Genomic DNA, 71,632 nt, shown 5'->3' on the forward strand with positions numbered 1-71,632 from the left:
ATCTCCTTCTTTCTTTTCACGCCCCTAGTGGGTTTTTCTTTCTGCTGTGGGGCCTTGTCGTGGCGGCCTCCTTTACCGCCACGGCCCTTCCTGCCAGCACCTTCTTGGCTTCTCTCCCTGTCACGCTTCTCGTATTCAGCCTTTTGCTTTTGAACAAGTTGCTCAACTTGATGACACTCTTGGAGATCATGGCCCTTGGTGCGGTGGATCTTGTAGTATGGCCCATCGAACTGTTGGGGATCGTTGCAGAAATTAAAAAAATTCTATGCATCACCAAGATCAATCTATGATGAGACTAGCAATGAGAGAGAGGGGAGTGCATCTTCATACCCTTGAAGATCGTGATGCGGAAGCGTTACAAGAACGCGGATGAAGGAGTCGTACTCGTAGCGATTCACATCGCGGTTGATTCCGATCTAAGCGCCGAACAACGGCGCCTCCGCGTTCAACACACGTACAACCCGGGGACGTCTCCTCCTTCTTGATCCAGCAAGGGGAGAGGAGAAGTTGAGGGAGAGCTCCGGCAGCACGACGGCGTGGTGGTGGAGCTTGCAGTTCTCCGGCAGGGCTTCACCAAGCACTACGGAGGAGGAGGAGGAGGAGGTGTTGGGGAGGGAGAGGGCTGCGCCAGGGGAAGGGGTGCGGCTCCCATGTTCCTCCCCACTATATATAGGGGTGAATGGGGCTGGTTTCTTGCCCTCCAAGTCCATTGGGGCGTTGGCAAAGGTGGGGGAAAGAAATCCCATCATTTCCCTTCCCCACCGATTGTTATCCCCCTTTTTTAGGGATCTTGATCTTATTCCTTCTAAGGGGGGATCTTGGTGCGCCTTGACCAGGGGTGTGGGGCCTTTCCCCCACTACCCACATTCATGTGGGTCCCCCCATGCAGGTGGGCCCCACTCCGGAACCTTCTAGAACCTTCCCGGTACAATACCGAAAAATCCCGAACATTTTCTGGTGGCCAAAATAGGACTTCCCATATATAAATCTTTACCTCCGGACCATTCCGGAACTCCTCATGACGTCCGGGATCTCATCCGGGACTACGAACAACATTCAGTAACTGCACACTAATTCCCATAACAACTCTAGCGCCACCGAACCTTAAGTGTGTAGACCCTACGGGTTCGGGAATCATGCAGACATGACCGAGACAGCTCTCTGGCCAATAACCAACAGCGTGATCTAGATACCCATGTTGGCTCCCACATGTTCCACGATGATCTCATCGGATAAACCACGATGTCGGGGATTCAATCAATCCTGTATACAATTCCCTTTGTCAATCGGTACGTTACTTGCCCGAGATTCGATCGTCGATATCCCAATACCTCGTTCAATGTCATTACCGGCAAGTCGCTTTTACTCGTTCCTTAACACATCATCCCGTGATCAACTCTTTGGTCACATTGAGCTCATTATGATGATGTCCTACCGAGTGGGCCCAGAGATACCTCTCCGTCACACGGAGTGACAAATCCCAGTCTCGATTTGTGCCAACCCAACAGACACTTTTGGAGATACCCGTAGTGTGCCTTTATAGCCACCCAGTTACGTTGTGACGTTTGGCACACCCAAAGCATTCCTACGGTATCTGGGAGTTGCACAATCTCATGGTCTAAGGAAATGATACTTGACATTAGAAAAGCTTTAGCAGACGAACTACACGATCTTGTGCTATGCTTAGGATTGGGTCTTGTCCATCACAGCATTCTCTTAATGACGTGATCCCGTTATCAATGACATCCAATGTCCATGGTCAGGAAACCGTAACCATCTATTGATCAACGAGCTAGTCAACTAGAGGCTTACTAGGGACATACTGTGGTCTATGTATTCACACATGTATTACGGTCTCCGGTTAATACAATTATAGCATGAACAATAGACAATTATCATGAACAAGGGAGTATAATAATAACCATTTTATTATTGCCTCTAGCGCATATTTCCAATACGAATTGTTCGGCTTTTTCTGCTGCTGCGGCCTCGGCAATCAGCGCATGCAGCAGCTCCCTTGTGGGGGGGCCTCAGTCTTGGTTTTCTTGCTAGTACCAGGATCACCAGAGCTCTCAATGGCCAATACTCCTTATCCTTGTGCTTCCTATTGAGCCTCCAATTCCTCCCCTTTGGGTTGGCAGCACCGTCATCGTCATCTGAGTCGACTTCGATGCCAGCCTCCTCTTCGGGGAGCCGCCTTCCTTCTTCAGCCCGAGCACACTTATCCGCCAAGGTGTATAACTCATTGACGATATTGGGCAACCGGACGTTCATCTTGGCCAGCATCCTTTTGTTGCGCACATTCGAGTGGAACACGACAATCATGGCTGCAGGATGTATCTTCGGGATGTTACGGTGTACTCGACTAAACCTCTGTATGTACTAACACAGATCCTCTCCTTCCTTCTGTGGAAGGACCTGCAGATCACTAGGCTGTCCAGGCTCTTGGTAGCTGCCTATGAAGGCGCCAACAAACTCATTGCACAAGTTTGCCCATGATTAAATGGAGTTTTCCGGCAGGTGCATCAGCCATGATCTCACATTTGGCTTAAGAGCCAAAGGGAAATAGTTGGCGAACACCTTCTCATCTCTGCCTTCAGCGGCTTGAACAACAATTGTATAAATGCTCAAAAACTCTACCGGGTTTAACTTTCCATCATATTTTTCTGGTAGTTCAGGCTTGAAAACGCGGGCAGATGGACAGCGGACCTGCCGCAGCTCACGAGTGAAGGCAGGGCACCCAACCTCGAAAGGTAGGTACCTGCCAGCACCGAGCGCGGGCTCGTCATCGTGTGGTCCATTGCGCCTGTCAGACTGACGGTGTGCCTCTCAATGTCGCTCTATGGTGACTCGTGCATCTTCCTTCCGCTGGTCTTCTAGAACCCGCCGCTGATCACGACGGGTTTGTGGGTCAGACGAAGCCATCAATGTCTCGTCGGGCTCATCGACTCATTGAGCTCGCCGAGGCTGCCACTGGGTCTGTTGTCGCGGAGGGGATTGCACCATTGGTGTAGCCTTCTCAAACGACCAACGTCACAGGTTGTCGTCGCCGTTCGCTGGCATTGTGATGGCTCTGCATGCTGTGATTTACCGGCTTCAAACAAAGCCAATCAAACTCTGGATGGTGGCCCTCCACTCATCCATCTTGTCAGCCGTTGGCGAAAAGTTCAACAAGAGTTGGGCTCGCGTCATTGCTTCTACGGCCATACTTGGCATGGCTAGTGAGGTAGACTGCGACGTCGCTCGACTTCTAAAAGAACCAGCAGGAGCATCGTCGCGTTCTTGCCATCGTGAACCAGGCGCCAAAGCAGTCCGGTGATGAGTGGGCCATGCTTGGGGGTCGGCGGCTCTATTTGGCGCTTCGCCCTGCCCGTCTTGTTCTGGGCAGGGTGCATGCCTAGTAGCCGCGCACGTGGTGGGCGGAACTAGAGGATCGCGGCTCGCACCGGAGCGGGCGTCGTTGTTGCGACTATGCCTGCTAGTACAACGGGGACAAGGAGACTGAAAGTTCCCTCCCCCTGCAGCTTCCGGATCCAGCCCGCCGGGGTGTTGCTGATGTCGCCCGCCCTCTGCGCTTCCTTCTCTAGCTTCTGCCGCGGGGGGCACAACGATGGCGCCGCCTGTGCCGGTCGTGTCGCATGCGGCACCTACCTCACCCAACACTGTTGTGATGCCTACAACATCCACAGCTGTGTGCGAGGGGGCCTTCAAAGCGGATGGTTGCGTGGTCGCGTCGGGTTTCTTCTTGGGCGCCATGGATGGAGAAGATGATGACGAAAAGGATGTTGATGAATATCGACGCGTTGTTCACAACTTCGGGTTCACGCAAGTGATGCCCCCCTACCTGGTGCGCCAAAGATGTCGTGGGAGAGCACGATCACCTATGGGGCCATGATCCCCTTTGTGGTTCAGCAAGGGTGAGGTTGATGTCGCTGAAACTATGTCGGTATTTCCTCAAAGAGGAAGGGATGATCCAGCACAGCTATGGTAGGTATTTCCCTCAGTTATAAAACCAAGGTATCAGTCTAGTAGGAGAACCAAGCAACACTATGTAAATGGTACCTTCACACAAAGAACAAATACTTGCAACCCAATGCATAAGAGGGGTTGTCAATCCCTCCACGACAAAAAGATAGATTAAAGAGATTGGATAAATAGATCTAGCAAGAACACAAAATAAAATAAGTAAATAAAAAGTGTAGCAAGGTATTTTTGGGGTTTTGGAAATATAGATCTGAAAACAATATGATAAAAGATAGACCCGAGGGCATAGATTTCACTAGTGGCTTCTCTCAAGAAAATAGCGTACGATGGGTAAACAAATTACTGTTGGGCAATTGATAGAAGATCAAATAATTATGACGATATCCAAGGCAATGATCATGTATATAAGCATCACATACAAGATTAGTAGACCAACTTCTACCCGCATCTACTACTATTACTCCACACATCAACCGCTATCCAGCATGTATCTAGTGTACTAAGTTCATGGAGAAACGGAGTAATGCAATAAGAACGATGACATGATGTAGACAAGATATATTCATGTAGGAATAGACCCCATCTTTTTATCCTTAATAGCAACGATACATACATGCATCGCTACCCCTTCTCTCATTGGGTAAGGACATCGCTAGATCGAACCCATCACAAAGCACCTCTTCCCATTGCAATAAAAATCGATCTAGTCAGCCTAACTAAACCAAAGATTCGGAGAAGAAATACGAGGCTATAAATAATCATGCATATAATCGATCAAAGAAAACTCAAATAGTATTCATGGATGTAGATCTGATCATAAACTCGAACTTCATCGGATCCCAACAAACACACCACAAAAATTCATTACATCAAATAGATCTCCAAGAACAACGAGGAGAACATTGTATTGAGAATCAAAAAGAGAGAAGAAGCCATCTAGCTACTGCCTATGGACCCGTAGGTCTATGGTGAACTACTCACGCATCATCAGAGGAACACCAATGAGGATGATGAACACCTCCATGATCGTGTTCCCCTCCGACAGAGTGCCGGAATAGGACTCTAGATTGGATCTCATGGTTCTGGAACTTGCGGCGGCTGGAATTGTGTTTTGTCGACTCCTCTAGGGTTTTTGAAATATTTGGGTATTTATAGAGCTGAGAGGCGGTGGAGGAGAAACCTGTGGGCCCCACAACCCATTAGGGCACGCCCTGGTGTCTTGTGGGCCCCACAGGCCTCCCTTCTAGTGCTTCCTTGGCTCCCAAGTTGTCTTTTGGTCCAAAAAAATCTACAAAAAGTTTCGCTGCATTTGGACTCCATTTGGTACTGATATTCTGCGAAGTAAAAACAAGCAAAAAACAGAAACTGGCACTAGGCACTATGTCAATAGGTTAGTCCCAAAAAATGATATAAAGTTGCTATAAAATGATTGTAAAACATCTAAGAATGATAATATAACAGCATGGAACAATAAAAAATTTATAGATGTGTTGGAGACGTATCAGCATCCCAAAGCTTAATTCATGCTCATCCTCGAGTAGGTAAATGATAAAAACAGAACTTTTGATGTGGAATGCTGCCTAACATGTTCATCACATATTCTTTTCTTTTGTATCATGGACATTTGGACTTTTAGATGGTTCAAAGCAATAGTCCATATTTGACACGAAGACTTCAATACTCAAGCATATCAACAAGCAACCATGTCTTTCAAAATATCAACACTAAAGGAAGTTATCGCTAGCCCATCATGCTCAATCATTGATCTATTCACGAAACACACTTGAACATTAGCTACATCCAATGCACAAGTGTGATCATAGTGCTCCCTAGTTGATGCTTTATAAGAGAAGATGGAGACTCAAATAAAAATAAAAATTACATAAAATAAATAGGTAGGCCCTTCGCAGACGGAAGTAGAGATTTGTAGGGGTGCCAGAGTTCAAAGCAAAAATTGAGAGATAAAATTTTTGAGAGGCATGCTTTTCCTGTCAACGAAAACGACCGAGTAGTTCCTAGTACTTTCCATGCTAGATACATCATAGGTGGTTCCCAAACAGAAAATAAAGTTTATTCCTTTTTCCACCATTCTTTCACAATCCATGGCTAGCCGTATCCACGGGTGCCTTCCATACAAACATTTTCCAAGTAATTTATTATTGAACAACATAAATATTTTTTTTGCATTTTGGGACTGGGCATCCCTATTTCCTTTGCCACACTCTCGCGCAATGACAATTGAATAAACACTCATCTTGAGAATAATGCATCTAGCATGAAAAATATTGGCCACCCCCCGTCGCTTCATGAGTGGTACGAGCACACAAAAAGGAAATTTGTTTTGAAAATTAGAGCTGGCACATACAAATTTACTTGGAACGGCACGGAAATACCGCATATAGGTAGGTATGGTGGACTCATATGGCAAAACTGGGTTTAAGGATTTTGGATTCACAAGTAGTATATGATCGGGTTGCATCTGGTATGATCAGGGTGCTTTATCTAAACTAGGCAGGATAACTTGGCTAACTTTCCTACTCTGATAGCATCTCTGAATGACAAGTACCCTCAACCGCTGTAACGAAGGAATGAATCTATTAAGAGGGAAAGAGCCCTCGTGGCAGCTATACCGCGAGGATTCCAAGTATTATAATTCATCTCGTTACAGACCCACATCAAACATGCAACTGCTTGTCGCATACTCCTGCTACTCCGACCTATGCTTCTAACATCGCATCCTTGGTCCTTAAACGACGGTATATTCTTTTTTCCAGGTTCTATGAGCGTAAATGGAGACACTTCCCCCTTCTTCGACATATGAATATGCCTAGCCTCGAAGATAATGACATCCTAAGTAAGGAGAGAGATTCTCCACATGAACGAATGACCCGTCAGGTTCGAAGTGACTTAGGTTGGACCAGGACCCACCTATCTCCACCAAGAAGGACTCGCTTTGGTTATGTAGTTCACTTGACGATAAAAGCCAACCTAATCTGTGGGCCGGTAGGCCAGCCAACTAACTCTTCAAATGAATAACTTATTTCCCCACACCTATCTCTATGAAACTTCCTTCATAGTTAGGAGAGGTTTTTTTAGCTTTTTGTCTCTTTTATCGCAGGAAGTTCCCCAAAAGTATGAAAGGTCGGAGGGCTTTGTACCAACCATTCTAGTGTGGCTGGATTCTGTTCAACAACCCAAGGATTTTCCGCACATTTTTGGTTCTTTCCACTACTTGAAGTGATTGTGACAACTACAAAGAAACGTGGAATCCCAACTACGAATATATAAGAATCGAAACTGCTCAGAGCATTTCATCAGGCATAAGCATCTGGATAATCTGGAATGCGACGTGGCATACCCGAAAGCCCTAAGAAATGCATGGGAAAGAAGGTCAGATTAACCCCAAAAAAAGTGATCCAAGAATGGATTTGGCCTAAAGTTTCAGTATATGTACGACCAAAGATTTTACCCACCCAATAGTAAAATCCAGCAAATAAAGCAAAAATGGCTCCCATATAAAGTACATAATGGAAATGTGCAACCACATAATAAATATCATGTAGAGCAATGTCTAGCCCAGAGTTCACTAGAACTATTCCAGTGAGCCCTCCTGTAAGGGCATATTTATCCCTACGGTGTTTTGGTGATTGATGACAATGCATTTGCGGACTAATCGGGTGCTTTGAGTTCTTTCAGATATTCATCTTTCGGCACGAAACGATTATTTCCCTTCGGCGCTCTACTCAAGACGGTGTAGCTTCTTTCGTGACTTTGTTGGTGGACTAAGTTTCGTAGTAGTCACCGTACTATCAAGAGGGGATCTGCTTCGGTATGGTTTGGGTGGAATCAACACGTACACGTTCTTCTCACACCCACCGTTTCTTTCCGTCTCTCTGGAGCTTCTCTTTTCTTTCCTTTTTGTGTCTTTTCCTGAACCCAGCGGTAGTACCGCGGGCCACAGCGGTAGTACCGCTGAGGCTCACTAAGCGGCAGTACCGCTCCTCGGACCGGTAGTACCGCTTTATGGCCTCAGCTGTAGTACCGCTGCGGCTTCGTGCTCCTACCGCCTCGACTCGAGTGCGCATTTTTCTCGTGTCGGGTTTTACGGCACTAGCTGCAGTATAGAGGTAGTACGGCTGAAGCTCAGTAAGCGGTAGTACCGCTCCTCGGAGCGGTAGTACCGCTGGTTGGCCTCAACCGCAGTACCGTTGTGGCTCCATGCTCCTACCGCCTCGACTCGAGTGCGCATTTTCTCGTGTCGGGTTTTACGGTACTAGTTGCGGTAGTAGTGGCGGTAGTGCTGCTTGTGAGCGGTAGTACCGCCCTGCCTCCGCGGTAGTACCGCTCTGGGTCTCAGCCCCAGCCCCTTCTCTTCCAGCGCGGCAGTACCGCTGAGGGCGTGCGGTAGTACCTCTTATGAGCGGTAGTACCGCCCTGCCCCCACGGTAGTACCGCTCTCTGCGGGGCTGAATGGGGGGTAACGGTTGGATTGTTCCCCCCCACTATAAAAGGGTGTCTTCTTCCCCCCTTTGACCTACCTCTTCCACCATTAAAGCTCCATTATTGCTCCAAGCTCCATTTTCGCCCGATCTCACTCCCTAGCCAACCAAACTTGTTGATTTGCTCGGGAGTGGTTGAGAAGGCCCCGATCTACACTTCCACTGAGAGATTTTTGATTCCCCCACTCATCCTTAGCGGATCTTGTTACTCTTGGGTGTTTGAGCACCCTAGACGGTTGAGGTCACCTCGGAGCCATATTCCATTGTGGTGAAGCTTCGTGGTCTTGTTGGGAGCCTCCGATTAAGTTGTGGAGTTTGCCCCAACCTTGTTTGTAAAGGTTCGGTCGCCGCCTTCAAGGGCACCAATAGTGGAATCACGGCATCTCGCATAGTGTGAGGGCGTGAGGAGAATACGGTGGCCCTAGTGGCTTCTTGGGGAGCATTGTGCCTCCACACCGCTCCAACGGAGACGTACTTCCCCTCAAAAGGAAGGAACTTCGGTAACACATCCTCGTCTTCACCGGATCCACTCTTGGTTATCTCTTACCTTTACTTGTGCAAGCTCTTTAGTGTTTGTTCCCTTACTTGCTTGTGTGCTTGTTGTTGTTGCATCATATAGGTTGTTCACCTAGTTGCACATCTAGACAACCTACTTTGATGCAAAGATTAATTTGGTAAAGAAAAGCTAAAAATTGGTAGTTGCCTATTCACCCCCCCCCCTCTAGTCAACCATATCGATCCTTTCAATTGGTATCAGAGCCTCGTCTCTTTATTAAGGACTTTACCGTCCAAAGAGTATGGTTGATACCGTAGACGGAGCGGAGGAACACTCCGGTGTGAATCCTATCTCGTCTACGGGCGATGGGGGAACTTCGGTCTCTCGTGAGGAGTTCAATGTAGCCTTGGAGACATTGAAAACCTCCATGACGACCGAAGTTGAAAACATGTTTACTAAATTTCTTGAGGGGCTTAAACTATCCACCGCACCGTTGAAAGTGGGGGATCCCACCAACAAGGTGTCGGATGCTATCCCCGACAAGGGGGAAGCTAGTAGTGAAAAGACTCCTTCTTCTAGTGGCAAGAATGGCACCGGCATCTTTGCCCATGTGGAACCACCACTTGTGTATGGTGGACCGGTTCCTTCTACTCATTTGAATCATGCCGGTCCTCCTCCTAAGATTGTGAAAAATGAGGATTTTGATTCTTGGGTTTACCGCTTTAAACGTCATTTAAATCATGTGAACACTAATCTTTAGAGAATCATTGAAGAAGGTTTCTACCCACATGATCCAAGCAACTTCACTCCTCGAGAAGCCGCGGACAATCAGTTCAATGAGAATGCTCTCTTCATCATTCAAGATGCAATTCCACCCGAAGACCTACCTCATCTTCGTCCCTACGCCTTGGCCAAAGATGCATGGCATTGTGTCGTGTCTCTCTACCGGGGAAGCGCAAGCATTCAATGCTCCAACTATGAAGTGGTACAAGATGAGGCCGATGAGTTTGCAATGAAGGAAGATGAAGAACCTCGTGAGCTTTATCGGAGAGTCACCAAACTCGCGGTCTCACTACGAGATCACGGGAGCAAGGACACGGATGACAATTGTATCAAGCGCAAATTTCTCAAGGCAATGATGCCCTATCACAAGGCCATGTCCTCCGTCATTCGCCAAAGACCGGACTTCCACACTTTGACCTCAAGCGAGGTGTTGGATGAGTTTGTGGCCATGAACATTTTGGACAAGACCGCCGACAATGCGGTGCTCTGTTCTCAACGGGGAAAGAAGCCCAACCTTGCTTTGAAGGCCAAGATCATCGTGGAAGAAGAAGAAGAGGAAGAGGAGGAGAGCAACCCCGAAGATACAAAGTATGCATATCATGAACACATGGCACTTGCTTCAAGGCAATTTTGGAGCAAGAAAAACTCGAGGAACAATTTTAGCAAAAACACCTCGAGTGGCACGAGGGGCAAGCAACGTGTAAGGACGTGCTACAATTGCGGCAACGTGAGTCATTTCGTTGCGGAATGCCCGTATGAGAAGAGGGAAGACAATGGTGGCAAACTCATCCGAAAGGACAAGGCCAAGTCGTTCCCCAACAAGAACAACTTCATCAAGAAGACTCCTCCCAAGGCCTTGGTTGTGCAAGAAGAGTACAATGAGGATGATGACGATGATGAAGATGATGAGTCGGTTGCCATGGCCTCCGTCGCCATTGCCACAACGTCACGGGTGTCTCTCTTCGACTCACCTAACGAGAGCATCAACGCCAAGTGCCTCATGGCGAAAGCCACCAACAAGGTAACCTCCAACATCAAAACTACCATCATTAATCATCCTTCCCCATCGGAGAGCATTAATGAAGTTGAGGGAGATAATGTGGAGGCTAACGAGTTTGAGGGCTTTATGGGCAAACTCAAGGGAAAATCCAAGAAGCACTTTGTTGCTCTCTTGGAACAACTTGGTGAGGCCAATGACATGATCGAGGCTCACGAAGACACCATCTCAAAGATGGAAGGGCATAGTCGTGACTATGCCGATGAGATTTCGGATCTTTCCAATGCTCTTGAGGAAGAGCGTGGTCTTCGTTTGGCTCTTGAGGAGTCATACAACGTTGATCATGCTAAGTTAGAGAAAGATTATGATCATGCCCTCGTTGTTTCTCGTGTGCTAAATTCCGAGAAGGCCAAACTCGGAGTTGATCTTGCTAGACTCAAAGAGGAGTTTGATATACTTGACAAGGCCCACAAGGCCTTGAAGGGTATTCACGCTAGTCTCAAGGAGTCTCATGATCAACTCCAAGTGAAGCTAACTAAGGAGAAATCAACTTTTCCTCATATGGTTTTAATTGATAATGCAAATGCTACTAACCCATGTTGTGAGCATATACATCTTGTTGAGGAAAATGCTAAGTTGAAGGAGCAACTGGAGAGAGGCCTTGCGACTTGCATACAAGGCAAGAAGAACCTCAATGATCTCTTGATCAATCAAAAGGGAGGTGCGGCGAAGGAAGGGGTTGGGTACGTCCCCGACTCCAAAAACAAGAAGAAGAATGACAAGACCAAACGTCCTCCTCCCCTCATGCAAACCTTTGTGAGGGCGGGAGAAAGTGTCCCCGAGGAGAAGAAGAAGAACAAAGTCAAGAAGGGCAATGTCACCTCACCCAACAAAGCCGGCGATTTTAATCCTTCTTATGTGTTGTGTCGTGCTAGTGATGGGCATGTTTATGCCAAATTTGTTGGTCCTCTTCATGAGCACATTGAATGGTCTATTTGGGTTCCTAAGACCCTTGTTACTAACATCAAAGGACCCATTACAAAATGGGTACCTAAAACCAAGCATTGATCTCTTGTAGGTGTTTGCTTCCAGTGGTGGATCATGGTTGCTCGATAGCGGAGCTACAAATCATATGACCGGAAGCAAGGACTTGGTGGTGGACGTGCACAAGGTTCCATTTATGCCCACCAATGTCGAGTGGGGTGACGCCTCATCTTCTAAGGTATTGGGACTTGGCAAGGTGGTCATCTCTCATGATCTCACGATCGAGAAGGTCATGCTTGTTGAGTCCCTTGCATACAATTTACTTTCCGTACGTCAACTTGCAATCATGGGCTTTGCCACTTTCTTTGATATCGATACCATGGCCCTCTTGTGGAGCAAGACTCTTAAAGTAGCCTTTGTTGGGCATGTCGAGAACGGTCTATATGTGATTAACTTTTCGGAGCGACCCACTAAGACCGCGACATGCCTAATGGCTAAAGTTGATGTGGGATGGCTTTGGCATCGCCGTTTAGCCCATGTCAATATGAGATCTTTGCAAAGTATCCTAAAGGGGGACCATGTCCGTGGACTAACGAATGTTAGTTTTGCTAAAGATCGTGCTTGCAGTGCCTGTATCGAAGGAAAGCTACATGAGAAGGCTCACCCTCCCACGACCATCATTTATTCAAAGAGGCCTTTGGAGCTCCTTCACATGGATCTCTTTGGCCTCCATCCTTCGATAGTCTTGGAGGTAGAAAGTATTGCTTGGTGATTGTGGATGACTACTCAAGGTACACGTGGGTGTATTTCTTCAAGAGGAAGAGCGAGACCCAACAAACCTTCATTGACTTTGCCAATGAAGCACAACGTCAACACAATGCAAAGATCTTGACAATAAGAAGTGACAACGGCACCTAGTTCAAGAACTACACCTTGGATGAATTTCTTAGTGATGAGGGAATCAAGCATCAATATTCCGCACCATACACCCCTCAACAAAACGGTGTTGCGGAGAGGAAGAACCGGACGTTGATGGATGCGGCAAGGACCATGATGGCGGAGTTCAAGTCTCCCTACAACTTTTGGGCCGAAGCCATCAACACCGCGTGTCATGCATCAAATTGGCTCTACCTCCGCAAGGGTTTGAACAAGACCCCTTATGAGATACTCACCGGTAACAAGCCCAACCTCAAGTACTTCCGGGTATTCGGGTGTAAGTGTTTCATTCTCAAGAAAGGTGTTCGGTTGTCTAAATTTGAGGCTAGAGCTTATGAGGGCATATTTGTTGGTTATGCTACAAATTCTCATGCTTACCGTGTCCTCAATAAATCCACGGGACTTATTGAGGAGACGTGTAACGTGGAGTTTGATGAGAATAACGGCTCCCAAGTGGAGCAAAGTGGCACTTGTGATGTAGGTGATGAAATTCCTCCTCAAGCCATAAGAAGAATGGGTGTTGGTTTCATCCTACCCATTGAGTAACCTCTTGTGGCCGAAGGAGAAGGACAATGCTCCACTCAAGTGGAGCCATCACCAACCCAAGGCCCACACGCTTCCGAAGAACAAAGTGAAGGCCCTCAACCTCATGAACAAGACCTAGGGCAAGATCATACTCAAGACGGTGTTGACACACCAAGTGATGCTCAAGGTCAAGTTCTCTCCCCCGAGCAAGTTCAAGACCAAGAACAAGTTCATGACGACGCTCAAGATGATCAAGTAACCGCTCCTCAACTCACCACCGAGGAGGAATTAGAGCGTTGTGCCACCAAAGTTGCTTCCAAGCTCTCCACCAAGGATCACCTCATGACGAACGTGCTTGGAAGCTTAAGAAAGGGGGTAAGCACTCGTAGACAATTAGCAAATTATTGTGACCATCACGCGTTTGTCTCTTGTGTGGAACCTCACAAGGTCTATGAGGCGCTCGAAGATCCGGATTGGCTCAATGCCATGCATGAAGAACTCAACAACTTCGAGCGCAACAAAGTGTGGAGATTGGTGCCAAGGCCAACGGGGAACCACAATGTCATTGGAACCAAGTGGATATTCAAGAACAAGCAAGATTCCCATGGGATTATCATTCGCAACAAGGCTCGTTTGGTAGCACAAGGCTACTCCCAAGTCGAGGGTATCGACTACGGTGAAACCTTTGCTCCCGTTGCTCGTCTTGAATCCATTCGCATGTTGATTGCATATGCTTCTCATCATAACTTTAAGTTACATCAAATGGATGTGAAGAGTGCTTTTCTTAATGGTCCCATTAATGAATTGGTGTACGTCAAGCAACCCCCCGGGTTCGAGGATCCCTACTTTCCCGATCATGTGTATCAACTCGATAAGGCACTCTATGGCCTTAAACAAGCCCCACGTGCGTGGTATGACCACCTTACCGAGTTGTTACAAGACCGTGGGTTTGAAGTTGGGATAATCGACCCCACTCTTTTTACTAAGAAGGTCAAAGGGGAGTTGTTTGTGTGCCAATTATATGTTGATGATATTATCTTTGGTTCTCCTAACAAAGCTTTCAATGAGGAATTTGCCGCTCTCATGACCTCAAAGTTCGAGATGTCCTCCATGGGGGAGTTGAAGTTCTTTCTAGGGTTTGAAGTGAAGCAAAGAAGAGAAGGAACCTTCATCAATCAATCCAAATACACTCAAAACATGCTCAAGAGATTCAAGCTAAGTGACGTCAAGCCGGCTCCCACCCCAATGCCCACCAAGTGCCAACTTGATCTAGATCCCAATGGTAAAGTGGTGGATCAAAAGGTATACCGCTCCATGATTGGATCCTTGCTTTACCTTTGTGCATCTAGACCGGACATCATGTTGAGTGTGGGAATTTGTGCACGGTTTCAAGCCGCACCTAAGGAAAGTCACTATGTGGCCGTCAAACGAATCTTTCGATATTTGGCTCATACCCCAAACTTTGGCTTATGGTACCCAAGAGGATCAAACTTCAAGCTTGTAGGGTACTCGGATTCCGATTGTGCGGGAGACAAAGTGGATAGGAAGTCCACTTCCGGAGGATGTCAATTCCTTGGTTGCTCGTTGGTAAGTTGGTCTTCCAAAAAGCAAAGTTGTGTGTCTCTCTCGTCCACCGAAGCGGAGTATGTTGCGGCCGGTAGTTGTTGTGCACAACTCTTATGGATGAGGCAAACTTTAAAGGATTACGGTGTCACTTGTGACAAAGTGCCTCTTTGGTGTGACAATGAAAGTGCCATCAAGATTTCTCTCAACCCGGTGCAACACTTCAAGACGAAGCATATTGAGATTCGGTATCACTTCATCCGGGATCACATTAGGCGAGGAGAGATCGAGCTCAACTATGTCAACACTCATGACAACCTTGCAGATATTTTCACGAAGCCCTTGGATGAAGCAAGATTTCGCGAGTTAAGGCATGAGCTAAATATCATTGATTCGAGCAATGTTGCTTGAACCCGTGCACACCCTACCACGCTCAATTTGTTGTCTAGTTTAGGTGTAGGCATGGACATAGGGGGAGTGTTGTTCTCTCGATGAACTCTCTCTCCCCCCATTATGCATAAATTGATCAAGTCTTTCTCTTTAGCCATTGCTGATGGCACGTGTGCTCAAAAGACGGGTTTTGGTCATGGGCCCAAGGTTAAAATCTATACCTCTTGACTCAAACATAGGTGTCTTCGGCCACCGCCCTCTCTTGAAGAGAGGTTTCTTGGCCTCTTGCTGATGTGTTCTTTTGCTTTTTGTTGCGGGTTTTCTGTTTTTTAGAGCTAAGCCATGTAGTCTAGTTGCCGCGGTGTGCTGGGCGGTACTGCCGCTGCTGGCGAGCGGTACTACCGCTGATAAGCGGTACTACTGCTGGTGATGGACGGTACTACCGTGTAAGCGGTACTACCGCCGCACCAGGGCGGAACTACCGCCTATGAGCGGTACTACCGCTCCCCAGCGCGGTACTACCGCTGCGGGGCGGGGCCAAGGTTTTTTATCGGGGCAGGGGGAGGTTTCTTCTCCCCCATACCCATTCGCTCGCCCCCTCATGCCTCTCTCTCTCTCCAGCACCGTTCCGCCGCGGAAGGGCTCCGGTGGATCTCCTCCTCCGGGGCGTTCCTCTCCATTTCCTTCGGTGGAGTCAATCTCCACCTCGTCCTCTTGCCATGGATGCCGGTATTGCCCACGTTCCTTCTCTTTTTTGGTCTTGCTTTTAGATCTTGTGCTTAGGGGCAATGGTGGTTGCATCTCTAGATTTTTGGCTAAATCTAGGCTTGAGTTGGTTGGAGAAGGCAACTAGATCATCTAGATTGATGTTTGGTTGGAATATTTTTGAATTTGGTAGGCCGGTAGTGCCGGATCTGTCCATGGTAGTAGGAAACCACTGTTTCATCGCCTCGCGCTTTGAAACTGCTGTGTATCCGCCTCAAGCCGTACTACCGCTCCCTTTGGAGTGGTACTACCGCTTGGCCTAAGGCGGTACTACCGCTCCCTTTGGGGCGGTACTACCATTTAGGGCCGTACTACCGCGGGCTGATCACGGTACTACCGTTGCATGCCAATTTCCATCTTTTTCCTACCTTCCCTTGATCTTTTTGTTGTGTTTGTTGGCTTATGCTCGTTTCTTCTGGTTGTTTTGCCTCCTTTTGTGTTTGGCTCCAGGTGATGACATTTCCGAGCAACAAGGTCGCCGCATCAACCCCGGGCGTGCCACCTCCAAGCGCTACCGGACCTCAGAGCCTGCCGGTGGTTCCTCGAGCACCCAACCGCCTCCAGCAAGTGCTTCTGCAACTGTTCCTCCACCTCCTCAGCAATCGAAGCGAGCCGCCAACAAGCCAAAAGGGAAGGCTGTGACTGAGATGACCAGCAAGGAGTTTTGGGAGAAGCGTCGCCGCAACCCCTATACGGTGGACCAAGAACCCACTTTGGTCAACCGTCCGTTCTGGAACCGTTTTCAGTTTGCCATCTACTTTGATGTGATCAAGGCCAAGAAGAATCTCTATGTTGATGTTCGCTCCATTGACACCGATGCTATGGAGAAGGATCCAGAGTACTTTGGAAAAGCCTTTCAGATGTGCACTCAGCTGAACATTCTCAGGATCATGCAGTTCAACAAGGATTTCGATGCGGATTTGTTGGCTCAATTCTTTGCCACCGTCCATCTTGGAACAGATAGCGACAGGACACTGACTTGGATGACCAATGGCAAGCGGCTTTCTGTCAAGTGGGGGCATTCATGGAGTTACTTGATGTGGTGGATAACGGGCTTGAGACTCCTGTCGGTTTCCGTCCTCACCGCCATGTTACTTCCACCCACAAGCAAGCTCTTTGGCCCTACTGCACTGTGAAGGTTCACCCTGTCACTGAGAAGAAGACCTACGAGCTGTGTCCGTATCTGGACATTCTTCATCGCATATTCCGTGAGACTCTCTTCCCTCGCATTGGGAATCTGGATCAGGTTCACTCCTACCTCGTGGACATGCTCCTTTTCTGTCAGCATGAGAAGGAAGCAAACACTGGAGAAAGCCTGGATATCTCTCATGTCATGTGGTCTGAACTTGTATCTGCCGTGTCTGAGCGCAAGTGTCCTATCTATGGTCCCTTCATCATGAGGCTCATTGAGAGGGCTTGGGCACAGACCTATCCCAGAGTGCTGCTAGAAACTGGAGAGTTGGTGTCACATGAGATCAAGCGCCTGAGGAAGAAGGACAACTGGTCAGCACCTCACACAGGGGGTCCTTCTGCTACTGCTGCCACGGGGGGCCCGTCTGCTGCTGCTGCTGCCATGGGAACTGAGGGTGAGGCTTCTCCTGATGCCCACGATGAGGACGTTAGCCACTCCAGTGCAGAACCATCTTGGGCCCAGAAGCTCAAGCGCAAGATGAAGAAGCTCTTCTACATGGAGTCCCATGGTCAGTACATGACTCATGTGGCGGAGAAGAATGCCAGGTCGCGCCACAAGGAGATCATGCGTCAGTTGGGAGCCACAGTTGTCAGTGGGTCTGAGGGACAGATCACTGAAGAGGAGGACTAGATTCATCAGAACTGTCACTGGACCGACTCCGATGCCGAGCACTTTTCAACCCATGATGAAGATGCAGAGATGTGATGTTCAGGACCTTCCTCGCCCATCACCTGGAGTCGTAGTGTCCCTCTCTGCCCTTTTTGGTGTCTCGATGCCAAAGGGGGAGAGAGTTTAGGGATTTGTGTTTGCGAGTGTGTCTTTGTGTCGTTTTGTTTGCTTTCTCGTTGTTGGTTTTGTTTGGTTTTGTGCTTGTGAGACCTAAGTTCCAGACATATGGTGTAAGACATATGCTACCTTTGTTATCTTATCTATGTGTTATGCACATCGGTATCTTATAGCTTGCATGCTTATCCTATCATATATGTTGTTTTCATATATCTTGCTTAGGTTGTTGGTCTCTAAAATATAGGGGGAGCCGTGATCCTAGTATGTGTGTCGTGCAGTCCAAAGCACTTATCGAGTGTGCACAACATCTAGGGGGAGCCTGTCTATTTTTTAGAGGCATGGGTTCTCTTGCATTCTATGTCATTACTCTTTTCTATGCAAATCCCGTATTGTCATCAATCCACCAAAAAGGGGGAGATTGTAAGGGCATATTTATCCCTACGGTGTTTTGGTGATTGATGACAATGCATTTGCGGACTAATCGGGTGCTTTGAGTTCTTTCAGATATTCATCTTTCGGCACGAAACGATTATTTCCCTTCGGCGCTCTACTCAAGACGGTGTAGCTTCTTTCGTGACTTTGTTGGTGGACTAAGTTTCGTAGTAGTCACCGTACTATCAAGAGGGGATCTGCTTCGGTATGGTTTGGGTGGAATCAACACGTACACGTTCTTCTCACACCCACCGTTTCTTTCCGTCTCTCTGGAGCTTCTCTTTTCTTTCCTTTTTGTGTCTTTTCCTGAACCCAGCGGTAGTACCGCGGGCCACAGCGGTAGTACCGCTGAGGCTCACTAAGCGGCAGTACCGCTCCTCGGACCGGTAGTACCGCTTTATGGCCTCAGCTGTAGTACCGCTGCGGCTCCGTGCTCCTACCGCCTCGACTCGAGTGCGCATTTTTCTCGTGTCGGGTTTTACGGCACTAGCTGCAGTATAGCGGTAGTACGGCTGAAGCTCAGTAAGCGGTAGCACCGCTCCTCGGAGCGGTAGTACCGCTGGTTGGCCTCAACCGCAGTACCGTTGTGGCTCCATGCTCCTACCGCCTCGACTCGAGTGCGCATTTTCTCGTGTCGGGTTTTACGGTACTAGTTGCGGTAGTAGTGGCGGTAGTGCTGCTTGTGAGCGGTAGTACCGCCCTGCCTCCGCGGTAGTACCGCTCTGGGTCTCAGCCCCAGCCCCTTCTCTTCCAGCACGGCAGTACCGCTGAGGGCGTGCGGTAGTACCGCTTATGAGCGGTAGTACCGCCCTGCCCCCACGGTAGTACCGCTCTCTGCGGGGCTGAATGGGGGGTAACGGTTGGATTGTTCCCCCCCACTATAAAAGGGTGTCTTCTTCCCCCCTTTGACCTACCTCTTCCACCATTAAAGCTCCATTATTGCTCCAAGCTCCATTTTCGCCCGATCTCACTCCCTAGCCAACCAAACTTGTTGATTTGCTCGGGAGTGGTTGAGAAGGCCCCGATCTACACTTCCACCGAGAGATTTTTGATTCCCCCACTCATCCTTAGCGGATCTTGTTACTCTTGGGTGTTTGAGCACCCTAGACGGTTGAGGTCACCTCGGAGCCATATTCCATTGTGGTGAAGCTTCGTGGTCTTGTTGGGAGCCTCCGATTAAGTTGTGGAGTTTGCCCCAACCTTGTTTGTAAAGGTTCGGTCGCCGCCTTCAAGGGCACCAATAGTGGAATCACGGCATCTCGCATAGTGTGAGGGCGTGAGGAGAATACAGTGGCCCTAGTGGCTTCTTGGGGAGCATTGTGCCTCCACACCGCTCCAACGGAGACGTACTTCCCCTCAAAAGGAAGGAACTTCGGTAACACATCCTCGTCTTCACCGGATCCACTCTTGGTTATCTCTTACCTTTACTTGTGCAAGCTCTTTAGTGTTTGTTCCCTTACTTGCTTGTGTGCTTGTTGTTGTTGCATCATATAGGTTGTTCACCTAGTTGCACATCTAGACAACCTACTTTGATGCAAAGATTAATTTGGTAAAGAAAAGCTAAAAATTGGTAGTTGCCTATTCACCCCCCCCCCCTCTAGTCAACCATATCGATCCTTTCACCTCCTATGGTGAACAAAAAGATGAACCCTACAGCAAATAACATGTGTGTTTTGTATTGTATCGAACCTCCCCACATGGTAGCGATCCAACTAAAGATTTTGATTCCTGTGGGCACAACTACGATCATGGTAGCTGCGGTGAAGTAGGCACGCATATCAACGTCTAAGCCCACAGTAAACATATGATGAGCCCAAACTATAAATCCAAGAACACCTATACTTATCATGGCATAAACCATGCTTAGATACCCGAAGACCGGTTTTCTTGAAAAGGTCAATACGATATGATTAATAATACCAAATCCAGGCAGAATGAGAATATACACCTCTGGATGACCGAAGAACCAAAAGAGATGCTGGTATAATATTGGGTCTCCCCCTCCCGCGGGATAAAAAAAGGTTGTATTAAAGTTTCGATCGATTAGTAACATTGTAATTGCCCCCGCCAGTACCAGAAGTGATAATAAAAGTAGGAATGTTGTCACTAGAACGGACCACACAAAAAGTGGTAATCTATGCATAGTCATTCCAGGTCCATGCATGTTGAAGATAGTTGTTATAAAATTGATAGAACCTAAAATTGATGAAATACCTCATAGATGAAGACTAAAAATTGCTAAATCAACAGCTCATCCAGAATGGCTGGTAATACCACTTAAGGGCGGATAAACTATCCACCCAGTGTCGCTGCCCACTTCTACTAAGGATGAGCTTAATAAGATCAAGAGACTTGGTGGCAACAACTAGAATGATATATTATTTAATCATGGAAATGCCATGTCAGGTGCACCTATCAAAATCGGAACAAATCAATTACCAAATCCACCTATCATCGCTGGCATAACCATAAAAAGATCATTAAAAAAGCGTGAGCCGCTATTAAAACATTATAAAGTTGATGATTCCCACCAAGAATTTGATCGCCGGTTCGGGCTAATTCCATACGAATCAGTACGGAGAAGCATGTGCCCATCACTCCTAATATGATGAATATTCAAGAAGGATATAATAAAAACTTTCATGTAGATCATTGGATATGATAAGTTTGATTCCTTGCAATAGTTTTGAGATATGGAGATAGTAATATGTGTGTCATGTTGGTGAGTAATTGTGCTTTAGTAAGAATATTGGTGTTAAGGTTTGTGGTTCCCTATGCAAGCACGAAAGTAAATAATTATGCAATGAAATTACATCCTACTTGTGGTGCATTATTCGGTGTTAATTATGCTTAACGTTGGTTTATGAGAATTGTTGTTTCTTGGTTGGTTGCTTCTCAATCTATTTGCTAGCCTTCATTTCTACTAAGTGGGAATAATACTTATGCATCCCAAATCCTTAAACCGAGTTTTTGCCATATGAGTCCACCATACCTACCTATATGCGGTATTTTCATGTTGTTCCAAGTAAATTTGTATGTGCCAACTCTAATTTTCAAAATAAAATTCCTTTTTATGTGCCCGTACCGCTCATGAAGCGACAGGGGGTGGCCAATATTTTTCATGCTAGATGTGTTATTCTCAAGATGAGTGTTTATTCACTTACCATTGCACAAGAGTGTGGCAAAGGTAATAGGGATGCCCAGTCCCGAAATGCAAAAAATATATTTATGTTGTTCAATAATAAATTTCTTGGAAAGTGTTGGTATGGAAGGCACCCGTGGATACAGCTAGCCATGGATTGTGAAAGAATGGTGGGAAAAGGAATAAACTTTATTTTCTATTTGGGAACCGCCTATGATGTATCTAGCATGAAAAGTACTGGTAACTATTCAGTCGTTTTTGTTCACAGGAAAAGCATGCCTCTCAAAATATTTATCTCTAAATGTTTGCTTTGAGCTCTGGCACATCTACAAATCTCTACTTCCCTCTGTGAAGGGCCTATCTATTTATTTTATGCAATTTTTATTCTTATTTGAGTCTCCATCTTCTCTTATAAAGCACCAACTAGGGAGCACTATGACAACACTTGTGCATTGGATGTAGCTAATACTCAAGTGTGTTCCGTGAATGGATCAATGATTGAGCATGATGGGCTAGGGATAACTTCTTTAGTGTTGATATTTTGAAAGATATGGTTGCTTGTTGATATGCTTGAGTATTGAAGTCTTCATGTCAAATATGGACTATTGCTTTGAACCATCTAAAAGTCCAAATGTCCATGCTACAAAAGAAAATAATATGTGATGAACAGGTTAGGCAACATTCCACTTTAAAAATTCTATTTTTATCATTTACCTACTCGAGGACGAGCAATAATTAAGCTTAGGGATGCTGATACGTCTCCAACGTATCTATAATTTTTGATTGTTCCATGTTGTTATATTATCATTCTTGGATGTTTTACAATCATTTTATAGCAACTTTATATCATTTTTTGGGACTAACCTATTGACATAGTGCCAAGTGCCAGTTGTTGCTTTTTGCTTGTTTTTTACTTCGCAGAATATCGGTACCAAACAGAGTCCAAATGTAGCGAAACTTTTTGGAGATTTTTTGGGACCAGAAGACAACTTGGGAGCCAAGGAAGCACCAGAGGGGAGGTCTGTGGGGCCCACAAGACATCAGGGCGCGCCAGGAGGCCCAGGCGCACCTTGATGGGTTGTGGGGCCACAGGGGTACGTCTCCTCCACCGCCTCTCGACTCTATAAATACCCAAATATTCTAGAAACCCTAGAGGAGTCGACGAAACACAATTCCAGCCACCGCAAGTTTCAGAACCACGAGATTCAATCTAGAGCCCTATTCCGGCACTCTACCGGAGGGGAACACGATCACGGAGGGGTTCATCATCCTCATTGGTGCTCCTCTGATGATGCATGAGTAGTTCACCATAGGCCTACGGGTCTGTAGGCAGTAGCTAGATGGCTTTTTCTCTCTTTTTGATTCTCAATACAATGTTCTCCTCGTTGTTCTTGGAGATCTATTTGATGTAATGACTTTTTGCGGTGTGTTTGTTGGGATCCGATGAAGTTTGAGTTTATGATCAGATCTATATCCATGAATATTATTTGAGTTTTATTTGATCGATTATATGCATGATTATTTATAGCCTCGTATTTCTTCTCTGAATCTTTGGTTTAGTTAGGCCGGCTAGATCAATTTTTTATTGCAATGGGAAGAGGTGCTTTGTGATGGGTTTGATCTTGCGGTATCCTTACCCAGTGACATAAGGGGTAGCGAGGCATGTATGTATCATTGCTATTAAGGATAAAAAGATGGGGTCTATTCCTACATGAATAGATCTTGTCTACATCATGTCATCGTTCTTATTGCATTACTCTGTTTCTCCATGAACTTAATACACTAGAGCATGCTGGATAACGATCGATGTGTGGAGTAATAGTAGTAGATGCAGGCAGAAGTCGGTCTACTAATATTTGACGTGATGCCTATATACATGATCATTGCCTTGGATATCTTCACAATTATTTGATCTTCTATCAATTTCCCAACAATAATTTGTTTACCCATCGTACGCTATTTTCTCGAGAGAAGCCACTAGTGAAATCTACGGCCCCAGGTCTATCTTTTATCATATTGTTTTCAGATCTATATTTCCAAAACCCCCAAAATACCTTGTTGTACTTTTTCTTTACTTACTTTATTTTGTATTCTTGCTAGATCTATTTATCCAATCTCATACAATTTAATCTATCTTTTTACCGTGGAGGGATTGACAACCCCTCTTACGCGTCGAGTTGCAAGTATTTGTTCTTTGTGTGCAGGTACCGTTTACATAGTGTTGCTTGATTCTCCTACTGGATTGATAACCTTGGTTTCATAACTAAGGGAAATACCTACCGTAGTTGTACTGCATCACCCCTTCCTCCTTGGGGAAATACCGACATTTATCATTTGATAGACACTGCACATGAGAGCTACGTTGAATGTTGGAATAATCGAGGCTTCTGCATGAGGGCGAGGGAGATAAAATTTGTCATTGGAGTTTGTTTGATTTGGATGAACATTTTTATTGAAGGTTCCATTTTTCCGTGCTAACACACGGGTATATAACTAGTTTGGCTCTGTAAAATGATGACTGCAAGCACACGACCTCTGGAGCGATGATGAAAGCCACCATTCAGTTGGGTAAATCTGAACATGGACAGTGCATGGAAGGAAGAGGAGAGCACAGGAGGTGTTGGAATGATACTCCGAGATCACGCAAGTGTTGTCATTTACTCATCTTGTCGCTTCATTCACATATGTATGAGCGCCCTTGAGGTGGAGATGGCGGTGCTAATGGAGGGAGTGACTCTGGCCCTTGAGCGGAGTCCAAACAGACTCATCGTGAAGACGGGCTGCTCTTCGGTGGCCCACATGAACAATGACTCCAAGGCCAATAGGTCTTCGGTGGTTGCAATGGTTGGAGATATCCGGCAGCTCATTGCAGGCCCATAGCGTGAGATAACATTGATCAAACGGGAGCAAAACAAAGCTAGCCACACACTCACCCAGAAGGAGGGGGTGGTTATTGCCCAAACCGCTGTATGGCTTCGTAGTGCTCCTGAGGAGGTTGACATCCTTTGTCGACAGGACAGTAATGACTCTGTTTAATTAATGAAAACCTTTTATGAGCAAAAAAGCTAATTTGGTGTAAATTAAAGTTACACAAAGCTCATTTTGTCCTGCATGCAATTTTTTAACACGGTACAAATGTAGAAGCCCACATACACATAGATACACTTACTCTTAAGAACACACACATGCACACCTGTTTTTATAGTCGACGGGAACGTCTCCTCCTAACATCACGGGAAAGTCTCAGATAAATACATGAAAATACAAGCACCAGTGTCGAAGTTTAGGACTTTAAACTTGGTGGACTGGTTTCACCGTAAGGAACCTAACCATCTGAGCTACTCTCAATTCTCGTCCTACCTGCAGAATTGGTTATGCATAATTATACATGAAGCTCTTTCTATTTCAGTATAAAGAATTGGCCTTTCTTTTAGGTTGTCAAAATAATATATACTGTATTTTTAGAATCAGTTAAAGAAAAAGGTGATACTTCTCCAACCCAGTTGCAAAAAAAAAAAAAAAACAGCTTAACCCGACCTAACCTAACTGCAACCCGCTCACATGGTCGTTGGGGCCCACGTAAAAGTAGACGGCCCAGATTATTCCTTGGGCATCCGCTACCACCCCCCAACGCCAGTGAGCTCAGCATCTCCACCTCCTCCTCCTCCTCCCCCGTCGTCTCCGGCTCCGACTTCGACCAAAGGAAGCAAGGCAGGCAGGCAGGGGCGGGGCCGATCGATCCTACCCCGAACCTCACACACGCAGCAGAAACTTCCAGAAGCCGGTCCATTCCCATCCTCTTCGGCGGCCGACCAGCCGGCCAGATTCTCCTGATCCAAGGAGGGAGGGAGATGGGCCAGGCCTTTCGCAAGCTCTTCGATGCCTTCTTTGGCAACAAGGAGATGCGGGTGCGCCCTCTTCTCTCCTCTCTTCTCCTAATTAGTTTGTTGGGCGAATGGATCGGTCGACCTTCGATCAGAGCACATATCGATCCGCTCCTCCTTTGATTTACTATTAGTTTCATATGATTCTGTCTGATTTGATTTGTTTTCATCCTGATGAATACATACAACTGAGGAGCTAGCAGATTTTACATCTCAACCATGTGATGTGATGATGCTCGCTTTCTTACCAGCTGCTTTTCTGTCATGTTAGTTGCTATTTTCATCGCACTATGTATGCATACCATCCATGTACCATCAGAGATACTCAGAGGGCACGAAGATCCAAGCTAATTCGTTGTGCTCCTCGATTCTAATGGAACGGCCTGTTGCCTTATGCTAGGTGGTGATGCTTGGGTTGGATGCAGCCGGTAAAACCACCATACTCTACAAGCTACACATTGGCGAAGTACTCTCCACCGTCCCCACCATTGGTACAACATACCTGCCTGCCTATCTCTTTACTTATTAACTAATTTTGGGCTCGTGCAGTGTGCTTTCATACGACTAAACACGAAGCCCTTGAACTACTTTGCTAGTTAATCCATTCGTGGGCAGGTTTCAATGTTGAGAAGGTTCAGTACAAGAATGTAGTGTTCACTGTGTGGGATGTGGGCGGCCAGGAGAAATTGAGGCCCTTGTGGAGGCACTACTTCAACAACACGGATGCTCTGGTCATTACTCTCATTCCATATGCTTGCTTGTTGTTTCGTTGTATTTTAAGTAGCGATTCAACATAGGAACATATAGGACTACTAAAGCTATAAGTTCCTTTCCTCCAGTTAGTTGTTTCATTCTTTACTTGCTTCTCTTTTGTGCCCATCTGATTTATGAACAAGTTCAGTAGCAGTCACCAGGAAAGATGGTCAATTAGCTTATCTACTGTGGATATTTGCATACGTTAGTGCTCTTAGCTGCTGAGGCACCAAAAACAGACATGGTAGAATTGTTAGCCAAACAGGATAAGTGTCTGGATGTTACTACACATCGGACCTTCGTCTTTGTGGATCATGCTAGAACTCGCCTTTGATTTATTGATGGGGCATAGTGATTTGTGATATGACACTGCTTTCTTGAGATGTAAGCTTTCTCTGTTGCGTTTGTTAACTTGCAGATCTATGTGGTCGATTCCCTCGACAGGGATAGAATTGGAAGAGCCAGGGCTGAATTTCAGGTTTATGGCATTTCTTATCGAGAACCTGTTCCTGTTTCTGTGGTAATATCTGTTGTGATATGTGCTCTAACTTACTATTATCTCTTGCAGGCCATAATCAATGACCCATTTATGCTCAACAGTGTATTATTGGTGTTTGCTAACAAGCAAGACATGGTATGCTTGTCATGGCTTCTTTTGGTATCACGTGCACTTGTTCAAGATGGTGTGGTTTGTGTAGAATACTAGTAGATTATAATTCTCTGCCTTAAGACTGGTTGTTTTGGACTTGCTTCTTGCGTGCATATATAAAGAGTTTGCAGATTGTAGGGGATTTACATTGTTTACATATATGGACATGCTGCATTTATGTAGGGCTGAAGTAGCCTTTTGTTGATATTTTCAGTTTCACTTGTGAAAAGGAAGAGTTTATTCTGCCTTAGAAAACAGGTTTATTTTCACTCCTTGTATGCTTAATCATGTAGTGCCTGTGTGTCTTGTAAATGCAGAGGGGAGCAATGACCCCGATGGAAGTATGTGAGGGTCTTGGTCTGTATGACCTGAACAACCGCATCTGGCACATCCAAGGCACATGTGCTCTTAAAGGCGATGGCCTGTACGAAGGCTTGGACTGGCTAGCGACGACTCTGGATGAAATGCGAGCTACAGGGCGGTTAGCTTCGACATCAGCGTAAAGAGTAACAGGGATGGCTCGTCTGTGTTTCTTGGCACCTCATTTTTCCTTTTTGTGTCTGCCCTGTGGCTGCCCTTTGATGTGGTCGACAGATTTGTTGTAGTATGAATGATTCGCAAGAGGAGATGCGTTTCTGAAGAGGGGGTGCTCCTCCTAGTTAGAAGCGCATATCTATTCTGTTCTACTCTAGGATTGTGGGATGTAAATACTGATGTTTGTACTGATGGCATGACACGCTCATATTTGTGGTTTAGTCTGAAGAAATCACAGTATTTACTCTACTTTGTTCGTTTGTTGGGAATGACTAGCTAGAATGCCAACGCTAAAAATGGAAAATTATGGGATGCTTTTCTTGGATTGGTGGTGTTGTGGACGTGGTGGCGTTAGCTGCTTCAAATCCATGTCGAAGAAGCTGAAGCAAAGGGTCTGTGTTGTACTCCCTCCGTCCCGAAATAATCTCAAGCTTTTGGGACGAAGGGAGTACTAGGTATGAAAATTGTGAATGATATTCCTCGGACCCCTACTATTTTGGAGTTGGGTAATGTTGTTGCTGTTGTTGTTGTTGGAGTCAGCAAACAAATAGATGTATTTAAGAAAAGTTGCGGAGAATATCTGAAGAAAGCAAGCCCTTGAAGAACCAAGATGATTTTCTTATCAGAAATAAAAGAAGAGAGTGCAATACTGCAGCTCATCATCTAGCTTTGCTAGTAGTGTCAAAAAAAAGTCCTGCATTATGGGACGGAGGGAGTAGAAATCAGAGTGTGAATATTGTCTGGTTCGGACTTGTGCCTGAACCTATGCGTGAGCTTTTGTATCACTAGCCGCCGCCTCCAAAAAACCTAGCTTTCTGCCTCCCACCGGCGCCGGCGCCGGTCCATCCCGTCTCCGGTGGCCCTATGGCCATGGAGGCGGAGTGGATCTCGGCCCTTGCCGGTGGAAGGGCTCCATTTTTAGATTTTTTTTCGAGCTTTATTAAGGTTTGTGTCCTGCTCAGGAAAGCGAGATGGTGGCGGCTCTCTGAAGATGGAATAAAGGTCTCCCCGCCTAGCCCCGTTCCGGTGATGCATCTTACATTGTTGGTGGGTGTGTGGAGTTGTGTCTCCGGCGGATCTGTCTTTGTTGAATTTGCTCGGATCTGTTCGTCGTTCGTTTTCGTTCGTGTGTTTTCAGATTGGATCCTTTTGATCTACACTCTTCATCCGCGGCGGTTGCTGATCTGGTGCGTTGGTTCTACGGGGCCTTAGCACGACGACTTTCCGACTGTCTACTGCAACAAGGTTTGCCCGACTCCGGCGAGGGAGGGGCGATGACAGCGGCGCGCCTTCGGCTCGCTTCAGTGCTTGTAGTCGTCGCTAGGTGGTCTATGGATCTGGTTGTAATTTTTATTATTTCTAGTGTTCGTTGTACTACCATAATTAAAGATGAATAGATTGGAAGTTTTTCCCGCAAAAAAAAAAGACAATGTAAAATTCCTTTGAAGGGTAACTAAGAAGGAACTCCCAGATCGCAGCCGTTTGATCGAGATCAAACGACGGCAATTTTTTCTAAAAAAAATGCATTCACTACAGTGACATGCTAGTCTCCAGAAATTGTCACCCTCCTACAGCTAATTGTTCGTGATTGCCATCCGCCTAGCGAACGTTCGCCAACTAACTCCGTGTTACACCCCCAACCCCAAGGCACTAAATAACTAATTGGAGACTGGTAAAGACGTAAATATATGCCCCGTCCATAGCCGAGCGAGGAGGGAGGGAGGATAAGGTAAAGGAAGCAGGCAAGGCGAGACGAGAGCGTAGCAGTCAGCGTGAGCAAGAGAGATGGCAGCAGGAACGGCCTGGGCGGGATGCCATCTCGCCCACCTCCCCCAAATTCCCATCTCGGTCAGCATCCCCGTGACCGGCGCTGCCGCTAGCAGCAGGAGGAGGAGGTGCGGCTTAGCGGCGGCGGCGGGGGCAGCAGCAGCAGCAGCGACAGACGGGCGGGTGCTGGGCCGGCGCCCCGTGGAGGACGTGTACAAGGTGCGCGTGGTGCGCGGCGCGGCGGCGCAGGAGCGGGTGGAGGCGCTGCGGGCGATGGAGACGTGGTCGACGTGGCGCACGGGGGGCCGCTGCCACCTGGCCTGGGACTGGCAGGTGGACCAGCTCGTGTACATCGTCGCCGGCGAGGTCCGCGTGCTCCCCGCCGGGGCCACCACCGGCGAGGAGTACATGCACTTCGTGGCCGGCGACCTGGTCCGGTACCCCAAGTGGCTGGAGGCGGACCTCCACTTCGACGGGCCCTACGAGGAGCGCTACCGCTTCCTCGCCTACGGCGACGACAACTGAACCGCGGCGCCCCCTCCTAGCTAGCTCCTTTAGTCCTTCTACTACTAGTTCACTGAAGCTTTCGTTCGAGTTCTAGCCATATAGTATTTCCTTTTGTTTACTATATACTCCTAGCCTGGGACAATAAGGAGTATTTCCTAGTCGATCGTTTGAGTTCATTCGAGAAGCACTGCACAATCTCCTTGTTGTACATTTGATGATTCGATTGGACATTGCTGGTAGCCCTCATTCCACCGCTGGCCTTGTCCAGGACTAGTATGTTCGATCGGCTTTGGGATGCGGTCTACAGCACTAGCAGGAATGCAGGTGAGGATTGCAAGTTCTCTTGGCGCTGGAGCCGCCCAACTGGTTCTTACAGAGTATCTCTGTCTACAAGCTGTTGTGCCAAGGACAGATTAGATTTTTAGAGAGAAGGCTCGAGATAGGGCTTGAGCCTAGCTCGGCTTTGAATTAATAAAGCAATCAACCGGCCAGGGTTTCAAGCATACACCCATAGGCAGCGAGAAAGAAAACACAGAGCGGAAATATACAAAGGCGCTGGAAAGCAGCAATGAAGCATGAAGTCGTAGACGCCGAGGTCCTCCTCCGTGGACAAAGCGCCGAGAACAAGAACACGCGGCTCAAGAGGAGAAAGGCAGACCCGCACCATCGGGGAACGCCATCACCAAGCTACTACAGACCCCGGCACGGCACATCCAACAACATCCATCTCCGAAGGAGGCCACAACCTCCTCGCTTGGATCGAAGGTGCGGTACCGTCGCGAGATGATAAAGTTCCCCAAGAACAATGGTGGATGCCGCCGGAAAATGGCCACATACAATGGGTCAGCGCACCCAAGACGAGCTACCGGCACTTCTCCTCAAGCAGAACATCACCGCTCCCCACATCCAGCAACCAGAGGAGGAAAAGCAGCAACTAGGACAGAGGGCACCACCGACGCCACCACCCGCACCCCAACAGCGCCCACCGACGAGCACCTCCCAAAACGGCGTCTTCAAGAAGAATACGACGCCGAGGGCGCCGGTGCCGCCTCCGCCCAACAAAGTTAGGGCTTTCACCCGGGAGAACAGGGGGAAGGGGGGAGTGCGGAGTAGGGGATTAGACCTGTCAGACGTCTCCAAGGAGGAACACGGCGCCCTCGGGCATCGCCGCGGATGCGGCCGGCCAGGGATTTCGCCCGGACAGATTAGATTCAGTACTGCTAATTGCATCTGGAGGGATGGTATTCATCGCTTGATGCAGAGGTTGTGGCTATCCCCTTTTCCAACACTTGCAAAACTTTCGCTTGGCATTCAGTACAGGATCTGGATCACAGAGTCCAGCATAGCCTTCAAGATGACATGGCTTCCTGTTATCTCTGTCTGCAAGATCTCAACAGGTTTGGTACCATGTCTTCAGAACAGAACTTCTTCCCTGTTGACAGTCTAGGACCCTGGTGGCTGCACGCTAGAAACCTGATTCCCAAGTGCAGCAAGAGGGAGGGAGTTTGACACTCTGATTATCTTAATCGCCTGGAGCGTATGGAAACGGCACGGTGCCCGGTTTTCAGAAATCTGGCGCTCCAGGCGAAGGAGCCTGAATTGGCCAATCTCATTTTTCTGAATTTCAGCTCTGGAAGTTTGCCAAAGAGATGGATAGTGATAGTTTAGACAGTAGTTGGCTTTGAGTCTGTTTGTTGGAACTAGGCCGAGTTCTTGTAAGTTTCTTGCCATCTTGCTATATAGTCCTACTCTTCTTCCAGAGACATGTCCTGGTCATACTACTTCCTAATTCTACCCAACAAGCAGGAATCAAACTACTCCCTCCCTAAACTAATATAAGAGTGTTTAGAATACTAAACTAGTGATCTAAACACTCTTATATTAGTTTACAGAGGGAGTACCATTTACATAGGATCAACAGCATGACCACCTTCTGCCAAGTACTTCCAATCAAATTATCTATAGCATCAATAGAATCATACCATGAAGTGATATAGCAAGCAATGGCAAAGAGTATATAACCACATGTAATGTTAATTGCATCAACGAGAAGAAACATTCACCCCAATAGTCAAATATATGCTTATCAAGGTGCCCAGATGGGGCGACTACAAAAGTAACAGAACAGAGAATCAGAAGAAAGAATAATTCAAGGCTGGATTTATTTGATTGCCACTTTCAGGCCATGATCAATTGTAATTTGCTCCTTGCCTCCTGCTATTCTGCGTTCCTCTTCCACCACCGGAATTCGAATTACGGTTGCTTCTTCCTCTTCTCTCCCATCCACCATTAGGCCGAGAGGAACCACCTGTATTATTAATATGATGATGAGGACCAGCACCGGTGTCACGGTAAGATGCACCGCTGCTGTCCTCGATCCTCAAGCTACTCCCCAACACCATGCCAACGATGTGATCGTTGAAATGATCTGCAGATGTTGTTCCTCTTGCTCTCCCGCGCTGACGCCGACCACCGCGGTAACCAAAATCTGGCTCCTGATGGGTTGTGTTGTCAAAGAATGTATCCATAATGTCATCAGAAAAAACACTATGATGACCATGTCGCCGGGAAGAGCCAATCACGGCTTCAGCGGCGTCAGCAGATCTAAACAATGGGAGTCGCATTAAATCAAGGCCATATACCTCATCAAAGTTGCGGTGGAGGTAGGGATCAGTGTAGTCATCATAATCTTGTTCGATGTCATCATCGGGTATGATCATCATACCACCTCTCAGCGAATTAACTCCAAAACGAAGACTAATCTCCTCGAGAAAGGGGTCGTCGTCTTCATCATCTTCGTCCATCATCATAGTCAAGTTGGAAGCAGCAAACTGCTGCAGCTGCTGCTGTCTGGAGCTTTCAACTCTGGCCCCAGTGGGCCTCGGCGGTGCGGCGTGAACAGACGCTGCAGAGCCGCCACGTCCATAGATGGGTATAATGGCATCGTCAGCGACCTGGCCCTTGCAGACAGGGCACTCGCGGTGGTTGGAGTGGACATGGAGCCACTGGTAGAGGCAGTCCCAGCAGAAGAGATGGCCGCACTTGGTGACTACAGGGTCGTCTGCCATGTCAAAGCAGACGTTGCACTCGAAATTGGCAGCATTGCACCTGGCCTTGTCGTCCGGTTCATTGGCATTGGGTGTGGAGGTAGGAGACGGCTTGTGGTCTGTGAAGGTGGGGCGAGGCTGTGGTGGACGAGTTGGCCGCGGGCGCCGGGTGGAAGTGGAGGAGCCTCCCTGCCCTTGGTGTCGGTCCAGCTCCCCCGCCGGTGGGTGGCGCGGGTGCTGCGAGGAGTGGTCATTGTGGTTGACAGGACGGTAGCGATGCTGCTGCTGCTGCTGATGGTGCTGTTGTTGGTGGTGATGCTGTTGCTGTTGCTGTTGCTGATGGTGCTGTTGTTGGTGGTGATGCTGTTGCTGTTGCTGTTGCTGCGGCGGCGGCTGAGGCTGCGGCTGCGGTGGCGTTCTCTCTCTCCACATGGTGTTGTTGTTGGCGTTGCCGCCGCCGCGGTTTGAGAAGCCGCCGCCGCCTCCTCCTCCTCCTCGCCCCCGGCTGCCGCCGGAATCGGTCCAGCCGGCCATGAGGATCGGTCTGGAATAGCCCTAGAAGATTAAGATCTGAGAAACGAATCGAACAAGGGTTTGGAACAACTCGCGGAAAGGGGATCGGGAGCGACGCGAACCTGCGGGCCGCCGGAAGCGCGTATCAATAGATCGAATCCAGGGAGAAGCAGCGGGCGGAACAAGAACCTTCGCCGCCGCTTCCTCCTCCTAATATAGTCCTGGGGCCGGCCGCTCCGGCACCGCCTCCGCCTCCGCCTCCGCCTCCCACAGGGAAGAGGTGTAGAGATGTCTGCGCATTGGATTGAAATTCGATTTGATTTGCTTCCGTTTACTTCTCCAGAAAGCGATTCCGACAGCAACACCGCACGACAAGCCTTGGGCTTCGTTGGGCTTTTCTATCTCGCTTTCGGTTGAATTTCGGCACAAGCCCAGGCCCAGAGTGCTTCGTCGTTTTGCTTTATTTTACGGGAAAGCTAACTCGTGAACACCCCTAGAAAAAAATACTACCTCACGAACGGTCGCTGGGGCTGGATGGCAAGTGAACGGGTTTGTCTGGCAGTTTCAAGTCATAACGAACGCCACGGCGGATAACTAGAAAATATATGCCGCCTCGCTGGCTGTTGGATGGACGCGGGGATGTCCATTGGATCTACCCATCCACAAGGGTCATCTCCCTTTTACAACAAGAGCGGTGTTGTACAACAAGCTCCGCAACAGAATGCTTGTTGCAAAACGTCATAACCGCTATTTACCTTTCTAAAAGACGCCGTGTTGTAGAACTTTTTTGCAAATGAGGTCATGTTGCAAGACTTTTTTACAACGGAGGTTTGTTGAAAAAAATTTGTCTTCACTCTTTTGCAACATAGCTTATGTTTCAGGAGAAACTTCTGCAACATTGGTGTTGTTGCAGAAAAAATTGAGGGGAGCCATGAGGAGTTAGGGGCACATGTCACATGGGACGCGTGTAGTACGAGCAAACAAGGGTTGTGTTGTAGTTTTTTTTTCATCTACATTTTTTTGTAACATAGATGATGTTGCGGAAGACTTTTGCAGCATTGGTGATGTTGCAGAAATTTTTACAACATAGGTCTAGTTGTAGTTTTTTTTACAACAAAGGTCTTATTACAAGGTTTTTTTTCCCTTGCAACAGAGGTCTTGTCGCAGAAATTTTTGTGACAAAAATCTTGTTACAAAAGTCAGGAAATTTGCAGATTTTTTTTTTTGCAATAAAGGTTGTGTTGCAGAATTATTCTGCAATAGAGGTCTGGTTGTAGAAATTTATAGTCTTTTACAACCGATGCCCGTGCGAGCCGACGCCCAGCAACTGTTCTCGGGTGAGACGAGAGCGATAGGATTGTGGTGTTTCTAGGAAAGGAAAGGTGGACAACGGACGTGGGCACATGTAGACATGGTAGACGATGAAGACGGTTGACGTTTGGGAGCAATCCGTCAGTGAATGATAATCATTTTCTTTTTTATGGCAGTTTATGATTGTTCCTTCCGTATTTTTTCCTTCCTAACAGAGACTGTCACGTGCCCCTAAGAAAACTGTCATGCATTCTAACAAAAATGACAGGTAAGATGTTCGTAAATGTCATCCTCCCGATCAGACGTAAAATGTCACCACACGCGACTTCGTCGTCGACGGAAACGTCTCCTCCCACTGAATAAACGTTGCAGCCCTAAAATACAGGTACAACACATAAATCGCTAAATGCTACAAAAATCACGGAAGGCACCTCACTAATAGTGATCGTAAGGCTCTGTTTGGAACAAAGGAGTTCTAGAGAATTTTAGGCCCCATATGAAACAAGTGATGGCAACATAAATGAATTTCCTATTAAAATAGGTTTGCATCAAGGGTTAACTTTGAGTCCTTATCTTTTTTGCTTCTGTGATGGATGAGGTCACAATGGATATGCAAACCTTATCACATGGTGTATGTTGAATGCGGATGTGTGGTGCTATCATTAGACGAGGGTTAATAGAAAGTTAGAGTTGTAAAGATAAACCTCTCAATATTTGGGGTAAATACTGCAAAAAGACGATGATATCGATGAAGATGTGAGCCATCCAGTCAAAGTTAGGTGGATGAAGTGGACCAAGCTTCTGGCATCCTCTGTGACAAGAGAATGCCAAGCTAAAGACATGCTTTATAGGACGATGATTCGACCTATGATGTTGTATGATGCTGAGTGTTGACCAACTAAAAGGCGTCATGTCCAATAGTGATATGTAATAGAGATGCAGATATGTGGCCACATAAGATAGGATCGACTCTGGGATGATGATATATGTGATAGAGTTTGGGTAGCATCAATTGAAGTGAAATTTGTCCAGCATCGTCTGAGATGGTTTAGGCATATACAACGCGGCTTCCCAGAAGCGTCACTGCATAGCAGATGGTTAAAGCATGATGATAATGTCAAGAGAGGATGGGCATACCAAATTTGACATGGGACAGTCAGCAAAGAGAGATCTAAATGACTGGAATATCATCAAAGAACTAGTCATGGGCATGAGTGTGTGAAGGTTAGCTATTCACATGTGAGAATCATGACTTGATTTCAAGATCTTGTGTATTTTAACTCTAGCCTAACCCTACTTTTTAGGACTAGAAGGCTTTGCTCAAACATTATGTTCTCTCTTCCAGCAAAATTTATGTAGAGCATCGAACAAGCGTGTTGTGCAACTTATGCGCTTCTGATTCCTCTAGGAATCTACAAGACTTGATGTCTAACTCCTTTAAATTTTCTATTCATTTGGTTTTCCTATCATGGAATACAAAGATGCCCTTAAATCCATAGTTTAATTTCAAATGAGTTCACAACAATGTTTGGTTGGGGATAATTACAACTAGAGAATGAGAATTTAGGGGATCAAGATTTAGATTCGTCCTATGGTTAGGAGGGGTATGGGAGTTGAGTGGATATTAATCGGATGACCTCCGACATCGTGCTCCACGAAGCGGAGCCATGTCGGGAACCCTAGCTCCAGGGAGCTAACTTCAAGAAGCTGCGTTGGACCACAGTGTAAATTGAAGGAGTTTGAGGCGTCACAAATCCTTAAAAGCGCAAAGTTGGCGCAAATTACATCTCACTAACACCTCTGAGTGGAAAATGACCGGTTTTGAATAGATGATACGTCTCAAATGTATCTTTTGTTTGCTTGTGTCATGCTATTTTTATATCATTATTGCATAGCTTTAGTATTATCTTTTACTCCCTCCGTTCCTCAATCTAGTGCGTATAAAATTTTGACGAAAATTCCACTTTGTAGTGCGCATTAGCACCCGTGGGCGATTCTGGACGATTCTATCCCCAGACCGCAAGGACGCGCTTCGTCCTCCGCTCGCTCCTTCCTCTGTTCACTTTATCCCCTACTCCCGCAGATGCATCTCGATTGAACTCCACATCGCCGATCTACTCGCCTAGCGCACGCGACTGCTATCCTTTGAAGAGATCGTGGCGGGGGAAGAGGTCAGAGGTGGTGGAGGCGGCGCCGCCGCGGCGTTCAGTGGCGTGATGGACGGAGGAGGCGGGGGGTGGAGAGGAGGATGCTTGTGCCACCGTAGGAGAAGGCGATGCCGGCCGTCCAGGTGGTCAGGACTGCAGCGGCCCAGCGGGATTCAAGCAGCGGCGGTGGAAGTTCAAGATGGAGGAAGAAGATGATGTATGGTGCCACGGGCAAGAAGATGGGGAGCCGCCTGACAATGGCGGCGATAGGGGCTGGCTGGACGCCCTGTACACACAGGAGGCATGCCCTTTGTCCACGTTGACCACAACGGAAGGTTGGCTCCCGCCGGCCCACGTTGACCACAACGGAAGGTTGGCTCCCGCCGGCGTCACTGACTGCTCGTTGACTAGCTTGACACCGCGATCTTCTGGCAAGTCCTAACCTCGTGCGTCCCCCCTGACACGACCCCGGCGTCACCAAGTCCACCGTCGGCGTCTCCGGTGTCACCGCATCCACGGCCTGCATGCCCACGTCCGCGGTCGGCATCTCCGATGTAACTCTGTCCTCGGCTAGCATGCCTTCGTCGCTGCCGGCGTTGCCGCGTCCTCGGCCGGCGTCTCCGCGTCCAGCGAGTTACGAGGGCACGCCGCCGGCGCAGCAACGGCACGCTGCCACTTTCTTCTCCACTTAGTACTACTAGTACTGTAGTACTACTTGGGAACATATGGCATGGGCTGGGAGTGGGACAAAGCGTGTGAGGGCTCAGGGCTTTCTCGTCCAAAAGCTTCCGCCAGCGCATACATTGGTACGTGTGCTACAAACTATGCGCACTAGATTGAGGAACGGAGGGAGTATTATTTTTCTAGACTAACCTATTAATTCAATGCCCACATCTAGTTGCTGTATTCTGCTATTTTTTAGAGTTTTCAGAAAAATCAGTTTTTTATCAAAACAAATCAAATAAAATACGTCTGTAACTTTCAAATCCAGGAAATTTCATAAAGCATTGCAGCCATGAGAGGGGATCTCATGGAGTCCATGTGGCCCTGGCTCGCGACCAAGGGGTGGGCCGCAAGGGTTATAATATATATCAAGATTTGACAAATATCGTCTAGTTTAGTGTGAATTTCGTCTCTCTTTTTTAAGGTTCGTTTGAAATGGGACCAGCATTTGATGCCTGCGATTGAATGGACTCTTCTGCTATATCTGTCCGTGGAGATGTTTGCATACTTTTGTGAGGCCCATTTTGGTGACCCTCGTTGGAGTTGCCCTTAGTGAAGAGATAACTATTCTCAAAAAAAAAAAAAAAAAACTGAAGAGATAACAAGGGCGGGTGGGAGTTCGAGGAGATGTTTAAGTAATCACATCTTGACCCTCAATTCTCACTAATCAAACAAATAGAATAATTTCTTTGTGCTTTACATACATAATTCCCAAAAGAATGCATCATAATTCCCAAAACAATGCATCATAATTCCCAAAACAATGCATCCATATAAACATGTTGAATTTTTTCAGAATTTTTTGAAACCTCAATATTATTTTGGCACTATTCAAAATATAGGGCTCACTGGAGCTCGTCCTCCAAACTGACTTTTTGCCAAACCACTCATCTTCCAACATGAGCAGAAGAATGAAACTAGCATGTCTACCAGCTTGTCTTGTATATTCAGAATTCAGAATGTCAATATTCTGCATAGAGCAGCTTAGCGCAGTAGCTGTAAAAGGCAATCATCCAAATTTCCTCTACAATGACCCTTACAGCTACTTTAACTTACCAAGCTAGCAGATAAGCACTATAAATCTACAACAACAAGCTTACATGGCCACCAGACGATGCATATCTATCTGGAAGATGTACATACATGATGATGCCATGAGTACATTTATATCAGTCGGTGCCTAGGAGGGAGGATGTCAGAAGCGCCTCTTCTGCTGAGGGTACCCAGGGTTCTGCATCCCCATCCCTTGATCAGCCTTCCTTCTCAACTGTCAACGCCAAGAAAATCAAACGGCTTACTGATCGTCACAAGCGTTATTCAAACAACAGTAGCTAGGAACATAACATAATTAAAATATACAACAAACCTGGTGTGGATGAGACTGGCCACCTGCGCCTCTCTGCATTGGAATGTTACCGGGATTCATCCCAACCATGCCTGCTTGGGGTGCTGCGCCAAAGGCACCCATGTTTGCACCAGGAGGCATTCTTTGCATACCACCCATAGGCTGTTGCATTTGCCTTGGGATTTGTCTTGGTACAGGCTGGCCTCCTGGAGGTCCGTTTCCCGATGGCTGAAACATGAATGCATCATGTTATTACAGATCATAGCACGACAGTTCTTAAGAATTCTTTGGTTCACTCAAAGTGGGACTGAAACAAATCTTCTGAGGAAATTAAACAAGAAACAAGCCTTGCGATGCCTACATCTAACTTGACTGACTGATTAAATATGGTCTGCGCCATTGGAAGATGATTTTGCTACAAGGAAGAAATCTAAATCTCCATAAGAAGCACATTCATTGCACAAGCTTTCCACTAATCTTCTCTAAAAAAAGATTTCCACTAAGCTCTTCTCTATCAAAAAAAGCTTTCCACTAATCAGGTCACAGATTGGAAAATTAAGATTTAGGCAGAGACAAAGCTTCTATTACCGGTTGAGTTGGTTGAAGGCTTGTTGTTCCTTCAAAATCTGTTGAGGTATCTACTGGACGAACAGGATATGTCACAATTTTCTCGCCTGGCTGAGATGGTACAAGTGCACTGACCAGAGAGACATTTTAGGCACAGCGACAAGAAAAACCATCACTTTCTAAAGTAGAGGCAGTTGAGACTCTATTCATACATAACTTACTTTCGTCCAGGTAGCGGGTCCATCCGGAAGTACCTAGCAAAGAGGTGGATGTATTCAGAAGAGTTGATATATCAAACTTTATTCCCCAATATCAGAAGAGTTGACATATTAAACTGTAATCGCCAATATCGCCGCATTACAACTATGATTTTGTCGTGTTCCCTGTATATTTAAAATATTCTACAGCATTAGGACATGAGCTTATCTCAAATCGGCATTGTTTCAATGGTTAAAAGTTATGTGTAATTAGCAATGACAACATTAGGTACAGATCAATCCTACTGGAAGAACCTTTGGTTCCAGGTTTTGGCCGCTTTTGCTTTATGCTTGTGATCCATTTCGGCATTCTTCTAATAGGAAATAACACGAATTCTGTTCTGTTTTGTTTTTTTCCTGCTGTAACGAACTCCTAATTGTTTGTAATAACGGAAATCAGAAGGCAGCCCCTTGTTTTAAAACCATTTTATATGTGAATAAAGGAAACTTCGAGGTTAAAACATAGACATGATTCCAAGAATAATTCCAGACTGCTTCTAAGGGTATCTCCAACGTGGACCCTCAAATCATCCGTATATGTCCTTTGCGGGAGTCCGGACACTTGCCATCCAGTGCTATCCCTCAAACGTCCGCGGACGCGTCTGGATGTCTGAATTCCGGCAAACTGGTAGCAAACCTGGGGGAGCTTTGCGGGAGTCCGGAAATCCATCTGGCCAATCAAAAGCCACCATGTATCCCTCCTCTCCGTCCGGATGGCGGAAGGCCGCTGCTAATTTTTTCCTGTTTGGCGGAAGGTGAAGGAGTTTGGCGGAAGCTGCTAGCATGTTTGACGGAAGCACTAATTAAGTGGCACTAATTAACATATTTGGCGGAAGGGTAGCATCTTCGGCGGAAGCCACTAAATGGCTAGCATGTTTTAACTAGTAATTAAGTGCTAAATAGCATGTTTTGGCGGAAGGGTAGCATCTTATGCGGAAGCCACTAAATGGCTTGCTCCATGTTGGCGGAAGGCACTTAATTAAGTGCTTCATTTTGGCGGAAGGGCTAGCATGTGTTATCTTAATATGGGGCGTTTGTCGGAAGGCTATTTTTTAAAGTTAATAGGGGCGGACATTTAAGGTATGCATCAGCTAAGAACTAGTTAATAGTTATACAGATATGGAAACAGAAGCATCCAAACACGCGAAAGGGGGAAAAGAATAGGTGAAGGTATTAATTATTTACTCATGCTCCAAAGCTTGTGCAGCTGTAATACGCTTTCGAGGGTCATACCTGAAACATGAGGAATACTAGGATGATAAACCAACACATAATAGTACAAAAAAGAACAAAAAATATGTTCATCAACCAACGTAATGTTGACTCCAACAAACTAGAGAGCAAGAGACATACTCAAGCATTCTCGAGAGAAGGTCAAATGCAGGACCCTTCTGCGGCAAGTGAACAATAGTATGAAGACCTGTGTTCTCACTGCAAGGGAAATATGACAGTATATTAAGTTAAGTAATAATAAAAGAGATATTTAAGCCTTCTTAGAGCAGCTCAACAATGTCCAACATACTACTTATGCCCCTGAATGTGTTGCTGGTCATTTTGCCAGCATGGAAGATTTGCAAGGGTAGGCCACTTCTCGACCGTAGGATGACCTTCAGAAGAGTTGGGTTATTATCGTGAGTATATTTCTGATGAGCATGACAAATCAAACAAGACAAGCAAAAACAAGGAATACATACCTAAGACCTTAAAAATCTTGTCCAGTTGATCGAGCTACAAGACGTGTGAATCAACTGTGAGATATACCAATCGCATAACGGAGGAAAATTACTTGAGACATGATCATCATGTAAAATATAACAACTTTAGTCTAGTGATGTAATCTAAAAACAAGATGGCAACACTAACTAACTGAGTGCAACTGCCCATACTTGAAAAGGGTTTGGAGTAGCTTTTGCTTCAACACCTTGGAACAGTGGTTTCAGTGTAAGCAATTCGGCAAAAATGCAACCAACTGCCCACATGTCTGGAGATGGTTAAGAGAATAACAGAATTAATGAAGAAAAATAGATAGTAAAAGGATCTGCTTTTCTCTCCCTACAAGGATACCAACAGCACTTGTGTAGTGTTTAGCTCCAAGTAACAGCTCAGGTGCACGATACCAGATAGTTACAACAACCTGAAATTTATTTCAAATCAGGGAATTAGCATAATACATTGCACAGTGTCAAAAGTACTGCAGAAATATACCATACCACCTCAGCTATTCATGAAGCAGTGTTGTGCAAAATAATACTACTACGTGCCGTAATTAATGTACAATTAGAGTTAAATTTAGAAGGTTTAAGAGGGTATATTATGGGATTTAATGTGGATCCTCCTAGGCCGCCAATGGACTCCAATCAACGGCCAAGATTGCATTCAGATACTTGAACTCAAACATTCAAAATCGGTGCACTGTGTGATAATATATTTGCATGCAATTGCCAATTATAAGCTTTGAGACTATAAGAATAGTGGGAACCTGAGAATACCAGTGGTAACTTGGCGGAATGAGTGAATGACTACATTCCATTACCAAAGTACCATCCTTTGGTTCCCTCATATTACTAGAAATAGGAATGTAGATAGAGCTACTCACCCCATTGTCACTTAGTGGTTTTAGTGGAGCTTGATATATCCTAGCCAGCCCAAAATCAGCAATCTTTATAATTCCATGTTCTTCTCCTTCTCCCATGACCTACTGGGGCACACCATTGCAGCATGCTTAGCAAGCAAAAGAGACAATACTGGACAGATTTGCGTATCAGCGTGAGGCATGAAGCAGCATACCAGTATATTAGAAGGCTTGAGGTCTCGATGGATAATCCAGTTACTGCAGGAGGGGAGACAGGTAGGATAGATCAGATTTTGATAGGATTGACCCAGATAAACATTGCATATATTTACAGTGAAGACATCACAGCTTGTGGAGAATCATGCTTGTCGACTTGTTAATAGAAAATATATATAGACATACCTATGGAGATAGTTGAGGCCATTGAGCAGTTGCCAGAGCAAGGATTTAACTGTGTATTGGTTAATGGAGAGGTTAAGCTTCTCTCTGTGATGCCGAATAACCTCCTGCGGATAGAGCAGTGCTTCGTTAATTAACTATTCCGTAGAGAGAGTTGGATTTGAATTTCATACTAAGAGGTCGACAGGAATGAAAAAGGCACATATAAGCAGGGGACGGGAGTTGCATACATAGAGGTCATGCTCGGCGTAATCGAAGGCGAGATAGAGGGACATGTCGGCGTGGTTGATGTGGACGTTGACGAGCTTGACGACATTTTCGTGGTTGATCTCGCGCAGGAGCTGCAATCAAAGGGCAAGCGCAGGGAGAGAGATTACAGTCCTATATAGCCAGGGTCTGGAACGCCACGAAGGAATGAAGCAACCGGCGGCGGCGATGAGTTACCATGATCTCTCTGATGGCGGTAGGCGAGACGCCATCGCCCTCCTTGGATTGCTTGAACTTCTTGATGGCGATGGGGGAGCCGCGGCGGCCAGCAGCCTGGGGATGCGTTGGCTTGAGGCGCGCGAGGAAAACGAGGCCGTAGGTGCCCTCGCCGATCTTACCCACCAGCTCGTACTGCTGCAGCCACGCGGGGCGGTTTGACCCTCCGCCGCGGCCGTCGCCCATCGCCGACGACGGCAGTCGACCAGATCCCTCTCTTTCTTCTTCTTCTTCCTCTAAAGAGGAAACAGCGGCGAAACACGGCAGAGCTTGTGCAGAACAAACGGATCAGCTAGACTCGCTTCGGGAGGAGCCGGCGACCTAGGGTTTGGGCCCCGCCCGTATCGGAGTGAGAAAAGGGATTGGGGGATCGGATGGGGGCGGGCAGGCTGGGGAAGAGAGTGTTTTTGCAAAATATGCAGCGTGGCCCTTATCCTCGCCTTTGGATGCTGATCGGATGGCTGCAGTCAGTTTCGATTGATGAGTCCACAACTTTGGTTTGTGATTCATACTTTCTCATTCTCATCCTAAAAAACAAAGATTTCATTCCTTCTCCCTGTACACCATCAATATTTTCGTTCTTAAATTTCTCAAAAAATTCTTACTTCATGGGCATGCAAACATGTAAGAAAAGTCTTATATTATACTCCCTCCGTTCGGAATTACTTGTCTCGGATATGGATGTATCTAAAACTAAAATACATCTACATACATCCATTTGTGCGACAAGTAATTCCGAACGGAGGGAGCGGGATGAAATGAGTATTTTATATAGAAGGACAACAACTTGTCCTTTTTAATCTCATTTTGGATTGCATATGGTTTTGGACTCGCACCCCAAGTAACCACCTCGTTGTGGAGGAGGGTAGTTGGGTAGCTTGGCAAATTTGCCTCTTAAGGGATATGTTGTTTGCATGGATACGACATCAACGTGTATAGACTTTCCTGACGCATCACTCACACTACTCTTTTCTAAATAATGTGTATTCTTCTCTTAACTACACGTCAATTTGAGTGAATCGAGCGTTTGACGTGGACACAAATTCGACCACCCTGTCAAATTGAAAGTTAAGCAGTGGTAGTTAAGACCCTGAGAGCAAAATAGGAATATATTACACGTTTGATATCCCTCATAATTGGGTTGTAACTTCCTGAGGTGTCACATTTGATGTTGTACATGGTTGTTTAAATCTTGCCTCCATCTTTGCTTGGGAAGAACTATGAAGGGGGATACGAACTTTATAAAGCCGGTGCTACTGATGTTTGTGTAGGGCCGCACCCACCCGCATATGGAACTCTGAGGTTTTTTAGGAGGAGGTGGAGGTGTTTTGTAAATGCCTCAAGTTTTTTATTGAAGGTAGAGCGATATAGAAACTCGATGTATTGAAGGGCGGCATTTTTCACATGGCTACGATGTCTTTTAGTGAAAAAGGCAAGATTGTTACAGAGGATGTGATATGAAATGAGTATGTGTGAAGATGAGTGATTCAAACATAGTTGAAGAGGGGTTTTCGAGTGAGAAAAGACGAGGAGCCGTGAGCGGCTACGAGAGTGTTGAGCGGATTAATGGGAGTACTGGCTTTCAACCAGTTGACTTGACAGCGAGATACATCGGCATTCAAGGAGAGTCTGTATTTTCTCGCCATATGGGATACTACTACTCTATGTTAGTAGTGTACTAAGCAGTACTAATGTTTGTATTACCATAGTAACAAGTATTTTATATTTATCAATTTTACACGCACACTTTCGTGTAATTTATGTCATTATTAAAGAAAATACAACAAGGTGCATGTGCGTTAGGAAAGGGGAACATAATTTGATCCCAATCTTTCATGTTCCTACATACATGCTAAAGGAAAGGGAAATTTGGTTTGCTAGCAACATGGATGTAGCCGGAGATTGGATATTGCAGAAGCCTTAGTCTAATTATTCGCATGGTCCTCATAGTGAAATTATAGTACGCGACTGAAAGTGCAACTAATCCCGGGGTGGTTTTGGTAATTAATAACAACATATATCTCATTGAACTAATATCATTCAAGTTAAAGATTTCAAGACGTTCATTGATTGGCATCGCAAGGACTAGGGAATGTGGACCCCTCAAGATGCTAAGGACATGAATTGGCAAAAGCTCGAGACTCTTCATTTTTGGTTAAGTGATCCAAGATCACATTGAGTCCAATACTATTAAAAGGGGATGAGGTGTAGATAATCATCTGGTTGCTCAAGTGCTTAGTGATATTGCTCCAAAACCCTCAACCACTTTCTTTATCCAAATGCGTCCAAAACCCTTTCAAGCTAACTCGGTCCCACCAAATTCTATCTATCCGGACCCATCGAGTTCATCTAGACACTGCCACGGCCAAACCCTAACATTTCGGTCTGACTGAAACGGCTCTTGGTCCCACCGAGATGGCCGTGCCAAGTTTCTGTGATGAAATCACTTCATCTCGGAATCACGAATGAAACTGATCAGAATCACCGAAACGCGGTTCTGCCTTTGCCATTGCACTTCAGTCCCACCGAGACCTCCAACATTCATATCTTTTGCACAGGTCGGTCTCACCGGGAATTCCAGTGAGTGCCACCGAGTTTGGTCAAATGTGTGTAACGGTTGGATTTTGTGTGGAGGCTATATATATTATATACCCATCCATCCCCTCTTACTCAGTAAGAGAGTCATCAGAACAAAGCCACACTTCCACCATTCATTTTTTGAGATAAAACCACCTACTCATGTGTTGAGATCAAGAGATTCGAATTCTACCATTTGAATCTTGATTTCTAGCCTTCTCCAAGTTGGTTTCCACTCAAATCCTTTTTCCACCATAGCCAAAACTGTGTGAGAGAGTTGAGTGTTGGAGAGACTATCATTTGAAGCACAAGAGCAAGGAGTTCATCATCAATACACCATCCATTACCTTTTGGAGAGTGGTGTCTCCTAGATTGGTTAGGTGTCGCTTGGGAGCCTCTGACATGATGTGGAGTTGAACCAAGAAGTTTGTAAGGGCAAGGAGATCACCTACTTTGTGAAGATCTATCCGAGTGAGGTAAGTCCTTCATGGACGATAGCCATGGTGGGATAGACAAGGTTGCTGCTTCGCGGACCCTTCGTGGGTGGAGCCCTCTATGGACTCGCACAGCCGTTACCCTTCGTGGGTTGACATCTCCATTAACGTGGACGTATGGCAGCACCACCTATTGGAAGCATGCCAAAAATCCTCGTGTCCCCGTTATGTTTGCCTTCTCCAAACTCCTCCTTTATTTACATGTGCAATGTCTTACTTTCCGCTGCTATACTCTTAGAAGCAAATTTCCCTCAAGTGGATGACCTAAGGTTTATCAATCTGTGGGAGGTGTAGGATGAAGATGGTCTCTCTCAAACAACCCTGCAACCAAATAATAAAAAGTCTCTTGTGTCCCCAACACACCAAATACAATGGTAAATTGTATAGGTGCACTAGTTCGGCGAAGAGATGGTGATACAAGTGTAGTAACGATAGTAGATATTGATTTTTGTAATAGCAACAATAAAAAATAGCAAGGTAATGAGTAACAAAAGTGAGCACAAATGGTATTGCAATGCTTGAAAATGAGGCCTAGAGTCCATACTTTCGCCGGTGCAATCTCTCAACAATGCTAATATAATTAGATCACATAACCATCCCTCAACGTGCGGTGAAGAATCACTCCAAAGTTCCTATCTAGTGGAGAACATAAGAACAAATTGTTTGTAGTTGTTCTTTCCGATCGATCTATCCAAGAGTTCGTACTAAAATAATACCAAGTTATTGTTTCTGACTGATCTATCAAGAGTTCGTACTAAAATAACACCAAGTTATTCTTTCTGATCAATCTATCAAGAGTTCGTACTAAAATAACACCAAAACAAATTCAGATTCATAATACCCAATCCAACACAAAGAACCTCAAAGAGTGCCCCAAGATTTCTACCAGAGAAACAAAGACAAAAACGTGCATCAACCCCTATGCATAGATTATCCTAATGTCACCTCGGGAATCCACGAGTTGAGTGCCAAAACGTATATCAAGTGAATCAATACGATACATCATTATCACCACGGGTATTCATAGCAAAACATACATCAAGTGTTCTCAAATCCATAAAAGTATTCAATCCGATAAGAATGAAATCTCAAAGGGAAAACTTAATTCACCACAACAAGATAGAGAGGGAGAAACACCATATGATCCAACTATATCAACAAAGCCCGCGATACATCAAGATCGTGCCATCTCAAGAACACGAGAGAGAGAGAGAGAGAGAGAGAGAGAGAGAGAGAATAAACACATAGCTATTGGTACAAACCCTCAACCCCGAGGGTGAACTACTCCCTCCTCATCATGGTGGCCGCTGGGATGATGAAGATGGCCACCGGTGATGATTTCCCCCTCCGGTAGGGTGCCATAACAAGGTCTAGATTGGTTTTTCATGGCTACAGAGGCCTGCGGCGGCGGAACTTATGATCCATCGACTCCCCTAGGGTTTTTGGAATACTTGGGAATTTATAGGGCGAAGAGGTGGTGCGGGAGGTCACCAAGGGGGGCACAACCCCCTGGGCGCGCCCTGGTGGGTTGTGCCCACCTTGGGCCTCCCCTCTCGTATATCTTTGGCCCACTGGTTGTCTTCTGGTCCAGAAAAAATCACCAAAAAGTTTCGCTACGTTTGGACTCCGTTTGGTACTGTTTTTTTGCAAAGGGAAAAACAAGCAAAAAGCATCAACTGGCATTGGGCACTATGTCAATAGGTTATTCCCAAAAAATGACATAAAATTGCTATAAAATGATTGTAAAACATCCAAGATTGATCGTATAACAACATGGAACAAGCAAAAATTATAGATACGCTGGAGACGTATCAGGGTTGAGCAGACCCTTGGCGCTTCAGCGCTTCAGCGCTAGGGATCAAGATAAGCATGTCAGCGTCGAGAGACTGCAGCTCACCACACAACATGATCGATGGTGCGCCACAGAGCAAGCTAGGCGCGTCCGCGCCGATAGACTATGGCTCGCCGCACAGCGAGACCGTTGAAGCGCCGCAGAGCGAGAGGCGATGTGCGCCACACAGCAAGAGCAGATCCACGGGCGTCGCAGTTGGGTACACATCCCGTCAGTACCCCCATTCCTCGCCAGGAGTGGGCAGATGTCGTCTGTGTCATACTTGCACCAGAGGCTGGCCGCGCCGTACTTGCACCAGACGCTCGCCTTGCCGTTCGCATGGGTCATGTTGTTCGCCTTGTCCGCGGCCCGCTCGATGCCAAGGCGCTGGTCACTAGGCTCGACCGCCTCCTTGGCCCAGGTGTCCACCTGGGCGTAGTAGAGGAACATGGCCGTCGCATACTCGAGCTGGTGATCTTTGATGAAATAGCCAACCTGGAGCTCGAGATGTACCGCGAGCATGTCGACCGCTTGGGCGAACGCCTGCACGAGTTCAGGCAGAGCCAAGAGCTACCGTAGGCAAGGGCTACCGGTGATGGACGTGTTTTATTTGTTGAGTCATTTTGACGTGGATCACTATGTATTCACAACAGTCATAATATTGCTCTGTTTCAATGTGAGTACTCTGTTTTCCGTTCTTATATGGTCTGTTACAATGTGTGTGTACGTGCTTTCCATTATGTATATATGGATAACAGCTAGATACAAATTAGTATTACGAAAACAGATAGAAAAATGGAATTCATAATATATATATTAAGTGTTCATTAGTTCATCACAGAATATATATAATATCATCACATATACGTGATGATACTTAACTACTATGTACAATGCATAAATTGAAAACGAACAATACTAAAACTAATTCCCTCATGGGGGCAGTATTCTGGCAGCCGCTCGCAAGCAGCTCCCTGGTGCGCCACATCTTCCCAGTGCGGAGGTAGTACTCCGCCTCCTGCACCTCACAGCACTTGACGTACCGATTTGCCTCTTGCTGGTGGATAAGCACGCATGATCTTGCCATTTCATTGGGCGCCCATCAGAGCTCCTCGTCGGTGGCACACTGGAGCTTATCGACCCACCTCCATGCAGCGATGAGGCGCCTAACACCTTTGACCTTCCTCGCGAAGTACCCGTCTTCATACACCTCCTCCGCACGACGACGCGCCCGCCCCCAAAGCTCCACCACCTCCTTTTTCTAGGCGGCCTCACGGGCTTCACATGCTGCCTGGTACTTGGCTTCCTCCTCTGCTACCTCCTTCTTGAACGCCACTTTTGACTGGCTTTCTCAGCCGGCGACAGCGACTTCCACAGATGAAGATTGTACTAGCCCCAAAACCAATCTAAAGTTTGGGGGTCCGGCGCAACCTCGTCCGACGGCGCCTCCTCATCGCTGCTCTTCGACTGAACATCCTGAGGGGGCGGCGCCTCCTCATCGGCGTGTGGGCAAATCGGCGGTGCCATGGCAGAGATTTGTGTGTGTGTGAGGGGGGGGCGAGGAGAGGATGTAGAATGATAATGCAGGCAGGACGACGTGAGCATGGTATTATTTATTGGTGGCCGGAATCTAGATCGATGGGAATAGTACACACATCGGTCACCGGAATTTACGAGTACTATAGTTTGAATTGCACACGATTCCCGCAGCAAAGTCGTGTGTGAACTTAATCGCTGACGGTTTCCAATATAGAACCGCGTCTGATTAATAACTCGCACCACTCACCTTCCAAACCTCGAGGCACGAAATAGAGTGCCAATCGTGTGGGGTCCGGTTGTCTTGCCAGATAATTACATTTTCTTTACTCATATATGGCATGAATGCTTATTTTGTGTTACCATGGCACTCAATGTTTGTGTCCAAGCCGTGACACCAATATGTTCGATTTTTCTCTAATATAATGCACATGGAATTAACCCGCACACAAGTACACGAATATGATTTTTCAAACCGTTATGGTTAGCTGTTGCATGTACATGTAGTTCAAATTTGAATTATAGTCATTACATGGCTAGAAAATCACTTAAATGTCTTTAAATGGTCAAATGACCACTGAATTTTTTTTTCAAATTTTAACATGACAGTTGTATTAGCGCACATTAATGGTAGAAAAAGTTTGAAGGCCATAAGAGGAAGCTGAAAGTGCAACTATTCTGTCGTGGAATTGTCACGTCAGATGTCCTTAGTGTAAGGACTTAGTCGCGAGGCCAACGCATCTATGTGGTAGATTGAGAGGGGTTGAGCGGAATCGAGAGACGCAACACAAGACAAGGGTTTAGACAACTTCGGGCCCCGGGAAACATCATCCGGTAACAACCCTACATGCTGTTTGAGGCTAGATCTCATTATCATCACGAGGGAGTCGCCGTAAACCGGCTCTCCTCTAGTTGTGTCTAGCCCTAGAGATTGTTTCTTGCCTGTCCCCCTTTGAGGAGCCCTGCCCCTCCTTATATATGTTGAAGGGGCGGGTTACATGTGGAGTCCAACTCGGACTTTAACTTAAACTATTTTGACTTCCCTTCCTGGGCTTCTTAACGTCTGCCGGTTTAACATTGTCTGCCGATTTAACATTGCCTGCCGGTTTAACATTGTCTGCCGGTTTAACATTGTCTGCCGGTTTACCATTGCATGCCGGTTTAACATTGTCTGCCGGTTTACAACTCCAGCCGGGTCATACCGCGGGGTATATCCCCGACATATTCCCTGGGTGGTTTTGGTAATTCATAACAACATATAGCTCATTGAACTAATATCAGCATGGCATTGCCTAGAGATGTGGACCCCTCAAAATGCTAAGGACAAAGATTGGCTAAAGCTCAAGACTCTTCATTTCTATTTTAGTGATCCAAGATCACATTAAGTCCACATGAAAAGCCAATACTATTAAAAGGGGATGAGGTGTTGCTTAATGGTCTACTTGCTCAAAGTTCTTAGTGATATACTCCAAAGCCCTCAACCACTTTCTCATTTCGAAATATGTCCAAAACCTAAAGTCAAACTTAGCCCCACCGATTTGATCTATCCAGCGCCACCGAGTTCTTTTGACATAGCCACTGCTAGAAACCCTAGACAATTCAGTCTCACCGATCGGGATCTCGGTCTCACCGAGATGGCAATGCAAACTCTCTGTTTCCTTCGTAATGTTTCGGTCTTACCAAAATGAGCGATCAGTCCCACCAAGTTTGCAATGTAAACTCTCTGTTTCCCTTTGTAATGTTTCGGTCTTACCGAAATGAGCGATCAGTCCCACCGAGTTTGCCTGACCAACTCTCTGTTAACTCATTGCTAAAATCGGTCTCACCATGTTCATGCAATCGGTCACACCGAGATGAGGTTTTGCCCTAACCCTAGCACATCAGTCCCACTGAGTTGATCATATCGGTCCCACCGAGATTCCTAACATTCACATTTTGAACTGAATCAGTCTCACTGAGTTCTTCTATTCTGTCTAACCGAGTTGGGTCAAATGTGTGTAACAGTTAGATTTTGTGTGGAGGCTATATATACCCCTCCACCCCGAGAACCACCTACTCATGTGTTGAGACCAAGACATTCCAATCCAACCACAAGAATCTTGATCTCTAGCCTTCACCAAGTCGCTTTCCACTCAAATCATCTTTCCACCATAGCCAAATCCGTGAGAGAGAGTGGAGTGTTGGGGAGACTATCATTTGAAGCACAAGAGCAAGGAGTTCATCATCAACACATCATCTATTACCTTTTGGAGAGTCGTGTCTCCTAGATTGGTAAGGTGTCACTTGGGAGCCTCTGACAAGATTATGGAGTTGAACCAATGAGTTTGTAAGGGCAAGAGATCGCCTACTTCATGAAGATCTACCCGAGTGAGGCAAGTCCTTCGTGGGTGATGGCCATGGTGGGATAGACAAGGTTGCTTCTTCGTGGATCCTTCGTGGGTGGAGCCCTCCGTGGACTCACGGAACCGTTACCCTTCGTGGGTTGAAGTGTCCATCAACATGGACGTACGATAGCACCACCTATCGAGACCACGCCAAAAATCTTCGTGTCTACATTGTGTTTGCCTTCTCCAAACCCTTCCCTTTACCTTCATATGCAATGTTTTACTTTCCGCTGCTACACTCTTAGAATTGCATGTGTAGGTTGATTGCTTGACTTGTGCTAAGTTGCTAAAATCTACCAAGACTTAAAATTGGGAAAAGACTAGATTTTTATTTGGTCAAGTAGTCTAATCACCCCCTGTCGTTGAAACGTCACGACAGATGTCCTAGTGTGAGGACTTAGTTGTGAGGCCAACGCATCTATGTGGTAGCTTGAGAGGGGTTGATCGGGATGAGAGAGGCAACACACAAGACAAGAATTTAGACAGCTTCGGGCCCTGGCAAACATCATCCGGTAATAGCCCTACATGCTGTTTGTGGCTAGGTCTCATTATGCTCATGAGGGAGACGTCATAAATCTGGCTCTCCTCTAGTTGTGTCTAGCCTTAACGATTATTTTTCTTGCCCCCCTCTCTTGAGGTGCCCCGCCCCTCCTTATATAAGATGAAGGGGCGGGTTACATGTAGAGTCAAACTCGGATTAGGACTTAACCTATTTTGACGTCTTACCATAGGCTTCTTAACGTCTTGGGCTTCTTAACGTCTCACTACTAGGGAAAAGCTTATAGGCAGACGCTTACTAGTAGCGAGGGTTTATAACCCTCGCTACTGCTACTTACTAGTAGCGCATGTTTTTACCCCTCGCTACTACTAAGTTGATAAAAAAACCGCGCTACTACTAAGCGGTCTCTACCGCGCCCTCCCGGGACATGCCATCGTAGTAACGAGGGGTACAAACCCGCGCTACTACTAAGTTGATAGTAGTAGCGTGGTTTTATACCCCTCGCTACTACTAAGTACGAGGTAGGTGAAATCCACGTATCCTCAGCCGAATCCCTCCTCTCTCTCCCTCACTTTCCCCCTCTCTCACTTTCCTCATCTCTCCCTCATACTCTAGCGGTGGCCCCCGCTGGTACACTCTGCTTTCTTCCCCCTCCCTCTCTGAGATCCCTCCGGTGGGCGGTCGCAGGAGCTCCTCTCTGCCGCCAAGATGCGGAAGCGCGACCTCGGCATCCTCCTCCTCATCGCCTTCACTGTCTTCTTCTTGCTCCAGGTCAGCTCTCCTCCTACCCCCTCTTCGATTCGATCTGGAACGCTAGCTGACCCATCCCCCTCCTCCTCCGGCAGCACGAGGGCGACTTCTCATTCCAGGAGGCGTGGTACCAGCTGTCGGACGAGGGTTCCCGATCAAGCATGACGTGGACCGCCTCCCGCCGCCGCTCATCGCCGACCTCAACGGCGACGGCTGCCGCGAGGTGCTGCTCCCCACGCACGATGGCAAGATGCAGGTCCTCCAGCTCCCAGCCCACGCCGAGCTGGCCTCCGCGGCCGCCCTCGACGGATTCCACGAGGCACGCGTCATGGCCGAGATCTCCCTGCTCCCGGCCAACGTGCGTGCGTCATGGGGTCGAGATTTTTTTTGGTTTTTCAAATTAATAGTAGTAGTGCGGGTCACAGACACGCGCTACAGATAGTTAGTAGTAGCGCGTGTCGAACCCACGCTACTACTAACACACGTACTAGTAGCGCGGGATGCACCGCACTACTACTACTAGTTAGCTGTAGCGCCGTAGTAGTAGCGCAGGCACCCGCGCTACTACTAGCTTTTAACCCGCGCTACTACTAGGCTTTTTCCTAGTAGTGTCTCTTAACGTCTTGGGCTTCTTAATGTCTTGGGCTTCTTAACGTAAGCCGGTTTACAATCCGGCTTACAATCTGGCTTACAATCTGGCTTAACTGTCTGGCTTAACTATCTGGCTTAACTGTCCAGCTTACATGACTGTGTCTGCCGGCTTACAATGCTTGACTCTATCTGCCGGCTTACAATGCTTAACTGTGTCCGCCGGCTTAACCCGCTTAACTGTTCCCGCCGGCTTAACCTGCTTAACTGTTCCCGCCGGATTATAGTCTGTCGGGTCACCAATGAAACATCAAGTCCTAGCCGGGTTATATCTTCGACCGGGTCACACCGCGGGGTATATCCCCGACATTAGCCCCTAGTTTAATTTGGATTCATCCATGTTAAGCTGATCCTGTAAAACAAACACACGAACAATTTTGACAGATTATGCTCTGGGTTAAGAACTCTTGTAAGCCGGCACCTGATCATCCTTAAGTCCTTGTCATTTCCTTCTTGTGGGAAGTCCGGGTCAATATACCAGCTTCATAATAAATTTGCTGACATTGGTTTCTCATAGAAAAATATTGTGAAGAATATTGGCCTTGAATACTCATCTGATTTTCAGCCGGCTTGAAGATGTAGATCTCCATTATATTCATCACTTGTAGCCCCCAAGGGTCGAGTCATTATGCAATAATGAGCAGGGACTTTGTAAATATGATCATGTAGACTTGAGCAGCAACGTGTAGCCCCCCAAGGGCCGGCTCAGTAAGATAATACTGAGCTGGGAATTTGTATATAATTCATTGATAATAACATCATATGATGTAATCTCCACCATGGGGCTTGAACCCACATCCATAAGGTTAAGAGATTTGTACTCTACCAACTGAGTAGTGGATCTTTCAATATAATGGACTGAGGCTTGTGTACCTTGAATTTTTGACAGGAGCAATTGGTAGCCCCCAAGAGCCGGCTCATTGCAATGGGATGAGTCGGGTCTTCAATAAGTTGATCAAAAATGACTTTACATTAGCCCCCAAGTGCCATGGTGCATGCTGGCAGTGACACGCGACTTGCATATTTGATGTAATCTCAATTTGAATAATGTAGCCCCCAAGTGCTGGGTCGTAAGCCTGCAGCGACTCGGGACTATTCCCTCCATTGTAAAAATAAATCATGTCCATTAATAAAATAATAACCATTGCGCTCAAGCGACTTTGAAGACCTCCATCATAATATTGGCTATTGATAACCATAATAAAAATCCAGCCATGTTGGCTATTAAATAAAGATTTGAATAATATAATCCGGTTTGGAAAACCGGTTCCTGTGATATTGAATCATACTGCCGGTTTAGGATACCTGTGCAGTAAGGGTGATAACCCAATCTTTAGAAGCCAAAACTTCCAAATGTTTATGATTGTCATATATGGCGACTTATAATCCAAAGTCAAGCCGGGTTAATCCAAACCACATATATGCTTCAGATATGAACAAAAAGGTCTCAAGACAAAACCAAATATTGTTTTCAAAAAACTTAAGCCAAACAGAGGAAAAATGAGGCTTCTGATTCGAATACGATCAGTAAACCGGACCAAAAGGGGTTAAGCTAGGATTCGAATACGATCATGAAGCCCCTAGTGGTTTTGGCGTTGCGCCGATCAAGTGGGTACCGACAGCTATGTTCTCTTTGGTTCGAATACGACCTATGTTTGAACAGGAAGCCCCCGAATGACCTTGAGAGTTTTTTAACGACTCTGATTCGAATATGATCAAAGTTGGACCCAAAAGGGGTTAAACTATGATTCGAATATGATCAAGAAGCCCCCTAGTGGGTTTGGCATTGCGCCGATCAAGAGGGTACCGACAACTATGTTCTCTTTGGTTCGAATACGACCTATGTTTGAACAGGAAGCCCCCAAATGACCTTGAGACTTTTTTAACGACTCTGATTCAAATACGATCAAAGTCGGACCCAAAAGGGGTTAAGCTAGATTCAAATACAATCATCCTCCAATGGTCTTTTGAAGCAGGGTACCTATGTTTGAGTTGTGCCTTGCAACAGACTCTCTTTGGTCCCTTTAATTTTTCCTGAGAATCGAGCTTTGCGAGAGATAAATTCTTCTTGAACCAGAATTTTTTCCGGACGACCTTTAAACTGGCAACATTTATTGAGCTATGTCCATGTAGCCATCGAGTCTTTAAGACGACTCAATGAGTTGACTTGAGATTCTTCATAGTTGACCATGATATAGACCGGTTTGAGTCTGCACGGGAGAACTAGCAAGCCAGAGTAATTGCTCTTTTAAAGAAAGCAATATGTAATATAAAAATATACTGGATGGATTTCACCTGACACGTCAAGCCAGTAATTATTCACCTCGGAGTTGATGATCACCTTGGTGAAGCTGAAATCAATCATGATCGAGTCGGCCATGGGAGCAGGTATATGAGCCGGTCGCGGCGTTGTAAGCCGGTGCGGACGAGCGAGTCAATCGCAGGCGTGGTAAGCCGCACGCACGGGCGAGTCAGCCACATTATGTTGATGTAGCGGGGGCGATGACTTGCTCATGTATCCGTCCATCAGCACGGCACGGACAAGCGCTAGTGCAAAAATAATATTGGCGCACGCCCCTTTGCGACACCTTTATAACGAAAAATGGTCGTGCGAAAATATACCATAGACCAAAGTAATTATTCTCAAACAATTTAATATGTAATGATGAGATACATAGAAAAAATAGCACCTGGTATTTTCATTGGGTGAACGTAGACAACGTCTTGACTGTAGCCTTAACCTCACGTGGAGTAGTAGTGGCCAGCTCACAGTGATGCCACGGTGATGACAGTGACACACCCCCTTTGCTTTTTTCTTTTCTTTATGGCAGAACATTCGTGCTAGCAGTAGCATTTAATATTGCAGTGGCCGCGAGGCCGGGCGGCTCATCGCACGGCAGGGACGGCTCAATGTGGCTTCGGGCAACACCGTAGGTAGTTTGGACCAGTGTTTTGTTGGCAAGAAGCGTTTATTCATTTTTAAACTCAGATCAAATCCTCCAGGAGCTCTGCGTGGGGTAGTAGTATTCTATAGTGCCGATTGATTTTGCTTCCAGCATGTGTACGGGAGTCAAACAAGTATCCAGTTTGACCCTCCTTCCCATTTGGCGTGAACTCTCTATAGTAGAGCGCCTGCAGCGCTTTCTTCTAAAACATCATCCGTTCGTAGAGTTTAAAATTTGCACTTCCTAGCAGTCTTGTCAACAGGTGAAAGAGAAATAACGTCTCAGCAGCAACAACAACATGCGGCAGAAGCCGGCCATGGAGGCAACGGTGGACGGCGAGGCAAGGCCACAACAGAAAACAACCCGCGTCTACTGAGGCGAATTGGCGAAGGTCAAGGCGGCGACTTGAAGCAGGTCGACCTCAGCAGCAGCTCGGCACTCCGGCGAGGGCGGCTCGGAAGCCGCAATGGTCTGGTGGCTCACAGGCGCAGGGCGGCTCTCTGGTGGCGGCGACTCGAGGCGTTTGAGGGGCGAGGCTGTAGCGGCTGGTGCGGCGACTCGGCGTACAACGGTTTAAGGTGAAGTAAACCAGGGTGAAGGTGGCCTAACGTACGACGGCGAGGCCGTGGAGGCGATCGGGAGGCCCGCGGCAAACCACAGCCGCGAGCCAGATCGGAGACCGGCGGTGGCTCATTCGTGAGGTCAAGGCGGCTCATAGGGCTCGACAGCTGACAACTTAGAACAGAGGAGGCGGCGGCACAAGCGGGCCGCCGGCGAGTTAAAGCAAGGTCGACTCGGCCGCAGCAGCTTGTGAAGACCGCAGCAACAGGGGCAGGCGATGGCGTGGCCGTTGACCACACCGACGGTGACCGCACCAGCGCGATGGCAAAGATGTGTACCGCGGGGGCGTTTTGAGGCGGCCCGCGGAGGTGACTTAGCGTGACGGCGAGGGCACGACCTGCAAGGGAGGCCTCGGCGACGGCTCGAGGCCATACTTGGCGATTCAGCTAAGGAACAAGGTGAGGCCGCGGCCTCAGCGGCAGAAGCAGCTAGCGGTTTGGAAGCAGGCAAACAATGGCGTTCTGTGGCAGAGGCAGCCGGCGGCTCGAGGCAGGCGGGTCACAGCAAGGCGGACCACAGCGACCCGGAGGCGACTTGGCGAGGCAGGGTCCGGGTTGGAACCAGAGACATGTGACTCATGGCGGTCCTCTGTGGTCCGGAGGCAAGGCACGGCGGCTCAACGTTTAACACCACGATGGAAGTGGTTCGAGGTTGGGTCAACCCGGCCTGGACGAAGCGACTCCGGTGCAGAGGCGTGGTCAGGGCGATTTGGTGCGCTGGACCGCAACAGAGACAGCTCAGCATGGGCCAGCTCAGAGGCAGGGCGAGGTGAGGATCGGCCTGGGACTCATGGACGTGGAGCAGCAACGACTCGGAGTCGATCCAGTTTAAGACCGCGAGGTTGACTTGGAACGGACTGGCGGTTCAGACGAAGCCGCAGCTGCAGAGGAGATCCTGGCGGCTCAACGTAGGTGACTCAGGTGCAGAATCGAAGGCGGAGGGCTGGCGATTCAAGACAACGGCAGCGGGGTGGGTCGAGAGCACAACTGCGGGGTAGCTCGAGGTGCGGCGGTTTGGATCGAACTTGTCTTCACTGTGGATTAAAACGGACTTGGATTGGTCAAACCGACCGCTTGTTTGTTTGCCTCGTCGTAACCGACGACTTCTAGTTTCCTTGGTAGAAACTCACACGTAGATTGAATCGATCCTTCCGTAGTAGATGTGGAGAGCAGGAAACAGTAGCAAAAACACGACAACTTGATGGATTATACAGCCGCGGCGGCTCAACCACAAACCCTAACTTCTTTGATCATAAATTTGCAAACTCTTTTCAATGTTGGTTCTTCTTCTCCCGGTCAATCGCGAGCTTTTCGATCCCTAGAGAGATCCCTCCAAGAACTCAACACTACCGTGCGCGAGCCCCATGATGGGCGCCAACTGTCGTGGAAACATCACGGCAGATGTCCTATTGTGAGGACTTAGTCGTGAGGCCAACGCATCTATGTGGTAACTTGAGACGGGTTGATCGGGACGAGAGAGGCAACATACAAGACAAGAATTTAGACAGCTTCGGGCCCCGGGAAACATCATCCGGTAATAGACCTACATGCTGTTTGTGGCTAGGTCTCATTATGCTCATGAGGGAGACGTCATAAATCTGGCTCTCCTCTAGTTGTGTCTAGCCTTAACAATTATTTTTCTTGCCCCCCTCTCTTGGGGTGCCCCGCCCCTCCTTATATAAGATGAAGGGGCGGGTTACATGTAGAGTCAAACTCGGATTAGGACTTAACCTATTTTGACGTGTTACCGTAGGCTTCTCACCACGGGCTTCTTAACGTCTTGGGCTTCTTAATGTCTTGGGCTTCTTAACATAAGCCGGTTTACAATCCGGCTTACAATCTGGCTTAACTGTCTGACTTAACTGTCCATCTTACATGACTGTGTCTGCCGGCTTACATGACTGTGTCTGCCGGCTTACAATGCTTAACTGTGTCCGCCGGCTTAACCTACTCAACTATTCCCGCCGACTTAACCCGCTTAACTGTTCCCGCCGGCTTATAGTCTGTCGGGTCACCAATGAAACATCAAGTCCCAGCCGGGTTATATCTCCGACCAGGTCACACCGCGGGGTATATCCCCGACACCTCCTTTAGGCCTACTTTCGATCCTACATGTGGTATCAGAGCTTTGGTCTCCATTTGCCTTGATTTCCATAGCTTTGGTGACCATAGCCTTGGTTTCACAACCTAGGAGAGTATGGAGTCTAGCGAGGGAAATTACCACCATAGAGGTCCTTACTTTAATGATACTAATTTTACTAGTTGGAAGCATAAGATGAAAATGCATATTCTTGAACATAACCCCGCAGTTTGGGCTATTGTGTGTATTGGTTTGCAAGGTGAATACTTTCAGGATGGAAGAGAACCGGATCGTAAAGCGTCCGCGGAAGAATTGAAGATGTTGCAATACAATGCTCAAGCTTGCGATATTCTTTTCAACGGATTGTGCCCCGAAGAATTCAACAAAATCAGTCGCCTTGAGAATGCAAAGGAAATTTAGGATATTATGGTTGATATGCACGAAGGTACCGAGTCTGTCAAGGAATCCAAATTGAATGTGCTTCAAAGTCAACTTGACAAGTTCAAAATGAAGGATGGTGAAGGAGTCGCTGAGATGTACTCTAGACTTGCTCTCATCACAAATGAGATTGCCGGCTTAGGAAGCGAAGAGATGACCGAAAGATTCATCATCAAGAAGATCCTAAGAGCCTTGGATGGAAAATATGATACCGTGTGCACCTTGATCCAAATGATGCCCAATTACAAAGATCTCAAGCCAACGGAAGTCATTGGTAGAATTGTTGCTCATGAGATGTCACTTAAGGATAAGGAAGAGCTTCACAACAAGTCGTGCTTACAAAGCTTCATGTGATGCTCCTGCAACATCAAGTGAGAAACAAGTATTCAATGAAGAATTGAGCTTAATGGTGAGGAACTTCAACAAGTTCTACAAGAGGAGAAGCAAAGAGAGAAGTTCCAAGTCAAGGTCCTACAATGACAAAAGATTTTCTAGTCGTGATCACAGTTGCTACGGTTGTGGAAGACCCGGACACTATTCCAATGAGTGTACGGCTCCCTCCAAAAGAAGAGAAGACTCACCTAAAAGGAGAAGTAAAAGAGAGGAATCACCACCAAGAGAGAGAAGGAGTAGAGATGATCGTTATGAACGAAGACCCTCTCCCAGAAGCAAGGATTCAAAAAGGTAGGACAAGTCATCAAAGGCTACACAAGACGAAGACATCAAGCTCATGTTGGTGAATGGGTATCCGATTCTGACTCCGACAACTACTCCGAGAGAAGTTATCACTCTGACTCTGAATATACTTAAGATGAAGGTGTTACCAGTCTTGCACTTGTGTCATCCAACTCCTATGACATATTCAACTCACCAAATGAAAGGATTGGAAGATGCTTCATGGCTATAGGCCCCAAGGTATGACACCCGAGTATGTTGATTTCAATAGTGATGAAGATGATTTGCTAGGTGATGATGATTTACTTGTTGACAACACTAGTGATGAAAACTATGATGAAATTGCATTAATCTTGCTAATCAAGATGAAGCGAATGACAATGATAAGAAGGAGATTGAGCGTCTAACTAAAGAATAAACACTCTTAAGTTAGCTCATGAAACTACCTTAGAGGATCATCAAGAGCTTTTAAAGACTCATGAGAAGCTACACTTTGAAAAGTTCAATTTAGAGCAAGAGCATGAGTTCTTAAAAGAAATCAATGATGATATTCGTAAGAAAAGTTCTTCTTACATTGCCAAGCGTTTACTCTTGTCTACTTACATGCCACAAGTAAAATCTAGCAGCAAGAGCAAGAAAGATTCTTCTAGTAGTAACAATAATCATGCTAAATCCAATATTGTTGCTTCTAGTAGTTCTCTTGATTCCACTGATGATTCTCTTAGCCAAGTTGCACTTGAGCAAGAAAATAGCTTATTGAAGGGAATTATAGAGAAAAGTGTACAAGAGCCTTGCCGAAAGTAAGCAATTTGAGGAAATTGTACACAAGCAAGGAAGGCACCGGAAGAATCAAGGCGTTGGTTTTGAACGCAAGTTCAATGCCAATGGAGTTGAGTGGGAAGAAGATCAATACCCCAAGATGAAGTTTGTTCCTCAACAAGAGAAGTATGACCCGACTTCTTTCAAGGGAACACAAGCTTAAGATGATCTTCCACCACAAGACCACAAGCTAAAAGGCAAGGACAAGCTTCAAGAAGAGATTGATTCATTTGAAGAAGCTCCAAAGGCCTTGGTCAAGTGGGTTCCCAAGACTACACTAAGTTCTACTTCATCAAGTACAACTACAACTTCAAGGATTCCCATCAAGTTGATGTGGGTCCCAAAGAAGAAGAACTAGAGAGTTCTCGAGGGTGACTTCACCAACATACTTCACTCATATTCATTTTGTCAAGGACAGGTGCAATCAAATTCCATATCTTGCACTAGTTCAAGGAGTCACAAACCCTCTTGTTGGTAAGACAAGAGACAAGGTAACCTAATGTTTTCATGGACATCATCATATGTGTATTTCACTCTATGTCTATCGATATCCTCGTGTGTTCCTTGTGGGACTAACCCATGTAGGTATTGAAAGTGCAACTCACTCCAATGGATTGCTCCAAATGATCTACATCAACATTGAGCATCTACATCTTCAACACCTACATGAAGTCATCATCGAAAAAACCCAAGGTTAGTTCATCCCTCTTAAGGGGGATATCACATCTAGGGGGAGCTTTGCTCTAAGAATTGAGCAAAAGCAACTCTAATGGTGTGAACACAACAATGCTTTATGTAAAAGTGGTAACCCCACTTGTGCTTAAACAATGAGTATGACCTACGATCAAATGTTCTCTTTTGACTCCTCAGTCAATATACTCATATATAGATAACTTAGTCATCGCCAATTGCTTGATAGATGCTAGAGTGTTTGTGCATGCTTTACCACATATTTCATTTGCTATCTTATTGAGTGAGCATGTTGGTTGCATGATTTTCTCCATTCAAGGACATCCATTTGTTGCTTCGATTGTTTACTCTTTCTGTTTACCAAATGGATGGACAAGAATGCCTAAGAACTCCCTCTAACTATATATGCTTTTCTCGTCTCAAACTTTATTCATGCTACATCACAAAGTCTAAACAAGTCAAATTCGGACCGTCCGGGTGAGGAGGATTCGGAGCCACCAATCCGTCATGGGCTTAAACTTCCAAAACCTCTTAATGGCTTTCGGTCTGACCGATTCATTACTCTCGGTCCCACCGAAATTGTTGAGTTGATCTAGCTTTTCACCTCGGTGCAACCGATTAGAACTGTTCGGTCTCACTGAGTTGCAGTAACTGCTTGCGATTCTGCATCTCGGTGCCACCGAGTCTTTCCACTCGGTCACACTGACTGGGTATATATATGTTGCTGGTTGAAATTTGGAAAATTCTTCAAACACCCAACTGCTCCTACCCAACTCTGCCCCCTCCTGGTCTCTCGATCGTCCCCGCCGTTGCCAGCGTCCTCTCACCGCTAGTCTCCATCGCCGTCAACGAGAATCCCACCGCCGTTGTTGCCATAGTGAGTTCTCGCCAAGTTAGGGTACAGACTCGATCTCTTTGTGCTTTCCTTAACTCCAATTCTTGCACAAAGATCATTTCCATGTTTCTTGCCACGTTTGAGATTAATCTATCCACTGAAAACTTCCTTTAGAATAGATTTGATGCAAAAACTTAGGGTTAGGTTTCTGCCGAACTCATCTCAGACTGATCGATCTGAAGATTTCGGTCTCACCGATTTGGCTCAGGACATTGCACATGTACAACTCGGTCTGACCGAAGTGTACGAATTGGTGTGACTGAGTTCACTTTCTCTTTGAAACCCTAGCATCTCGGAGTCACCGAACTGCATTTCGGTCTGACTGTATGTTTAGGCTCTGATTGTGCTTCGGTGTCACCGAGTTTGTCATATCGGTAGCTCCGAAATGCTTTCTATAGAAAACTAAAATTAAGTTTTTGTCTCAACTTTTTGCAAAAATAGCTGTGCTTTGTGATGCTCATCCACTCTACCTATACCTATCTATTCACAGGGTCGGTTTCAGGTATGTCAAAGGGCAGTGATAGTCAGAACAGGTCAGAGGAGCAGGTGAATCTTAGTGAGGGCACTAGTCCCTCCAACAGCAACTATGATGAAGGTAGCAGAAGCACCCCAAGCAATTTGCCTAAGGCCGTAACATGGACAAGAAAGAAGAGAACCTCAGATTCTGAAGATGAGGACTTTGTTGTTGATGAGGAAGTGACCTCAAAGAAGAAGGTGCTCAGCGTACGCGTAATGTCGGTCTGAGGTGCTTCATCCAACAATACCGCTGAATCAAGAATCAACTAGTGATGGCAAGCAATATGTATATACCCACGCCCACAACTCCTTTGTCTTCTAATCGTGCATATAACATCTACGCATAGACCTGGCTCGGATGCCACTATTGGGGAACGTAGTAATTTCAAAAAAAATCCTACGCACACGCAAGATCTATCATGGTGATGCATAGCAACGAGAGGGGAAGAGTGTTGTCCACGTACCCTCGTAGACCGTAAGCGGAAGCGTTATGACAACGCGTGTTGGGGATATGACTATTTGTGTAAGCCATCCAGGAGGGGCCGGGTTACGCAAATAGAGGTTCATCAGAAGCCCAAGACCAAGGCATGAAGATGGCGGTTCACTAAAAGGCTTAAAAGCCCACAGGCGACTCTGAGGCCCGTAAAGATAAGCCGATATGATGGTATAACTTGTACTGTAAGGTAGAAGTAACTAGTCGCTGAGCCGGACACTGTTTATGAGCCGGCCGGGACTCTGCAGGCCGCAGGGCGTCAACCCGTGTATATAAGGGGACGACCCGCCAGCGACTTAGGGAGAGAAACAACTGATCGAGAGCCAGGCATAGCGGATCTCGCTCCCTGGTCATCGAAACCTCAAGCAATTCCAACCCAACTAGACGTAGGCCTTCCTTCACCGTAAGGGGCTGAACTAGTATAAACCTCGCGTGTCCTTGTCCCGATTAACCCCTTTAAGCTTCCTAGTTGCGATGGCTCCACGATTAAGTCCTTGCAAAAGGACATCTGCCATGACAATTCCACGACAGTTGGCGCCCATCATGGGGCCAGCGCACGGTGGATTTGAGTTCTTGAAGGGCAGCTTCGAAGGGCTCAAGGGCTACGCAGTTGGCCAGATGACCAAGAGTGGTCGCGACAAGATCTACATCGACGACGAAGGCTGGGGCCCCGACGCTGGCTCAATTGAGTACGGGTACCGGGTCCCCTTTGGCGGAATTCACGTCTTCATCGGCCGGATTGGTGAGCCGGGCCCTGAGCCGGACAGCTGCACCGACCTCGTCGAGACGGCTCAGTGTGTGAAACCCGCCCAAGCTCAACTCGTCGTGAAGCGTGCCTTTGTGGGTTGCTGTTGGGGAACGTAGTAATTTCAAAAAATTTCCTACGCACACGCAAGATCATGGTGATGCACAGCAACGAGAGGGGAGAGTGTGATCTACGTACCCTTGTAGACCGACAACGGAAGCGTTAGCACAACGCGGTTGATGTAGACGTACGTCTTCATGGCCCGACCGATCAAGCACCGAAACTACGGCACCTCCGAGTTTTAGCACACGTTCAGCTCGATGACGATCCCCGGACTCCGATCCAGCAAAGTGTCGGGGAAGAGTTCCGTCAGCACGACGGCGTGGTGACGATCTTGATGTACTATCGTCGCAGGGCTTCGCCTAAGCACCGCTACAATATTATCGAGGATTATGGTGGAAGGGGGCACCGCACACGGCTAAGAATATGATCACGTGGATCAACTTGTGTCTAGGGGTGCCCCCTGCCCCCGTATATAAAGGATCAAGGGGAGGAGGCCGGCCGGCCCCTATGGCGCGCCAAGGAGGAGTCCTCCTCCTAGCAGGAGTAGGACTCCTACTAGGAGGGGGAAAGAAGTGGGGAGGGAGAAGGAAAGGGGGGCGCCGCCCCCCCTCTCCTAGTCCAATTCGGACCAGGGGGAGGAGGCACGCGGCCCACCTTTGGCTGCCCCTCTCTCTCTCCACTAAGGCCCATATGGCCCATTACTTCTCCCGGGGGGGGGGGGGTCCGGTAACCCTCTGGCTCTCCGGTTTTCTCCGAAATCACCCGGAACACTTCCGGTGTCCGAATATAGCCGTCCAATATATCAATCTTTATGTCTCGACCATTTCGAGACTCCTCGTCATGTCCGTGATCACATCCGGGACTCCGAACTAACTTTGGTACATCAAAACTCATAATATAACTATCATCGAAACCTTAAGCGTGCGGACCCTACGGGTTCGAGAACAATGTAGACATGACCGAGAGACGTCTCCGGTCAATAACCAATAGCAGAACCTGGATGCTCATATTGGCTCCTACATATTCTACAAAGATCTTTATTGGTCAGATCGCATAACAACATACATTGTTCCCTTTGTCATCGGTATGTTACTTGCCCGAGATTCGATCGTCGGTATCTCAATACCTAGTTCAATCTCGTTACCGGCAAGTCTCTTTACTCATTCCGTAATACATCATCTCACAACTAACTCATTAGTTGCAATGCTTGCAAGGCTTATGTGATGTGCATTATCGAGAGGGCCCAGAGATACCTCTCCGACAATCAGAGTGACAAATCCTAATCTCGAAATAGGCCAACCCAACATGTACCTTTGGAGACACCTGTAGAGTACCTTTATAATCACCCATTTACGTTGTGATGTTTGGTAGCACACAAAGTGTTCCTCCGGTAAACGGGAGTTGCATAATCTCATAGTCATAGGAACATGTATAAGTTATGAAGAAAGCAATAGCAACATACTAAACGATCGGGTGCTAAGCTAATGGAATGGGTCATGTCAATCAGATCATTCACCTAATGATGTGATCCCGTTAATCAAATAACAACTCTTTGTTCATGGTTAGGAAACATAACCATCTTTGATTAACGAGCTAGTCAAGTAGAGGCATACTAGTGACACTCCGTTTGTCTATGTATTCACACATGTATTATGTTTCCGGTTAATACAATTTAGCATGAATAATAAACATTTATCATGATATAAGGAAATAAATAATAACTTTATTATTGCCTCTAGGGCATATTTCCTTCAGTCTCCCACTTGCACTAGAGTCAATAATCTAGATTACACAATAATGATTCTAACACTCATGGAGCCTTGGTGCTGATCATGTTTTGCTCGTGGAAGAGGCTTAGTCAACGGGTCTGCAACATTCAGATCCGTATGTATGTTGCAAATCTCTATGTCTCCCATCTGGACTAGATCCCGGATGGAATTGAAGCGTCTCTTGATGTGCTTGGTTCTCTTGTGAAATCTGGATTCCTTTGCCAAGGCAATTGCACCAGTATTGTCACAAAAGATTTTCATTGGACCCGATGCACTAGGTATGACACCTAGATCGGATATGAACTCCTTCATCCAGACTCCTTCATTTGCTGCTTCCGAAGCAGCTATGTACTCCGCTTCACATGTAGATCCCGCCACAACGCTTTGTTTAGAACTGCACCAACTGACAGTTCCACCGTTTAATGTAAACACGTATCCTCTTTGCGATTTAGAATTGTCCGGATCAGTGTCAAAGCTTGCATCAACGTAACCTTTTACGATGAGCTCTTTGTCACCTCCATATATGAGAAACATATCCTTAGTCCTTTTCAGGTATTTCAGGATGTTCTTGACCGCTGTCCAGTGATCCACTCCTGGATCACTTTGGTACCTCCCTGCTAGACTTATAGCAAGGCACACATCAGGTCTGGTACACAGCATTGCATACATGATAGAGCCTATGGCTGAAGCATAGGGAACATCTTTCATTTTCTCTCTATCTTCTGCAGTGGTCGGGCATTGAGTCTTACTCAACTTCACACCTTGTAACACAGGCAAGAACCCTTTCTTTGCTTGATCCATTTTGAACTTCTTCAAAACTTTGTCAAGGTATGTGCTTTGTGAAAGTCCAATTAATCGTCTTGATCTATCTCTATAGATCTTAATGCCTAATATGTAAGCAGCTTCACCGAGGTCTTTCATTGAAAAACTCTTATTCAAGTATCCCTTTATGCTATCCAGAAATTCTATATCATTTCCAATTAGTAATATGTCATCCACATATAATATCAGAAATGCTACAGAGCTCCCACTCACTTTCTTGTAAATACAGGCTTCTCCAAAAGTCTGTATAAAACCAAATGCTTTGATCACACTATCAAAGCATTTATTCCAACTCCGAGAGGCTAGCACCAGTCCATAAATGGATCGCTGTAGCTTGCACACTTTGTTAGCTCCCTTTGGATCGACAAAACCTTCTGGTTGCATCATATACAACTCTTCTTCCAGAAATCCATTCAGGAATGCAGTTTTGACATCCATCTGCCAAATTTCATAATCATAAAATGCAGCAATTGCTAACATGATTCGGACAGACTTAAGCATCGCTACGGGTGAGAAGGTCTCATCGTAGTCAATTCCTTGAACTTGCCGAAAACCTTTTGCGACAAGTCGAGCTTTGTAGACAGTAATATTACCGTCAGCGTCAGTCTTCTTCTTGAAGATCCATTTATTCTCAATTGCTTGCCGATCATCGGGCAAGTCAACCAAAGTCCATACTTTGTTCTCATACATGGATCCCATCTCAGATTTCATGGCTTCAAGCCATTTTGCGGAATCTGGGCTCACCATCGCTTCTTCATAGTTCGTAGGTTCATCATGATCTAGTAGCATGACTTCCAGAACAGGATTACCGTACCACTCTGGCGCGGATCTCACTCTGGTTGATCTATGAGGTTCAGTAGTATCTTGTTCTGAAGTTTCATGATCATCATCATTAGCTTCCTCACTAACTGGTGTAGGTGTCACAGAAACAAGTTTTTGTGATGTACTACTTTCCAATAAGGGAGTAGGTACAGTTACCTCATCAAGTTCTACTTTCCTCCCACTCACTTCTTTCGAGAGAAACTCCTTCTCCAGAAAGTTTCCGAATTTAGCAACAAAAGTCTTGCCTTCAGATCTGTGATAGAAGGTGTATCCAATAGTTTCCTTTGGATATCCTATGAAGACACATTTCTCCGATTTGGGTTCGAGCTTATCAGGTTGAAGCTTTTTCACATAAGCATCGCAGCCCCAAACTTTCAGAAACGACAACTTTGGTTTCTTGCCAAACCACAGTTCATAAGGCGTCGTCTCAACGGATTTTGATGGTGCCCTATTTAACGTGAATGCGGCCGTCTCTAGAGCGTATCCCCAAAACGGTAGCGGTAAATCAGTAAGAGACATCATAGAGCGCACCATATCTAGTAAAGTACGATTACGATGTTCGGACACACAATTACATTGTGGTGTTCCGGGTGGCGTGAGTTGCGAAACTATTCCACAATTTTTCAAATGTACACCAAACTCGTAACTCAAATATTCTCCTCCACGATCAGATCGTAGGAATTTTATTTTCTTGTTACGATGATTTTCAACTTCACTCTGAAATTCTTTGAACTTTTCAAATGTTTCAGACTTGTGTTTCATTAAGTAGATATACCCATATCTGCTTAAGTCATCTATGAAGGTGAGAAAATAACGATATCCGCCACGAGCCTCAACGTTCATCGGACCACATACATCTGTATGTATGATTTCCAACAAATCTGTTGCTCTCTCCATAGTACCGGAGAACAGTGTTTTTGTCATCTTACCCATAAGGCACGGTTCGCAAGTACCAAGTGATTCAGAATCAAGTGGTTCCAAAAGCCCATGAGTATGGAGTTTCTTCATGCGCTTTATACCGATATGACCCAAACGGTAGTGCCACAAATAAGTTGCACTATCATTATCAACTCTGCATCTTTTGGCTTCAACACTATGAATATGTGTGTCACTACTATCGAGATTCAATAAAAATAGACCACTCTTTAAGGGTGCATGACCATAAAAGATATTACTCGTATAAATAGAACAACCATTATTCTCAGATTTAAATGAATAACCGTCTCGCATCAAACAAGATCCAGATATAATGTTCATGCTTAACGCTGGCACCAAATAACAATTATTTAGGTCTAATATTAATCCCGAAGGTAGATGTAGAGGTAGCGTGCCGACTGCGATCACATCGACTTTGGAACCGTTTCCCACGCGCATCGTCACCTCGTCCTTAGCCAATCTTCGCTTAATCCGTAGTCCCTGTTTCGAGTTGCAAATATTAGCAACAGAACTAGTATCAAATACCCAGGTGCTACTGTGAGCATTAGTAAGGTACACATGAATAACATGTATATCACATATACCTTTGTTCACCTTGCCATCCTTCTTATCCGCCAAATACTTGGGGCAGTTCCGCTTCTAGTGACCAGTCTGCTTGCAGTAAAAGCACTCAGTTTCAGGCTTAGGTCCAGGTTTGGGTTTCTTCTCTTGAGTAGCAACTTGCTTGCTGTTCCTTTTGAAGTTCCCCTTCTTCTTCCCTTTGCCCTTTTTCTTGAAACTAGTGGTCTTGTTGACCATCAACACTTGATGCTCCTTCTTGATTTCTACCTCCGCAGCTTTCAGCATTGCGAAGAGCTCGGGAATAGTCTTATTCATCCCTTGCATATTATAGTTCATCACGAAGCTCTTGTAGCTTGGTGGCAGTGATTGGAGAATTCTGTCAATGACGCAATCATCTGGAAGATTAACTCCCAATTGAATCAAGTGATTATTATACCTAGACATTTTGAGTATATGCTCACTGACATAACTGTTCTCCTCCATCTTGCAGCTATAGAACTTATTGGAGACTTCATATCTCTCAATCCGGGCATTTGCTTGAAATATTAACTTCAACTCCTGGAACATCTCATATGCTCCATGACGTTCAAAATGTCGTTGAAGTCTCGATTCTAAGCTGTAAAGCATGGCACACTGAACTATCGAGTAGTCATCAGCTTTGCTCTGCCAGACGTTCATAACATCTGGTGTTGCTCCAGCAGCAGGCCTGGCACCCAGCGGTGCTTCCAGGACGTAATTCTTCTGTGCAGCAATGAGGATAATCCTCAAGTTACGGACCCAGCCCGTGTAATTGCTACCATCATCGTTCAACTTTTCTTTCTCAAGGAACGCATTAAAATTCAACGGAACAACAACACGAGCCATCTATCTACAATCAAGCATAAACAAGCAAGATACTATCAGGTACTAAGTTTCATGATAAATTTAGGTTCAATTAATTTACTTAAAGAACTCCCACTTAGATAGACATCCCTCTAATCCTCTAAGTGATTACATGATCCAAATCAACTAAACCATGTCCGATCATCACATGAGATGGAGTAGTTTCATTGGTGAACATCACTATGTTGATCATATCTACTATATGATTCACGCTCGAACTTTCGGTCTCCGTGTTCCGAGGCCATATCTGTATATGCTTGGCTCGTCAAGTATAACCTGAGTATTCCGCGTGTGCAACTGTTTTGCACCCGTTGTATTTGAACGTAGAGCCTATCACACCCGATCATCACGTGGTGTCTCAGCACGAAGAACTTTCGCAACGGTGCATACTCAGGGAGAACACTTCTTGATAATTAGTGAGAGATCATCTTATAATGCTACCGTTAATCAAAGCAAGATAAGATGCATAAAAGATAAACATCACATGCAATCAATATAAATGATATGATATGGCCATCATCATCTTGTGCTTGTGATCTCCATCTTCGAAGCACCGTCGTGATCACCATTGTCACCGGCGCGACACCTTGATCTCCATCGTAGCATCATTGTCGTCTCGCCAATCTTATGCTTCCACGACTATCGCTACCGCTTAGTGATAAAGTAAAGCATTACAGCTTGATTGCATTGCATACAATAAAGCGACAACCATATGGCTCCTGCCAGTTGCCGATAACTCGGTTACAAAACATGATCATCTCATACAATAAAATTTAGCATCATGTCTTGACCATATCACATCACAACATGCCCTGCAAAAACAAGTTAGACGTCCTCTACTTTGTTGTTGCAAGTTTTACGTGGCTGCTACGGGCTTTAAGCAAGAACCAATCTTACCTACGCATCAAAACCACAACGATAGTTTGTCAAGTTGGTGCTGTTTTAACCTTCGCAAGGACCGGGCGTAGCCACACTCGGTTCAACTAAAGTTGGAGAAACTGTCACCCGCAAGCCACCTATGTGCAAAGCACGTCGGGAGAACCGGTCTCGCGTAAGCGTACGCGTAATGTCGGTCCGGGCCGCTTCGTCCAACAATACCACCGAACCAAAGTATGACATGCTGGTAAGCAGTATGACTTATATCACCCACAACTCACTTGTGTTCTACTCGTGCATATAACATCAACATATAAAACCTAGGCTCGGATGC

The 71,632-nt window shown here is 46.3% G+C and overlaps 4 protein-coding genes across 6 annotated transcripts; 2 read left to right on the forward strand and 2 right to left on the reverse strand.

Annotated features, from left to right (window-relative positions):
• The first annotated feature begins 25,100 nt into the window (after nucleotides 1–25,100).
• Nucleotides 25,101–27,543, forward strand: LOC125511686 (ADP-ribosylation factor-like). The gene is made up of 6 exons (XM_048677127.2): nucleotides 25,101–25,382; nucleotides 25,759–25,849; nucleotides 25,974–26,089; nucleotides 26,530–26,589; nucleotides 26,680–26,745; nucleotides 27,078–27,543. Exons 1-6 carry the CDS (start codon nucleotides 25,326–25,328, stop codon nucleotides 27,261–27,263), a joined length of 576 nt encoding a protein of 191 aa, XP_048533084.1. The 5' UTR covers nucleotides 25,101–25,325; the 3' UTR covers nucleotides 27,264–27,543.
• A 1,429-nt stretch (nucleotides 27,544–28,972) lies between these two features.
• On the forward strand, nucleotides 28,973–29,814 carry LOC125512122 (uncharacterized). Its single transcript, XM_048677191.2, has one exon. It carries the CDS (start codon nucleotides 29,080–29,082, stop codon nucleotides 29,584–29,586), a length of 507 nt encoding a protein of 168 aa, XP_048533148.1. The 5' UTR covers nucleotides 28,973–29,079; the 3' UTR covers nucleotides 29,587–29,814.
• A 1,772-nt stretch (nucleotides 29,815–31,586) lies between these two features.
• LOC125511670 (uncharacterized) lies at nucleotides 31,587–33,469 on the reverse strand. 3 transcript variants are annotated; one of them, XM_048677114.2, is made up of 3 exons: nucleotides 33,251–33,469; nucleotides 32,211–33,159; nucleotides 31,587–32,063 (listed from the first exon to the last, which is right to left on the reverse strand). In XM_048677114.2, exons 2-3 carry the CDS (start codon nucleotides 33,147–33,149, stop codon nucleotides 31,758–31,760), a joined length of 1,245 nt encoding a protein of 414 aa, XP_048533071.2. In that variant the 5' UTR covers nucleotides 33,150–33,159; nucleotides 33,251–33,469; the 3' UTR covers nucleotides 31,587–31,757. The 3 variants fall into 3 exon arrangements, with proteins under 3 accessions (XP_048533071.2, XP_048533053.2, XP_048533061.2); XM_048677096.2 differs by having other exon boundaries at nucleotides 31,587–33,159; XM_048677104.2 differs by having other exon boundaries at nucleotides 31,587–33,170; nucleotides 33,251–33,466.
• A 4,748-nt stretch (nucleotides 33,470–38,217) lies between these two features.
• Nucleotides 38,218–43,328, reverse strand: CDKE;1 (cyclin-dependent kinase E;1). The gene is made up of 15 exons (XM_048677205.2): nucleotides 42,894–43,328; nucleotides 42,680–42,790; nucleotides 42,453–42,556; nucleotides 42,266–42,308; nucleotides 42,075–42,173; nucleotides 41,543–41,612; nucleotides 41,365–41,459; nucleotides 41,173–41,206; nucleotides 41,001–41,085; nucleotides 40,832–40,909; nucleotides 40,664–40,711; nucleotides 39,443–39,475; nucleotides 39,243–39,351; nucleotides 38,676–38,882; nucleotides 38,218–38,576 (listed from the first exon to the last, which is right to left on the reverse strand). Exons 1-15 carry the CDS (start codon nucleotides 43,116–43,118, stop codon nucleotides 38,505–38,507), a joined length of 1,413 nt encoding a protein of 470 aa, XP_048533162.1. The 5' UTR covers nucleotides 43,119–43,328; the 3' UTR covers nucleotides 38,218–38,504.
• Nucleotides 43,329–71,632: the final 28,304 nt, after the last annotated feature.

This window comes from Triticum urartu, chromosome 1A (genome assembly GCF_056163025.1).
Source record: "Triticum urartu cultivar PI428250 chromosome 1A, HENAU_Tu73, whole genome shotgun sequence".
NCBI lineage: Eukaryota > Viridiplantae > Streptophyta > Magnoliopsida > Poales > Poaceae > Triticum > Triticum urartu.

Excerpts from the sequence above, each read along its gene's own strand:
- LOC125511686 (XM_048677127.2), top strand. The coding sequence starts at position 25,326 with ATGGGCCAGGCCTTTCGCAAGCTCTTCGATGCCTTCTTTGGCAACAAG. Across the intron at positions 25,383-25,758 it reads TTGGCAACAAGGAGATGCGG|GTGGTGATGCTTGGGTTGGA; the intron begins GTGCGCCCTCTT and ends GCCTTATGCTAG. Across the intron at positions 26,746-27,077 it reads TTGCTAACAAGCAAGACATG|AGGGGAGCAATGACCCCGAT; the intron begins GTATGCTTGTCA and ends TTGTAAATGCAG.
- LOC125511670 (XM_048677096.2), bottom strand. The coding sequence starts at position 33,149 with ATGGCCGGCTGGACCGATTCCGGCGGCAGCCGGGGGCGAGGAGGAGGA.
- LOC125512122 (XM_048677191.2), top strand. The coding sequence starts at position 29,080 with ATGGCAGCAGGAACGGCCTGGGCGGGATGCCATCTCGCCCACCTCCCC.